The following is a 72,089-nucleotide window of genomic DNA, read 5'->3' as shown; positions in this document are numbered from 1 at the left end:
CAGAAAATTCAACTTTCAAAGGACTTGAAGTATGCAGTGTATGCAGCGTACAACCCTGAGATCCGTCTTCTCCACAGACGGCCATGAAACAGGGGAAACCACAGACCCCTTTCAACCCCTGCCCCGCCACCCACGTGCAAAAAAAAAACAAATTGCGCAAATAGCAACAAGAAAGAACGAGCGAAAACACAGAATACGAAACAATTTTAAAAAGAATATAGAATCGAAAGAGTCTGTATTCAGTGCAGCTCAGTCTTCATTATCTCCATGTCGCCCCGATTCAATATCGCATCAGCCAGATAGCACCATGTAAAGTATGGTGGAGGTAACATCGTGCTATGGGGATGCTTCTTAGCAGCACGGACTGGAAATCGGGTCAGGGTTATTTCTTAGGCAGTTCGAATGGGGCACGACTGTGCAAGCACATGGAGGTCGGACAGTGAGAACAGCGGGAAGAATTTAAATGCGAGCAGAGTTGAGAAAGTGATGGTTATTTCTTCGGCAGTTTGAACGGAGCACGACCGCGCAAGCACGTGGCAGTCGGCCAGTGAGAACAGCGAGAAGAGTTTAAAAGGAAGACAGATTTACAGAGCAGGCGTCAGAGTAGTGGGAGACAGAGTAGGAAGGCTTTGGCTCAACAGGGCTTGGCAATAAAGGGTCGAGGCCAGGTAGGTAATCTGTTTAAAATAAAGACAGAGAGTATGTCATAGTATGGTCCATGAAGTACATATTCCGGTTCATGGTCCGGTCCATAGTGCCTTATTCCAGGGTTTCTGGATTTTCCCCAGTTTCTGTTGTAGGCAATCATTCTCGTTTTGGGGCTGAGACATAAATTCCTCTGCAAACCACAAATTCCCTGCTGGACTGTCCTGGTACCCTCCCTGTCTTTTCCCCCCCTCACCTGACATTCTGCCTGCATGCCTCGCCTGAATCTCACCCTGGATGCCACGCCTGACCCTCAGCCTGGATGCCTCATCTGACCCTCAGCCTGGATGCCTCGCCTGATCCTCTGCCTGGATACCTCACCTGACCCTCAGCCTGGATGCCTCACCTGAGCCTCAGCCTGGATGCCTCACCTGAGCCTCAGCCTGGATGCCTCGCCTGACCCTCAGCGTAGATGCCTCGCCTGACCCTCTGCCTGGATGCCTCACCTGCATCTGTGCCTGGATGCCTCGCCTGTATCTGTGCTTGGATGCATCACGTGCATCTCTACCTGGATGCCTCGCCTGACCCTCAGCCTGGATGCCTCGCCTGACCCTCTGCCTGGATGCCTTGCCTGCATCTGTGCCTGGATGCATAGCCTGTATCTGTGCCTGGATGCATTGCGTGCATCTCTGCCTGGATGCATCACGTGCATCTCTATCTGGATGCCTCGCCTGACCCTCAGCCTGGATGCCTCGCCTGACACTCTGTCTGGACGCTCGCCTGACCCTCTGCCTGGATGCCTCACCTGACCCTCTGCCTGGATGCATCACCGGCATCTCTGCCTGGAAGCCTCACCTGCATCTCTGCCTGGATGCCTCGCCTGACCCTCTGCCTGGATGCCTCACCTGACCCTCTGCCTGAATGCCTCACCTGACCCTCTGCCTGGATGCCTCCCCTGACCCTCTGCCTGGATGCCTCACCTGACACGCTGCCTGGATGCCTCACTGGCATCTCTGCCTGCTCATCAAGCCTTGATACCCCGCCGGCATCGCTGAAATTTTACCGCCGGACTAAGTCTGGAGCCTTGTTAGGTGAAGATATGGAACTGGCTTTCGTTGCGTGGTATTCTCTCTATGTGTCCACACCTTCGCTAGGTAGGTCTGGCCATTTGCCACTCCCTAGTGTTGGGATCTGTTTGTGTCCTCGCCTTCGCTAGGTGGGTCCGGCCGTTTGCCGCCACCTTGTGTTGGGATCGGTCTCTTCATGTTCAATGCTCTGTGTATGAGTCCCGGCCCTACGCCCTTTCCCAATGAGGGGTCCTGGCTCTGTGTTCCGTGCTCCTGTCTCTTCTAGTCCAAGGCTCCATGCTCCCGTCTCTTCTTGTCCAAGGCTCCGTGCTCCTGAAGGCCTTCGTCCTGTCTGTGCCTATTCCTGTCCTATCCGAGTCCTGTCCATGTGCCTTTACCTGTCCTTGTGTCTTGATCTAACCAGGAGTTCCTCACCCAAGCCATGTCCAGACCTGTAGACTCGTCTTGTCCTCACCTAGTTCTGTAGTACAAGCCCAAGTCAAGTCCTAGGTACTGGGTCCTTGCCCAGTCTCTGGCTCGGAGTTCATACCCAAGCCTTGAAGTACCCTAGACTTAGGCATCAAGACCCCAAGCCTGTCTCCAAGCCTCAAGCCTGAAGACCCTAAGCCTGTCTCCAAGCGTCAAGCCTGAAGACCACAAGCCTGTCTCCAAGCCTCAAGCCTCAAGACCCCAAGCCTTTCTCCAAGCCTCAAGCCTCAAGACCCCAAACCTGTCTCCAAGCCTCAAGCCTCAAGACACCAAGCCTGTTTCCAAGCGTCAAGCCTCAAGACCCCAGCCTCCAGTCCTGCAGTCATGTTATGTCCTTGCCTGGTTCTGGGGCCTGAGCCCGAGGCAAGATCTAGGTTCTGGGTTCTTGTCCAGTCTCTGGCTCGGGGTTCTAGCCCAGGCTCCTAGTTCATAGTTCCTTGTCCGATTTCCCTGTTTCTTGTCCATGTCCTAGCCCAGGTCCTGCATCCTTGTCCTGTTCCTAGTACTTCAGTGTCTGTGTCTTGCACTTAGGTCCACCATCAACGTCCCCCTTGTGACAGAGTATGTGTGTGAGGCCGGTTTTCTGTGCTCGGTGTCAGATGTGGGAAGTCCTAGAGACTCCTGTCCTCCTGGATGACCACATCTGCACCAGGTGTGTCAAGCTGCAGCTTGTTAGGGACTGCACAGGGAGCAGCTTGAGGACCTTCCTCTGGTCAGGGAGAGTGAAGAGGTGACAGACATGAGCTATGGCAAGAAACAGGTTTACCAGAGAATACCCCAGTGGCTGTCCCACTTAACAGTAAGTATTCCTACTTGAGTACTGTTGGGGGGGTGGGGGTGCGGGGAATAGCCTACCTGGGGGAAGCAATAGTGGTCGTGCCTCTGGCACAGAGTCTGGCCCTGTGGCTCAGACGGGTAGGGAAAAGAAGAGGATGGCAGCAGTGATAGGGGACTCTATAGTTAGGGGGTCAGACAGGCGATTCTGTGGACACAGGAAAGAAACGCGGATGGTAGTTTGCCTCTCAGGTGCCAGGGTCTGGGATGTTCCTGATCGCGTCCACGATATCTTGAAGTGGGAAGAACAGCCAGAGTTTGCGGTACATATTGGAACCAACGATATAGGTAGGAAAAGGGAAGAATTCCTGAAAAAAAACTACAGGGATTTGGGAAAGAAATTGAGAAGCATCACCTCAAAGGTAGTAATCTCGGGATTACTGCTTGTGCCATGTGACAGTGAGTATAGGAATAGAATGAGGTGCAGGATAAATGCGTGGCTGAGGGATTGGAGCAGGGGTCAGGGATCCAGATTTCTGGATCATTGGGACCTCTTCTGGGGTAGGTGTGACCTGTACAAAAAGGGCAGGTTGCACTTGAATCGAGGGGGACCAATATCCTGGTGGGAAGGTTTGCTAAGTTAGGGAAACGTTTAATTGGAGTAAGAGGAACTATGAGGCTATCAGGCAGGAACTTGGAATCATAAATTGGAAAAAGATGTTCTCAGGGAAACATACCGAAGAAATGTGGCAAATGTTCAGGGGATATTTGCGTGGGGTTCTGTGTAGGTACATTCCATTGAGACATAGAAAGGATGGTAGGGTACAAGATCCGTGGTGCACAAAGGCTGTTGTAAATCCAGTCAAGAAGAAAAGGAGAGCTTACGAAAGGTTCAAAAAAAACTAGGTGATGATATGAATCTAGAAGATTATAAGGTTTGCAGAAAGGAGCTTAAGAATGAAATTAGGAGGGCCTGAAGGAGCCATGAGAAGGCCTTGACAGACAGGATTAAGGAAAACCCCAAGGCATTCTACAAGTATGTGAAGAACGAGAAGCAAAGGCGTGAGAGAATAGGACCAATCAAGTATGACAGTGGAAAAGTGTTTATGGAACTGGAAGAGATAGCAGAGGTACTTAATGAATACTTTGCTTCAGTATTGTTACGTACCCCGTAACTGGGTTGCCAAACCAGCAGAAATGGATCACTCAGTTGGAGTCTGGAGTACTAGAACTAAGAAAGTTTTATTAAAGAAACAAGCAACACAGTAATCGAAAGGATAATAAATGCAACAATTCAACAATGATAACCACACATGTGCACAGAATTAAGATAACAGCATCAATCAAGCTCTATCGTTGTCTAGGGGTAAATGACCAATTTCAAAATGACTCAAAGTTCAGTCCAGTTAGTAGTTCAGTTCGCAGTAATCGTTGCCATGGCGGTGGACAACGTGGGGGAAAAGAGAGATAGAATAGGAACAACTGATCATTCAGAACACTGCTTCACTCACAGACCAGCGAGATGGCTCACAGACCAGCGAGATGGCTCACAAACAGCTTTTGGGCGGGTCCTTGGTGATGTCACCTGAGGTCACCGACTGTGACCCCTCCTCCAGATGCGGTCGATCCTCTGCAGTGAACCCGGCACCCAGGCAAGGGCGGACACACACCGGGTTCCCGCTGATCGTACCTTTCCACCCTTGTCGTTGTCTGGCACTTCTCACCCACTCGTGAGAGGCGCACCGCTTCCAGGGTCTCGTTACCTCGGGTGGCGTGTGTGTCTGTCTTAGCGAACCTGTCCCTTTTTATCCCCCTGCTGGGGTATCGCCTGTCCATCACTTCAAACAGTTCAGGGTTCAAAGGGGGGAGCCGCTCCAGACAGCTCTCTCTCCCACATCCCTTCATTACACATCTCCAGACGCTGCTCCATTGTTCCTTATCTCTTCTTCCCCTGAGGGCAGGTGGCAGACCAACTGCTGATGCCACTGATGCTAGCCCAGGCCAGCAAACATCTTAATTTTATGTGTATTCTCGTAACAGTATTCACTACGGAAAAGGATATTGGCGATTGTAGGGATGACTTGCAGTGGACTGAAAAGCTTTAGAATGTAGATATTAAGAAAGAGGATGTGCTGGAGCTTTTGGAAAGCATCATGTTGGATAAGTTACCGGGACCAGACGGGATGTACCCCAGGCTACTTTGGGAAGCGAAGGAGGACATTGCTGAGCCTCTGGCAATGATCTTTGCATCATCAATGAGGATGGGAGAGGTTCCAGAGGATTGTAAGTATAGCAGAATTAAGCAGATGAATGTGTGGCTAAGTAACTGGTGCAGGGGGCAGGGCTTCAAATTCTTGAATCATTGGCATCTATTTTGGGGAAGGTATAACTTATACAAAAATGATGGATTACACCTGAACTCAAAAGGTACTAATATCCTGGTGGGATTGTTTAATATAGCTGTTAGGGAGGGTTTAAACTAAGTTGGCAAGGGGAAGGAAACCAAGGTGTTAGGGTCAAGGAAGAGGAAAATAGAAATAAGTCAAAAATACTGTGCAACAAAAATGGCAAAAGGGACAGGCCAGTGAATATGCAGGATAATTTGCTGCAAAATAGAAACATAACAAAATCGGCAACAGATACTGATCTAAATGTACTGTACTTAAATGCACGCAGAATTAGAAATAAAGTGGATGACCTTGCTGCACAGCTGCAGGTTAAAAGATATGACATTGTGGCCATCACTGAGACATAGCTAAATGATGGATGTGATTGGGAGCTGAATATCCAAGGATACACAGTGTATAGGAAGGATAGGAAGGTAGGTAAAGGGGGTGGCGTGGCCCTGATGGTAAGTAACGATATCAAATCAGTAGAAAGAAGGGACGTAGGATCAGAAGAGGTAGAATCCTTATAAGTAGAATTAAGAAATGGCAAGGGTAAAAATACACTAATAGCAGTTATATATAGGCCTCCAAACAGCAGCTGGGATATGGACTACAAGTTGCAGCTGGAAATAGAAAAAGCGTGTCAGAAGGAAAATGTCAAGATAATTATGGGGGATTTTAATATGAAAGTGGATTGGGAAAGTCAGGAAGATAATGGATATCAGGAGAGGGAGTTTGTAGAATGCCTACAGGATGGCTTTTTGGAGCAGCTTGTCCAGAAGCCCACCAGGGGACTGGCTGTTTTGGATTGGGTGCTGTGTAACGAACCTGAGGCGATTAGGGAACTGGAGGTAAAGGAACCCCTTAGTAGTGATCATAATATGATTGAGTTCTGTTTCAAATTTGAAAAGGAGAAGCTGGTATCAGGTGTATCAATATTTCAGTGGAACAGGGGAAATTACAGTGGTATGAGAGAGGAGCTGGCCCAAGTCGATTGGAAAAGTAAGCTAAATGGAGGGACGGCAGAGCAGAATTGGATGAAATTCCTACAAGAAATAAGGAAAATGCAGGAAAAATATATTCCAAGAAAAAAGAAAACCATGAATGGAAAAATGGCACAAACATGGCTAACGAGAGAGGTTAAGGCAAAAATAAAAGCAAAAGAAATGGCGCACAAGGAAGCAAAAATTAGTGGGAAAAATGAGGACTGGAAGACTTTTAAAAACTTACAGAAGGAAACTAAGAAAGTCATTAGGAAAGAAAAGATGAATTATGAAAGGAAGTTGGCGATTAACAGAAAAAAGGATACTAAGAGTTTTTTTTTAATATATGAAGGGTAAAAGAGTGACAAGGGTAGATACGGGACCGATTGAAAATGATGCTGGAGAAATTATAATGGATAACAAAGAGATGGCGGAGGAACTGAATGAGTATTTTGCATCAGGCTTCACAGTGGAAGACATGAGCAATATACCTGATAGCCAGAGGTATCAGGGAATAGAATTAGGTACAGTCAAGATTACCAGAGAGAATTACCAGAGCTTGGGAAGCTAAGTGGACTAAGAATAGATAAGTCGCCTGGTCCGGATGAGGTGCACCCAAGGGTTCTGAAGGAGGTGGCTTTGGAGATTGTGGAAGCATTGGAAATGATCTTCCAGGAATCACTAGACTCTGGCATGGTTCCAGAGGACTGGAAGGTCACAAATGTAGTTCCATTATTTAAGAAAGGAACGAGGCAGCAAAAAGAAAATGACAGACCTATTAGTCTGACATCGGTAGTTGGAAAGATATTGGAATCAATCCTCAAGGACGAGGTTATGAAATACCTCGAGGTGAATGACAAGATAGGCCGATGCCAGCATGGTTTCATGAAGGGAAGATCCTGTCTCACCAACCTATTGGAATTTTTTGAGGTAATCTCGAATAAGATTGACAAGTGAGAGGCTGTGGATGTTGTGTATTTGGATTTTCAAAAGGCCTTCGATAAGGTGCAGCATATGAGGCTGCTTAATAAGATGAGAGCCCATGGAATTATAGGAAAGATATTGAAATGGGTGGAGCATTGGCTAATAGGCAGAAAGCAAAGGGTGGGAATAAAGGGATCCTATACTGATTGGTTGCCGGTTACTAGTGGTGTACCGCAGGGGTCGGTGTTGGGGCCGCTTCTTTTTACGATGTATATTGATGATTTGGATTATGGATTAAATGGTTTTGTGGCTAAGTTAGCGGATGACACCAAGATAGGTGGAGGAGAGGATATGTTGAAGAAACGGAAAGGTTGCAGAGAGAGTTAGTCAGTTTGGGAGAGTGGGCAAAGAAATGGCAGATGAGATACAACATTGACAAATGTACGGTTGTACATTTCGGAAGAAGAAATAATCGGGCAGATTATTATTTAGATGGGGAGAAAATTCAAAAATCGGAAGTGCAAAGGGACTTGGGGGTCGTCGTGCAGGATACCCTAAAGGTTAATCACCAAGTTGGATCAGCGGTAAGGAAATCGAATGCTATGTTCGCATTCATTTCAAGAGGAATAGTGTATAAGAGTAAGGAGGTGTTGATGAGGCTCTATGGGGCATTAGTGAGACCTCATTTAGAATACTGTGTGCAGTTTTGGGCCCCCTACCTTAGAAAGGATGTACTGATGTTGGAGAGAGTTCAGAGAAGATTTACGAGGATGATTCCTGGAATGCAGGGGCTAACATATGAGGAGCATTTGTCGGCTCTTGGATTGTATTCATTAGAGTATAAAAGAATGAGAGGGGATCTCATAGAAATATTGCGAATGTTGAAAGTGTTGGACAGAGTAGATGTGGAAAGGTTGTTTCCCTTGGTGGGTGAGTCCAGGACAAGAGGCCATAGTCTTAGAATTAGAGGGTACCCAGTTAAAACAGAGATGAGGAGAAATTTTTTTAGCCAGAGGGTCGTGGATTTGTGGAATTCGTTGCCACATACAGCTGTGGAGGCCTGATCATTGAGGGTGTTTAAGGAGGAGATTGACAGATATCTAATTAGTCAGGGTATCAAGGGATATGGGGAAAAAGCCGGAAATTGAAACTAGATGGGTGAATAGTTTAACTCATGGGGGAGCTGCGGAGCAGACTCGATGGGCTGAATGGCCTACTTCTGCTCCTTTGTCCTGTGATCTTCTGATCTTGTGATTGGAGGGTTGCAGATATTGTTCCCTTATTCAAGAAAGGGAGTAGAGATAGCCCAGAAAATTAAAGACCAGTGAGTCTTACTTCAGTGGTTGGCAAGTTGATGGAGAAGATCCTGAGAGGCTGGATTTATGAACATTTGGAGAAGCATAATATGATTAGGAATAGTCAGCATGGCTTTGCAAAGGGAGGTCATGCCTTATGAGCCTGATTGAATTTTTTGAGTATGTAACTAAACACATTGGTGAAGGTAGAACAATAAATGTAGTGTATACGGATTTTAGCAAGCTATTTGATAAAGTACCCCATGCAAGCCTTATTGAGAAAGTAAAGAGGCATTGGATCCAAGGGGACATCGCTTTGTGGATCCAGAACTGGCTTGCCCACAGAAGGCAAAGAGTGGTTGTAGACGGGTCATATTCTGCATGGAGGCTGGTGACCAGTGGTGTGACGCATGGATCTGTTTGGGGACCCGTACTCTTTGTGATTTTTTTCAATGACTTGGACGAGGAACTGAAAGGTTGGGTTAGTAAATTTGCTGATGGTACAAAGGTTGAGTGTGTTTTGGATAATGTGGAGGGTTGTCAAAGGTTATAACGGGACATTGATAGGATGCAAAACTAGGCTGAGAACTGGCAGATGGAGTTCAACCCAGATAAGCGTGAGGTTGTTCATTTCGGTACGTCAAATATGATGGTGGAATATAGTATTAGTGGTAGGACTCTTGGCAATGTTTTGTTGGCAGTTAATATAAGAAATCTTACATTTTGGTTATATTACATTGGTCGTGAGGATTGCCCGATGTGGATTTTTTAGAAGCTAACTCTGTTAATAAATTTTCTATTATTTCTCTTCTTGGATCCTCACTTCCTTTGTGTCTGAGTAAGTTAACTGATAATCTGGTAGTTAAACACATATAAGAATTTGGATACAATTCTGAAAATACTTTGGCTTATTCAGATTTTCTCTTTCGAGTCCCAATTTTTTCTAATTATTTTTAAACCCTGTATGATTGATGTGGCTTTTAAATAATGGGATAGATTAGGTATTAAATGCTTTGAGGACTTGTTTGTAGAGGGAAGTCTCTTTTCGTTTGAACAACAGTAAACTAAACAAAGTTTACCCAAAACTCATTTTTTTCGATACCTACAAATAAGAGATTTTTTAACGGTTTCAATTAAGTACATTTCCTAAAAGTCCTGATAAGAATTTACTAGATGTAATTTTTAATTTGAAACCTTATTATAATGGATCCATATCTAATATTTATAATATGCTGTTGGGAAAGTGTTCCTTTAGATACAATTATAAATCTTTGGGAACAAGATTTACGGACTTCAATATCTGAGGAAACTTGGAATCAAATTTTTAAATTGGTTAAAACTTCATCGTTATGTGCCCGCCACTCTCTCCTACAATTTAAAGTGGTCCATAGGGCCTACATGACCAAGGATAATTTTTATTTAGATATATTCCCGTATTGTGATAAATGTAATAATGGAGAAGCTTCACTCATCCATATGTTTTGGACATGGCTGAGTCTTGGAAAATATTGGAAAGAGGTATTTCAAACTTTCTCGATACTTTTCAAAGTACACTTTAAGCTTAATCCTTTGACTGCTTTATTTGGTATTGTTGGAGAAAAATATATTATTTTGGAGTCATCTGACTTGCACACTTTGGCTTTTAGTTCTCTTATGGCCCGAAGGACGCTCTTGCTTAAGTGGTCAGATCCAGCCCCTCTCATTCACGCTCAATGGTTATGTAATGTGATGTCATGTTTAAATTTAGAGAAGATTTGATGTTCATTCTCTGGATCTAGCCAAGACTTTCAAACATTGTGGGGACCTTTTTTGAATTATTTCCAAAACCGTTGGTTTGCTGTTAAAGCACAGATGATGACTAGAATTTTTTTTTTCTTTACTAATCAGCTTCGGTCTTGGTCGTGGGTTAGATTTTTTTTGTATGTTGTATTACATACCTCATGGGCATCTTGTGACTGTCTTATGATCATGGTGTAATTGAGTATCTGAGGACCATGATGTAAAGGTCTTGTGATGGTGGGGTGATGTAATTTTCCCGCCAGTGAGATGTCACCTGATGACATACTCACAACAGGTATAAATGGGAGACTGCTGGTGTTGCACAGTTAATTTTTCAGTTGAGTTTCACTTTAGTTCGTCATTTACTCCGTTATGCTATGTATTCGTCTCATGATGCAGTTTCATTTTAAAATGGAGTTTTACTTTCTATTGTAAGGTACAGAATTGTTGTGCCGGCAGTTTCGCCAATGGCTGCCAGCTTTGTTGATGTATCTTTGATTTACCTTTACAGTTGTATTGGAAAGTGAAGACCTTACTAAAGTACGGGAACCTGATGGATTAGATTAAAGTTTGAGTCGTTCAGCGGTTTAATGAAGGATCGACCTCATTGAGGATTCATTCAGAATATGGTGGCCTGTATCTGAGATAACTCCTGCAAGAGCAGGGAAGTTAGCGCAGGATTCACTCACCAGGAAAAAGTTCAGCTCCTTTAAGCCATTTCATTTCCCTTGTCATGAATCCTTTGGAGAATCAGCAGTAACGTCACATCTTCGAAGAAATCCGTTCCAGAGCAGTGTCTCCTTATTGACTGTGTAAATCACTTGGACTTCCGAATTCACCATTTTAAGACTATGTTCAAATTTAGCCCTTTAAGAACTGTTTTCACATTTACCCTTTTAAGAACTATTCCAGAGTTGCCATATAGCAGTTAACTTCTGGTTAAGTTAGTCATTTGAATACATTTCACTATATTTGAGCAGAGTATAATAAATGTTTGCTTGTTTTTATAAAACCTGAGTCAATTGATATATTCATTGTTGCCAGCCACATGACAGAACTAGGGGCTGGTCAGGGCATGTTCCAATTTTGAGCTTAAGTGCTTGTTTAATTATCAATCTGATTTGGAAAAGGGAAATACCTGATTATTTTGTTTGATTGGTCTGTGGGTGGTATTCGGCAGCAATGGATATCGACGAGTTTATGGATTCGCCAGACCCGGAGGTATTAGCGAAGGCAAAAAGGGGTGAGGTATCCGAGATTGCTAGAAGGTTGGACCTTAAAGGTATTACAAAGGTTACAACAAAACCAGTAATTCAGAGAAAAATAACAGAACATTATATAAGTTCAGGAAAGTTTGATGATGAGGTGTTAGGGAGTTTTCCAATGAGTACACTGGAAATGCAGTTACATATTGAACAGGTAAAGTTTGAGCAATTTAAAGTAGAAATGGCAGAAAGAGAGGCAAATAGACAAAGGGAATTTAAAGAAAGAGAAGCAGATAACCAGAGGAAATTTGAGCTAGAGATGGAGAAATTAAGGATGGAATATCAGTCCTCTGGTTATAGGAAACAGTTTGTTGCTAGTCGATAGGTTATTTTGGCTCCTCCATTTAATGAAACAGAAGTGGACAAATATTTCCAACATTTTGTAACTGTGGTCTGAGTTTAGGGTGGCCAAAAGATAGATGGCTAGAGATGTTACAAAGTGTAATTAGAGGCAAGGCACAAGAAGTTTATACAGCTTTAACTGCTGACCAAGAATTGATTATGACATTGTGAAGCAGCATATACTGTAAGCGTATGAACTGGTTTCAGAAACTTATACAGAAAGATTCAAAAATTTGAAGAAATCCATGGAAAAAAACTTACACCGAATTTGCCTACGAGAAATCTGTGTGTTTTGAAGGATGGGTTTCCTCTAAAAATGTGAATGCAGAGTATAATAACTTAAAAGAGTTGATTTCATTGGAGGAATTCAAAAGGAGTATTCCTGTTGAAGTAAGGACATACTTAAAAGATAGGGACACTGCTACATTGCAGGAGTCTGCTAAATTAGCTGATGAGTGTGATTTAATTCATAAGAGTAAATTTTCTCCAGGTAGAGCTTTTAAAAGGAGAACTAACACAGAGAGTCAAGGTAAACCAGAAATTAAATCTGAAGTTAGTGCGAAAAGTAAGGATGAAGGGAAACATGTGAAGGAAAGACAATTTGGTCCTATTTGTAATTATTGTAAGAAACCTGGACACGTAATAGCTGACTGTTTCCGATTGAAGAAGAAGGAGAAGGAAGCAGTCCCAGATGACTCTGTGCAACATATTGAAACTCCTGTATATCCATATAGTTCGATAAATATAAATGAAGCATTGTCAGAGTTTGACCAAGTTAAGAGGGGAAATGATCATTTTATAACTGACGGATTTGTATACTTGAAAGTGCGATCCACTCCAGCGCCAATAATAATCCTTAGGGATACTGGAGCTTCTCAATCACTAATGTTAGACAGTGTTCTAAAGTTTAGTGATGAATCTGACATTGGTGAGGTAAACTATATACATGGAATTGGGAGTACCCTTATGGCATAGAGTAAATTTTAGGTCAGGGTTAGTTACAGGGCCTGTTAAAATAGGGCTACAACCCAGTTTACCCGTAAATGATGTTTCTCTGTTGTTAGGGAAACACTTAGCAGATGGACAAGTTTTTCCTGAAGTGCATTTGACAATAAAACCTATTTCTGAGGAACCACAGATGGATTCTAACACGGATTCTTCCTGTGTTGTAACCCAAGCTATGGCTAAAAAGATTGATGTGCAGGATGGTCTGTTACTCATGACTATTCAACTCGGGATTCAAATTTTGAGGATGTGTCAGAAACTTTACTACCTTCATTATTTAATCGAGATTATTGTAGTAAGTCTGACCAGGAAGATCTGTCTTTATCTCGGAAGAAGATGATAACAGAGCAGAGTAGAGACCCTGAGATTATCAAATTAAATGAACAAGCTCTTCCAGATAGTGAAATTGAGAAGGTACCAGTAGGATATTATTTTGAAAAGGGAGTATTAATCAGAAAGTAGAGATCACCTACAATTCCTGTAAGTGAAGAATGGTAAGTTAATCACCAGGTAGTAGTTCCTAAACTTTATCGAAATGTGATTTTAACTATGGTACATAGTATGTCTTTGGGTGGCCATCAAGGTGTAAAGAAAACTATGAACAAGGTTTTTAAACATTTTTACTGGCCTAGTTTAAGACAAGATGTGGCAACATTTTGCAGGATGTGTCATACTTGTCAAATTGTGGGTAAACCTAATCAAGTTACTCCAGTGGCCCCACTGCAACCTACTACAGCATTTGGTGAATCGTTTTCCTTTTTTTTTTAATTTTATTTTTAGTTGGATAAGGAATTCACAAGTATCATGTACTTTTTCCACACTTATAACCTTTTCCATTTTTTTATATCTATAAAACTATAATTATTTATACATTCTTAAGCAGGAGTCCCCGACCTTTTTTGCAGTGCGGACCGGTTTCATGTTGACAATGCTTTTGCGGACCGGCGAACCGGCCGACCGGGGTCCGGCGGGGGGGGGGGGGGGGGTACGGGATGGTTGCCAACGGACAAGAGTAGCAGTCAAATATGTTGCATTGACCCAAAGAAAGACTACAATGACCATGAAGCCTTGCGCGGGCACCAGTGCGCGTGCGTTCTTTGCGCATGCGCGCTCGTGTCGATTATTTTTCTACAAATTGTTTTTGGCGATTCTGTTCGGAGGGGGCTGTTAATCATGACCGGAATATTGGTGATAAGTGGCTAATACACTCAATTTCGTTTCTAAAAGGCTTTATCTAACGAATTTAATATTAAACACACAGCGCATTTTCCTCGCATGAATATAGCGATAAGTCAATTATCAGGGGAGGACAGGAGAGCTTGAAATAAGTGTTGAACAAACTTCCAGTAGAAGTGTCAGAAGCAGGTTCGATATTATCATTTAAAGAAAAATTGAATAGGTATATGGACAGGAAGGTAATGGAGGGTTATGGGCTGAGTGCATGTCGGTGGGACGAGGTGAGAGTAGCGTTCAGCACGGACTAGAAGGGCAGAGATGGCCCGTTTCCGTGCTGTAATTGTTATATGGTTATATAATTCACTTATAAGTCAATAGCATCATAACATTTTAAGAAACGTTTGTATATTAAACACAGCGCATATTTTCCCCGTATGAACTTATAAAATCATTGCAACACACCAATATCGCTGAATCAGTGGGAGCCCTGGGCTTGCTTTTCTGCAACAACACAGTCCTATCGAGGGGTGATAGGGGACAGCGATACTCGAACGGGGTTCCTTATGTCCAGTCTAATCCGCAATTTAGTTTTTGTTACATTCATCGCAGAGATATGTTGGAAATGGAAGCAACGTTTTCGGTGCTTCCGTGGCTATCTCAGGATATCGAGCCTTGACTTTGATCCAGAATGCCGGCAGAGATGTTATGTCAAACAGACTTTTCAGCACTCCGTCATTTGCAAGCTCGAGGAGTTGATCTCCTTCCCACGCTGACATGGATACACGCGGGTAATGACCTCGCATGCGTAATGGCTCAACAGTGCATGACCGGGAATGAGGAAAGGTGCAGCTAATTCATATCGCCAAATCATATCGCTTCCTCGTAGCGGTCCCCAACCACCGGGCCGCGGACCGGTACCAGGCCGCAGAGCATAAGGAATAAGGTGGATGATCTTGTTGTACAGCTACAGATTGGCAGGTATGATATTGTGGCCATCACTGAGACCTGGCTAAAGGATACATGTCTCTGGGAGCTGAACGTCCAAGGATACACGGTGTATCGGAAGGATAGGAAGGTAGGCAGAGGGGGAGGCGTGGCTTTATTGGTAAGAAATGATATTAAATCATTAGAAAGAGGTGATATAGGATCGGAAGGTGCAGAATCTTTATGGGTTAAGCTAAGGAATAGCAGGGGTAAAAAGACCCTGATGGCAGTTATTTATAGGCCTCCAAACAGCTGCAGGGATGTGAACTACAAATTACAACTGGAAATAGAAAAGGCTTGTCAGAAGGGCAGTGTTATGATAATTGTGGGGAATTTTAACATGCGAGTAGATTGGGAAAATCAGGTCGGCACTGGATCTTAAGAGAGAGAATTTGTAGAATGTCTGCGAGATGGCTTTTTAGAACAGCTTGTTGTTGGGCCCACTAGAGGATCGGCTGTACTGGATTGGGTATTGTGTAATGAACCGGAGGTGATTAGAGAGATTGAGGTGAAGGAAACCTTAGGAGGCAGTGATCATAAGATGATTGAGTTCACTGTGAAATTAGAAAAAGAGAAGCCGAAATCTGATCTGTTGGTGTTTCAGTGGAGTAAAGGAAATTACAGTGGCATGAGAGAAGAACTGGCCAAAGTTAACTGGAAAGAGACACTGGCGGGAAAGACGGCAGAGCAGCAGTGGCTGGAGTTTATGCGAAAAATGAGGAATGTGCAAGACAGGTATATTCCAAAAAAGAAGAAATTTTCGAGTGGAAAAAGGATGCAACGGTGGTTGACAAGAGAAGTCAAAGCCAAAGTTAAAGCAAAGGAGAGGGCATACAAGGAAGCAAAAATTAGTGGGAAGACAGAGGATCGGGAAGTTTTTAAAACCTTACAAAAGAAAACCAAGATGGTCATTAAGAGAGAAAAGATTAACTATGAAAGGAAACTAGCAAATAATATCAAAGAGGATACTAAAAGCTTTTTCAAGTATATAAAGAGTAAAAGACAGGTGAGAGTAGATATAGGACCGATAGAAAATGATACTGGAGAAATTGTAATGGGAGATGAGGAGATAGCAGAGGAACTGAACAAGTATTTTGCATCAGTCTTCACTGAGGAAGACAGCAGGATACCGGACACTCAAGGGTGGCAGGGAAGAGAAGTGTGCGCAGTCACAATTACGACAGGGAAAGTACTCAGGAAGCTGAATAGGCTAAAGGTCGATAAATCTCCTGGACCAGATGGAATGCACCCTCGTGTTCTGAAGGAAGTAGCTGTGGAGATTGCGGAGGCATTAGCGATGATCTTTCAAAAGTCGATAGATTCTGGCATGGATCCAGAAGACTGGAAGATTGCAAATGTCACTCTGCTATTTAAGAAGGGGGCAAGGAAGCAAAAAGGAAATTATAGACCTGTTAGCTTGACGTCGGTGGTTGGGAAGTTGTTGGAGTCGATTGTCAAGGATGAGGTTACAGAGTACCTGGAGGCATTTGACAAGATAGGCAGAACTCAGCATGGATTCCTCAAAGGAAAATCCTGCCTGACATTACCAGTAGGCTAGACAAGGGAGATGCAGTGGATGTTGTATATTTGGATTTTCAGAAGGCCTTTGACAAGGTGCCACACATGAGGCTACTTAACAAGATAAGAGCCCATGGAATTACAGGAAAGTTACATACGTGGATCGAGCGTTGGCTGATTGGCAGGAAACAGAGAGTGGGAATAAAGAGATCCTATTCTGGTTGGCTGCCGGTTACCAGTGGTGTTCCACAGGGATCAGTGTTGGGGCCGCTTCTTTTTACATTGTACATGAACGATCTGGATTATGGAATAGATGGCTTTGTGGCTAAGTTTGCTGATGATACGAAGATAGGTGGAGGGGCCGGTAGGGCTGAGGAAACGGAGAGTCTGCAGAGAGACTTGGGTAGATTGGAAGAATGGGCAGAGAAGTGGCAAATGAAGTACAATGTTGGAAAGTGTATGGTTATGCACTTTGGCAGAAAAAATAAACAGGCAGACTATTATTTAAATGGGGATAGAATTCAAAGTTCTGAGATGAAACGGGAGTTGGGAGTCCTCCTACAGGATTCCCTTAAAGTTAACCTCCAGGTTGAGTCAGTAGTGAAGAAGGCGAATGCAATGTTGGCATTCATTTCTAGAGGAATAGAGTATAGGAGCAGGGATGTGATGTTGAGGCTCTATAAGGCGCTGGTGAGACATCACTTGGAGTACTGTGGGCAGTTTTGGTCTCCTTATTTAAGAAAGGATGTGCTGACGTTGGAGAGGGTGCAGAGAAGATTCACAAGAATGATTCTGGGAATGAGAGGGTTAACATATGAGGAACGTTTGTCTGCTCTTGGACTGTATTCCTTGGAGTTTAGAAGAATGAGGGGAGACCTCATAGAAACATTTCGAATGTTAAAAGGCATGGACAGAGTGGATGTGGCAAAGTTGTTTCCCATGATGGGGGAGTCTAGTACAAGAGGGCATGACTTCAGGATTGAAGGGCGCCCTTTCAGAACAGAAATGCGAAGAAATTTTTTTAGTCAGAGGGTGGTGAATCTATGGAATTTGTTGCCACGGGCAGCAGTGGAGGCCAAGTCATTGGGTGTATTTAAGGCAGAGATTGATAGGTATCTGAGTAGCCAGGGCATCAAAGGTTATGGTGAGAAGGTGGGGCAGTGGGACTAAATAGGATAAAATGGATCAGCTCATGATAAAATGGCGGAGCAGACTCGATGGGCCGAATGGCCTACTTCTGCTCCTTTGTCTTATGGTCTTATGGTCTTATGATATGATTTGGCGATATGAGTTAGCTGCACCTTTCCTCATTCCTGGTCACGCACTGTTGAGCCATTACGCATGCGAGGTCATTACCCGCGTGTATCCATGTCAGCGTGGGAAGGAGATCAACTCCTCGAGCTTGCAAATGACGGAGTGCTGAAAAGTCTTTTTGACGTAACATCTTTGCCGGCATTCTGGATCAAAGTCAAGGCTCAATATCCTGAGATAGCCACGGAAGCAGCGAAAACGTTGCTTCCATTTCCAACATATCTCTGCGATGAATGTAACAAAAACTAAATTGCGGATTAGACTGGACATAAGGAACCCCGTTCGAGTAACGCTGTCCCCCATCACCCCTCGATAGGACTGTGTTGTTGCAGGAAAGCAAGCCCAGGGCTCCCACTGATTCAGCAATATTGGTGCGTTGCAATGATTTTATCAGTTTATACGGGGAAAATATGCGCTGTGTTTAATATACAAACGTTACTTAAAATGTTATGATGCTATTGACTTATAAGTGACTTATATAACCATATAACAATTACAGCACGGAAACGGGCCATCTCTGCCCTTCTAGTCCGTGCTGAACGCTACTCTCACCTCGTCCCACCGACATGCACTCAGCCCATAACCCTCCATTACCTTCCTGTCCATATACCTATTCAATTTTTCTTTAAATGATAATATCGAACCTGCTTCTGACACTTCTACTGGAAGTTTGTTCAACACTTATTTCAAGCTCCCCTGTCCTCCCCTGATAATTGACTTATCGCTATATTCATGCGAGGAAAATGCGCTATGTGTTTAATATTAAATTCATTAGATAAAGCCTTTTAGAAACAAAATTGAGTGTATTAGCCACTTATCACTGATATTCCGGTCGTGATTAATACCCCCCTCTGAACAGAATTGCCAAAAACAATTTGTAGAAAAATAATCGACACGAGCGCGCATGTGCACTGATGCCCGCGCAAGGCTTCATGGTCATTGTAGTCTTTCTTTGGGTAAACGCAACGTATTGGACTGCTACTCTTGTCCATTGGCAACCATCCCGCACCCCACCCCACCCCCCCTGGTCGGCCGATCCGCCGGTCCGCAAGAGCATTGTCAACATGAAACCGGTCTGCACTGCAAACAAGGTTGGGGACCCCTGCGGTAGCGCATGCTCTGCGGCCTGGTACCGGTCCGCAGCCTGGTGGTTGGGGACCGCTTTTCTTAAGTACACATTGAGATGATATAAAAGGAAATTAGACACTTAAATAGATAATTATGTACAGTGGTAATTCTGATCTATTAGGCTAAGTAATGGTATTAGTTGTTAAGAAACATAGTAACAATAGTTTCCATAAATCTCTTCTGGACCATTTCTTCTGGTCCAAAATGTTGTATGTAAGCCTATGTAACAATCGTTGTAGGTGTTTATATCCTAATTTGTTCATGCTTGCTCCTGCCCCTAGACATAATTATCCAATTCCTATGTACTTATTTACTTAATTTTATCTTTTTTTTTATCCCTTTCCCAAATCTTTTCCTTTACTTGTATTAATTCTCTATTTTCCAAAAGAAAACAAAAACAGTAAACATTTAGACTAGGGGTGCTTACGTTAGCAATATTACTGTGTTGATGAGAAGAGCAATATAAATCATTAGGAGAGTCATCTAAAGTCTGCTCGCATTGGGGTTATATATTCAATCCATTTATTCCAGATTTGATAAAATTTTTCTTTTTGAATTCTCAGGGAGTAAGTCAACTTTTCCATTTTAAATATTTCCAAGATAATTTCGTGCCAATCTTCTAATGTAGGTGGTATTGGATTTATCCACTTTCTAGTGATTGATTTCTTACTTGCCGCTAAGAGGGCCTGCAGCAACTTTACATCTTCCTTCTGTTCAAGAAACAATAAATGCCCCAAATAGAGGGTCTCAAAGTTCAGAGGTATCTGGGACCTAAGTACCTTAACTAATGTTCTATGAATACTTTACCAATATATACTTAATTTAGGGCAATCCCAGAAAATATGAAAATGATTTGCCTCCTTGGAGCCGCACCTTCTCCAACACGTCACGTTTGTATCTCTATATTTTTCCTGATATGGGGTCTTGAAGTATCTTATAATATTTTTCTAACAACGTTCTCTCCAAGTTAAAGAATTAGTCGAGGACCACTGAAAGCTGCATATTTTCCCCCATGCCTCCTCTGAAAGTACCAACCCCGCTTCTTTCTCCCACTTCTCTTTAATATACAATGTGTTTACATTTTTAGCTTGGGAGAGTGCATTATATAATCGAGAAATTGATTAACTAGGTATTGAACTGCAAGCCAAATTCAGGATCTTGAAAAATTCTAATTCTACTGTTGATAGGTCTGTATATCTACAGCTCTGGTTAACGTAGTTTCGTACTTGAAGGTACCTAAAAAAGTCATTGTGTTCTAGGCCATGTTTGTCCTGCAGGATTTGGAAACTTTGTAATACTCTTTTATCTATAAATGAGAGGTAGGTTGTAAGACCTTTCTTAATCCAAAATTCAAATCTTTTATCTCCTCTGTTGGGAAGGAATTCGGTATCATATGCACACCATCTGAAGAGTTTTAACATGTTATTAATTCCACACAAATTAATCACCTTCTGCCATACTTTTAATGTAAGGTTTATCCAACTGTTTTTAAGTTTTTCGAATTGGGCATCAATCCTTTGTGAGCTATTGAGACCTGTAGAGGAAAACTGTCAACTAATCCGAATTCTATTTCCTTCCATCTAGCCTTATATTCCCTATTACACCAATATAATAGAGGGGTTATCTGTGAGGTATAAAAATAATTTCTCAGGCAAGGAAGAACCATACCTCCTCCTTCCTTCCATAACTGTAAGGTGTTATATCGAATTCTAGGTTTCTTTCCTTGCCAAATGAAGCAGGAAATCCATTTGTCCCATTCTATGAATTGATTATCATCCACCTCCACAGGTAAAGTACGGAAAAGATACAGTAACCGAGGAAGAATATTCATTTTTATAGTATTTATCCTTGAATTTAAACTTAAAAAGGGGATAAGATTCCATCTATGCATATCTGCTTTTATCTCTGAGAATAATGGCCCATAATTTACCTGTGACAGCGTTGAAAGATCCTTCGGCAGGGTTATTCCTAAATATTTTAATGATTTAGCTTCCCACTTAAGATCGTATGTATCCTGCAATTTTTTGGATGGTGTATAATTTAGGGACATAACCTGCGTTTTCTTTACATTTATTTTATAACCTGATATTTTCCCAAAGTCATCCAACAGTGTAAACAATCCTATACATGATCTTTCTGGTTCACTCAGATAGACCAAAACATCATCTGCGAATAACGCCACTTTCTGTTCAATCCCTGCCACCTTGATACCTTTTACGATTTCGCTCTGTCTTATTAGTTGGGCAAGCGGTTCAATATATAGCGCAAAAAGGAGAGGAAAAATTGGGCATCCCTGTCTAGTGCCTCTCTCTAAGATGAAAGAGTCAGAGAGGTCCCCATTTATCTTAATTCGGGCTGTAGGGCTGTCATACAGAGTCTGAATTACTTCTTGAAAGCCGAATCTTCCTAACACTCTGTATAGGAATGCCCAACTAACCGAATCAAAAGCTTTCTCAGCATCTAATCCTACTACCATTGTCTCTGTCTTGTTCTTATTAACCTGTTCTAATATGTGTAGAGTTCTCCTTATGTTGTCCTGTGTTTGTCTTTGTTGAATAAATCCAGTCTGGTCTAAGTGGATTAGGCCAGGTAAAAGCTTTTCCAATCTGTGCACTAATATAGATGTAAATAGTTTGTAATCTAAATTAAGAACACTAATTGGCTGATAATTGCCACATTCTAGTTTATCTTTACCCTCTTTAGGAATAACTGAAATAATCACTTCTGTCCAGGAAAGTGGAGTTTCTCCTCTCTGCAAGATCCAGTTAAAGGTGTTAAGTAGTAATGGGGCTAACTGTGACTTCAGGGACTTGTACCACTCTGAGGTAAACCCATCAGAACCCGGGAACTTTCCAGCCTTTAACCTAGAGATGGCCACATTCAGTTCTTTGGCAGTTACTGGTTCTAATAAACTTTCATTTTGTAAATCTGTAAGTTTAGGTAGATCTAAAGAATTCAATAAACTGTCTATATAGGGCTCACTGGGGGCCCAGGGTTGGGAGTACAGCTCTCGATAATATGTTTCAAAACTCTCTTGAATTTTCCCTATTGTACTCTCCACAAGCTTTGTCTTTGGATTCTTTATTTTATGAATTGTATTGTCTGCTTGTTGTTTTCGTAATTTATATGCTAATAATCTGGCTGATTTACCTCCTACTTCATAATTCTTTTGTCTCAGGTAAAGAAAATTTCTTTGAGTTTCCGATGTATAAATATCATCAATTTCACTTTGCAATTTCCTAATTTCCTGTTTTAGATTTGAATTACTTTTGTTGCTATCTACAACTTGATGTTGTTTTAATTTTCCTTGATTTTTTTCATGTGAGTGGTAATGGAAATAATTTTCCCTCTCAGTACAGCTTTCAATGCATCCCATAAGATCACTGGTGATGTTTCTCCCATGTCATTAAGATCTAGATATTCTTTGATTTCTCCCCTTAATCTCTCCATTACTTTTGGGTTATTGTGTATATGTGAGTTTAGCCGCCATTGTGTTTTCCTCATTTTCCTTTCCAGGATTAGAGACATAGAGACTGGGCTATGATCCGACAGATCAATTGTTGCAATATTACAGTTTTTTTATCCTGAGTCTATCTGTATTAAAGATAAAGAAATAGTCTATCCTTGAATAGGCTGAATGAGGGAAAGAGTAATGTGTATAACCTTTACTAGTGGGGTGTAATTCCCTCCACACATCTATAATTCCCAACTCCTCCATCAATAAATTCATTTTCCGAGTCAAAGGTTTTTTCTGAGTAACTATTCTTGAAGAATCTAATACAGGATTTAATCTAATATTAAAATCCCCTCCACAAATTACTACCCCTTGAGAACTGACCATTAGGTCAAAAATGTGTCTATAAAATGACCATTCACAACCTGGAGGAGCATAAACATTCAGCAGTGTTATTTCTGTACCTTCTATTCTTCCTGTAATTTTTACAAACCGTCCATCTTTGTCTTTAGTCTCTGAAATATGTTCATAATTAAGAGTACTTGATATTAAAGTAGCTACCCCTCTTTTGTGACTCAATTTATATGATGAATAAAATACATGCTTAAAGCCCATTCTTTTTAATTTTCCATGTTCAGATTGGCTCATATGTGTTTCCTGGAGGAAAGCTATTTGTGCCCTCTCTTTTTTTCAATTTAGATATAATCTTATTTCTTTTAATTGGATTCAAAACCCTATTAACGTTATAGGAAATTATTTTTACCAATTCAATTTGCATTTTTCTCTAGTAGAAAAAAACTCTCATTTTCTAACCAAACAGTAAGCAATCCCTTCTCAACAGTAAACCAAGACATATAACCACACCCTAGACATTTTTGAACGTATAACATTTGAAATTTTTTCCCGACTTCCCACAGTGAGGCCTGAGCACCAACCTGCCTCAGTTCAGAGGGATAACTTCTATCTTCACCCTGTGTTAGAGGGCCCTCAGCAGTTTGAATAATCATAGAAAATTTTCTCCTGTTTATGTCTCGACCATATTGCTGTCATTCAAGTTATTCCGTCTAGTTTATTTTCAGATACCAGCTTTCATTTTACCTTTAAGTCCGAATTGCTCTTTTCAGTCATTTCTCTTAATTAGTCTGTATTCTCTGTACATTCGTGTCTGAATATTTGCAGCTTTTCCTTGTAGTTTGACACTCTGGTTCGTGTGGAGCGTCCTCGCCCCACTAACTACCACTACTTCTGCTGACTCCTCTCCAGTAGCCACTCCGGTTGGGTGATAACTTTAATAGGTAGTTCCCAGTCCGCCAGGTCCAACGTTGCCTCCTCCACCGTAGCGTAAGTTCTCGTCCCTTCGTCTTAAAAGACTTTCAGCCGAGCTGGATACAGGGTCTGAAATCTGATGTTGTTTTCCTTCAGGACCCTCCATGTTTCCGGATATTCCTTCCGCCTGGCAAGAATCCCCGGTGCGTAGTTGTGGTCTAAACTGATTTTACAGTTGCTCCACATGAAACCTTTCTTTTGCCATGCCCATTTAAGCACCTCTTCCTTCATTCTGTAACTGAGAAATCTGACCAGAATCGATCTGGGCTGGGCACCTGCCGGAGGCTGTGGTGCCAACGCGCGGTGAGCCCTTTCTATCTGTACGTCTTTTGTGGCCGGTATATCAAGGTTCTCTCTAAGCAGCTTCTCCACGAAGGGAATCATCAACCCGGGTTTACCTTCAGTTCCTTTGGGAACTCCATAAATCCTCACATTTTCCCTTCTTGAGCGGCTTTCTTGATCTATTAGTTTCCACTGGAGTTGGTCTTGTAGCTTCAGCATTTCTGCTATCACTTCCTCTGTGTTTTGTAGCTTCTCTTCAATTCCAACAATCCTTGTTTCGGCTTCATCTATCTGTGAGTTAGTTTTTACTATTTCTCCTTTAATATCTTCCAGCTGTTTGCTGTTATCTTGTCGGAACTCGCGAATCTCTTCGAGAATCAAAGACAGAGTCACTGATTCCCCCTCATTCTCTCCGTCCTGGCTTGCCGTGGGGGAGCTAGGCCCATCGCCTTGCTGCATTTCTTTATGTTTATCAGCCTTCGGAGCGGACTTTTTAATCTTGTTCTTAGACATCATCCTTGCCCCTTTTATTAATATAGTTATGCAATATTAAGTATTTGTCTAAATTCGACTTTGGGGCAGTTTACCTTCTTTTCTGTTGAGAGACCTTTTCCTTATGCCACCATTCCCTTGATGACCCGCAAGTCCCGGTGAACCATTTTCCAAAACCATTATAGATTGTGTAGATCCATTGCCAAAAAACAAAACTGGACATTAATATTTGCTGACCATTATGTGCACAGTTTCTAGGTTTCCAGAGGCCATACCACTCAGTAATATAATTACTAAAACAATAATTAAGTCTCTTGTAAAATTTTGTACTTACTTTGGGTTACCTAAGGAAATACAAACTGATCAAGGTAGTAATTTTATGTCTGGATTGTTCCAGCAGGTAGTTTATAAACTGGGAGCAAAACAGATTACCTCATCTGCATATCATCCAGAATCACAAGGAACCTTGGAGAGGTTCCATTCTACCTTCAAAACTATGATTAGGACATATTGTGTGGAGAATGAAAATGACTGGGATGAGGGTGTACATTTACTACTTTCCGCAGTACAGGAGTCAGTGCAGGAATCATTAGGTTTCAGTCCTTTTGAACTTGTGTTTGGGCATAGAGTTCGAGGACCTTTGGCCTTGTTGAAGGAACAATGGATTAATAAAGAGGTACATACTAATTTGCTGGATTATGTTTTTAAATCCAAAGAAAGATTACATAAATCTTGTAGTGTAGCCAAGGAAATTTTAAAATCGACTCAGGAGAAAATGAAAACTTGGTATGATTAGGAAGCTAGAATGAGGTCATTTAAGCCTGGATATATGGTGTTGGTTCTTTTCGTGGTGCAAACAGACCCGTTACAAGCTAAATTTCATGGTCTTTATGAGATTAAATCTAAAGTAAATGAAGTTGAATACGTGATTAAGAACCCCAGATCGAAGAAAGCCAACACAGCTATGTCATATAAATATGATAAAACCATATTATGAGAAACAAGCTGCTACTATGCCTGTTGTGGTCAATAATAATGAGTCTGATCCCACTGGGAACTTAATGGATGATTGATCTGAAACTCATTTTAAACCCAACATTATTTCTGCCAGATTACCAAACTCAACAATTCTGGAAAATATTGACGAGAAATTAGCTCATTTACTGCCAGAGCAGAGAGAGAAGCTGAAACAGTTAATTTTCAAATATAGGGATTTATTTCCAGACGTTCCTAGAAGAACCACCGTAGCTTCGCATGATGTAGATGTTGGAGATACAAAGCCTATAAAGCAACATCCATATTGAACGAACAGGGAAAAATGTAAACTTGCTGAAAAAGAAATTAAGTATATGTTAGAGAATAATATTATTAGACCTTCTATTTTGAATTGGTGTTCACCATGTGTTATGGTGCCTAAGCCAGACAATAGTATTCGGTTTTGTACAGATTACAGGAAGGTGAATGCTGTGACAAAAACTAATGTGTATTCAATCCCTAGGGTAGAAGATTGTGTGGACAAAGTTGGACAAACCAAGTTCCTTACAAAGATTGATTTGTTAAAAGGTTATTGATGTGTTCCATTGACGGATAGAGGTAGAGAGATTTCTGCATTTGTAACCCCATCTGGGTTGTATGAATATAATGTTCTTCCCTTTGGGATGAAGATTGCACCGGGTACTCTCCAGTGAATGATTAATTCGGTAATTCACGGTTTAAAAGATACAGATGCCTATATTGATGATGTAGTTACAGGAAATGATACCTGGAAAGCACATATTACTGCAGTGGAGAAAGCTAGCTGAACTATTAACTTAGCTAAAAGTGACTTTGGTCATGCCACTGTGACCGTTAAGGAAAATGGTTAAGGAAATAGATCAAACTCCAATTCAGCAACAAAGTTTGATGTTACAGGAGTGTAATATTTTGATAACTCATATTAAAGGCAAAGATAATATGATTGCTAACTGTCTATCTAGATGTTGAATGTACAATGTAATTTTTTTATGGAGTGGTATTTTAATATTTGTAACACTCCTACTTTATATTAGTTTGTAAGGTGGATCAGAGGGATCGAGGGGTCCGAGTCCATATGACACTCAAACCTGCTACACAGGTTGACTCTGTGGTTAAGAAGGTATATGGTGTATTGGCTTTCATCAATCACGCGATTGAGTTTAAGAGCCGAGAGGTAATGTTGCAGCTATCTAGGACCCTGGTCAGACCCCACTTGGAGTCTTGTGCTCAATTCTGGTCACCTCACTATAGGAAGTATGTGGAAACCATAGAAAGGGTGCAGAGGAGATTTACAAGGATGTTGCCTGGATTGGGGAGCATGCCTTATGGGAATAGGTTGAGTGAACTTAGCCTTTTCTCCTTGGAGCAACAGTGGATGACAGGTGACTTGATAGAAGTGTACAAGATTATGAGAGGCATTGATCATGTGGATAGTCAGAGGCTTTTCCCCAGGGCTGAATTGGCTAGCATGAGAGGGCATAGCTTTAAGGTGCTTGGAAGTATGTACAGAGGAGATGTCAGTGGTAAGTTTTTTTTTGATGCAGAGAGTGGTGTGTGCATGTGTGCTGGTGGCAGTGGTGGAGGCCAAATGATAGGGTCTTTTAAGAGACTCCTGGGTGGCTAGAAAAATAGAGGGCTCTGGGTAAAGCCTGGGTAGTTCTAAGGTAGTGACATGTTCAGCACAATTTTGTCAGCCGAAGGGCCAGTATTGTGCCGTATGTTTTCTGTGTTTCAATGTTTCTATCTCAGACTCTCACAACCTGCTTTTAGCATTTCATGAAGATTCACTGGTTGAACTCTCAAGACAGACCAACTCTTTCAGCCTTTACTTACCCACATAATAATTCCTTCACGTTCTCATTATTCTTTCCATCGTCCTGTTTCTTCTAATTTCCATCCACACAGCTTTGATGCTTTCTGCCATTTTGACTGTTAATGCAACGGCCACATTGTTCCAACCACCCAGGTTCAAGTCAGACTCTCCCTATGTGGAATTTGCATGGACTACCTATGACCACATATGTTTGCTTCAGCTTCTCTGGGTTTTTCCCACATCTCTAAGCTAGCAACATTGATAGGTTAATTGGCTTCTGTATTTTATTGTTAGCCTTAGAAGATAAAAGGAAAATTGTGAGGCTGGCATGCGAACATAAGCTTTTTAATAATCATCTCTCCAGAAGAGGAAATTAATGTCATGACAAAAATGTGCAGATTAATAGAAGTGCCAGCAGTGACGCAAAACTCAATGTACAACACACCTTAATTTTCAGAAAGCTTCTTTGCATTCCAGAACCATTCAGTACCTTTAAGTATTCCAGACAGACTACTGTACTATCTCCATGACTTAATAGTCAAATTCCTCCCTCCCTCCATCTTTTCTTTAATACAATGTGTCCTTGATTAATGTGTCCCCCAAAATCATAGATACTCCTGTTAATCCCTGCACTTTAACTGGACCCACTTTTTGCAAATTGAGCGTCTTATTTTTCTCACTTTTTTTTTAAGTGAGACTCGACTTGAAATGTAGAGCTTGTTTTTGTTTAAAAACATTGAAAAACAGAAAACCTACAGTACAATACAGGCCCGTCGGCCCACAATGTTGTGCCGAACATGTCCCTACCTTAGAAGTTACTAGGCTTGCCCATAGCCCTCTATTTTGCTAAGCTCCATGCACCTATCCAAAAGTCTCTTAAAAGATCCTATCATAATCGTCTCCACCACTGTTGCCGGCAGCTCATTCCACACACCCACCACTCCCTGCTAAAATACTTACCCCTGATATCTCCTCTGTACCTACTCTCCAGCACCTTAAAACTGTGTCCTCTTGTGGCAACCATTTCAGCACTGGGAAAAAGCCTCTGACTATCCACACGATTAATGCCTCTCATCATCTTATACACAACTATCAAGTCAGCTCTCATCCTCCGTCGCTCCAAGGAGAAAAGGCCGAGTTCACTGAATCTGTTTTTATAAGGCATGCTCCACAACCAAGGCAACATCCTTGTAAATCTCCTCTGAATCCTTTCTATGGCTTCCACATCCTTCTTGTAGTGAGGCAACCAGAACTGAGCACAGTACTCCAAGTGGGGTCTGACCATGGTCCTATATAGCTGCAACATTACCTCTCGGCTCCTAAATTCAATTCCACGATTAATGAAGGCCAATACACCGTATGCCTTCTTAACCACAGAGTCAACGCGCGCAGCTGCTTTGAGTGTCCTATGGACTCGGACCCAATCCCTCTGATCCTCCACACTGCCAAGAGTCTTACCATTAATACTATATTCTGCCATCATATTTGACCTACCAAAATGAACCATCTCACATTTATCTGGGTTGAACTCCATCTTCCCAGTTTTGCATTCTATCAATGTCCCGCTGTAACCTCTGACAGCCCTCCACACTTTCCACAACACATCAAACCTTTGTGTCATCAGCAGACTTATTAACCCATCCCTCCACTTCCTCATCCAGGTCATTTATATACATCATAAAGAGTAAGGGTCTCAGAACAGATCCCTGAGGCACACCACTGGTGACCAGCCTCCATGCAGAATATGACCCGTCTAAAATCACTCTCTGCCTTCTGAGGGCAAGCCATTTCTGGATCTACAAAGCAATGTCCCCTTGGATCCCATGTCGCCTTACTTTCTCAATAAGCCTGGCATGGGGTACCTTATCAACTGCCTTGCTGAAATCCGTATACACTTTATCTACTGCTCTTCCTCCATCAATGTGTTTAGTCACATCCTCAAAAAATTAAATCAGGGTCGTAAGGCACGACCTGCCCTTGAGAAAGCCATGCCGACTATTCCTAAACATATTATACCTCTCCAAATGTTCATAAATCCTGCCTCTCAGGATCTTCTCCATGAACTTACCAACCACTGAATTAAGACTCTCTGGTCTATAATTTTCTGAACTATCTGTACTCCCCTTCTAGAATAAACAAACACCATCCGTAAATCTCCAATCCTCCGGAACCTCTCCTGTCCCCATTGATGATTCAAAGATGATCCCCCGAGGCTCAGCCATCTTCTCCCTCATCTCCCACAGTAGCCTGGGGTACACATCATCCGGTCCCTGTGACTTATCCAACTTGATGCTTTCCAAAATCTCCAGCACATCCTCTTTCTGAATATCTACATGCTCAAGCTTTTCAGTCTATTCATCACTACAATCACCAAGATTCTTTTCCATAGTGAATACTGAAGTAAAGTTTTCATTAAGTACCTCTGCTACTTCCTCCAGTTCCATACACACTTTCCCACTGTCACACTTGATAGGTCATATTCTTTCACGTCTTATCCTCTTGCTCTTCACATACTTGTAGAATGCGTTGGGGTTTTCCTTAATCCTGCCCATGAAGGCCTTCTCATGACCCCTTCTGTCTTCTAATTTCATTCTTAAGCTCCTTCCTGTTAACCTTATAATATTCTAGATCTCTAACATTACCTAGTTCTCTGAACCTTTTGTAAGCTTTTCTTTTCTTCTTGACCAGATTTATTACAGCCTTTGTACACCACGGTTCCTGTACCCTACCATAAATTCACTGTCTCATTGGAACGTACCTGTGCAGAACTCCACACCAATATTCCCTGAACATTTGCCACTTTTCTTCTATACATTTCCCTGAGAACATCTGCTTCCAATTTAAGCTTCCAAATTATTCCCTGATAGCCTCATACTTCCCCTTACTCCAATTAAATGTTTTTCTTACTTGTCTGTTCCTATCTCTCTCCAATGCGATTGTAAAGGAGACAGAATTATGATCACTATCTGCAAAATGCTCTCCCGCTGAGAGATCTGACACCTAACCAAGTTCATTTCCCAATACCAAATCAAGTATAGTCTCTCCTCTTGTAAGCTTATCTACATATTGTGTCAAGAAACCTTCCTGAACAGAGAAAACAACCTCCACCCCATCTAAACCCCTTGCTCTAGGGAGGTGCCAATCGATATTTGGGAAATTAAAATCTCTCATCACAACAACTCTGTTATTATTACAACTTTCCAGAATCTGTTTCCCTATCTGCTCCTCGATATCCCTGTTACTACTGGGTCTATTAAAAACACCCAGTAGATTTATTGACCCCTTGCTGTTCCTAACCTCCACCCACAGACACTCTGTAGCTAATCCCACCATGGCGTCCACCTTTTCTGCAGCTGTGGCACTATCTCTGACCAACAGTCCCACACCTCCACCTCTTTTGCCTCCCTCTGTGTCCTTTCTGAAATATCTAAAACCCGGCACTTGAAGTAACCATTCCTGTCTCTGAGCCATCCAAGTCTCTGTAATGGCCACCACATCATAGCTCCAAGTACTGATCCACGCTCTAAGCTCATCCGCTTTGTTCACAATACTCCTTGCACTAAAATGGACACGTCTCAATCCAACGGTCTGAGCACGTCCCTTCTCTTTGCCTATCCTCCCTCTCACACTGTCTCCAAGTTTTCTCTATTTGTGAGCCAACTGCCTCTTCCCCAGTCTCTTCAATTCGGTTCCCACCCCCCAACAATTCCAGTATAAACTCTCCTCAGTAGCCTTAGCAAACCTCCCCACCATGATATTGGTCTCCCTGGGATTCAAGTGCATACCGTCCTTTTTGTACAGGTCACACCTGCCCCAAAAGAGATCCCAATGATCCAGAAATCTGAATCCCTGCCCCCTGCTCCAATCCCTCAGCCACGCATTTATCCTCCACCTCATTCTATTCCTATACTCTCTGTCTCATGGCACAGGCAGTAATCCCGAGATTACTACCTTTGCAGTCCTGCTTCTCAAATTCCTTCCTAACTCCCTGTAGTCTGTTTTCAGGACCTCTTCTCTTTTTCTACCTATGTCATTGGTACCAATATGTACCACGACCTCTGGCTGTTCTCCCTCCCACTGCAGGATATCGTGAACGCGATCTGAAACATCCCGGACCCTGGCACCTGGGAGGCAAGCTACCATCTGAGTTTCTTTCCTGCATTCACAAAATCGCCTGTCTGACCCCCTAACTATAGAGTCCCCTTTCACTGCTGCCATCCTCTTCCTTTCCCTACCCTTCTGAGCCACAGGGCCGGGCTCTGTGCCAGAGGCACGGCCACTGTTGCTTCCCCCAGGTAGGCTGTCCCCAACAACAGTACTCAAACAGGAGTACTTATTGTCAAGGGATACAGCCACAGGGGTACTCTCTAGTACCTGACTCTTCCCCTTCCCTCTCCTGACTGTGACCCACCGTCTGTTTCCGGTGGCCTCGGTGTGACCACCTGCCTATAACTGCTTTCTATCACGTCCTCGCTCTCCCAGACCAGACGAAGGACATCGAGCTGCAACTCCAGTTCCCTAACGCAGTCCCTTAGGAGCTGCAACTCGACACACTAGGTGTAGATATAGCCGTCCGGGAGGATGGGAGACTCCAGGACCTGCCACAGCTGACACCGAGCACAGAAAACAGGTCTCACACACATTCTTCCTTTCCACAATTAAAACAGGTAAACCTACCTTACCTGTTACCGCCTAAGCCCCTTGAACCAAAGCCCTATCACTCTGCTACCCACTCACTCCGCTGCCCGCTGGATATGGTGGTCTTCTTTTTAAAATTTTCCCACTTAACTGGCTGACATCACACGCCTGTGCAGTCTTGCCTCTCTTTACCCTGAGTAGTAAATTATGGCCCTTATTTAAAAGGTAGCTCTCCTTAATAGAAATATAGAACACCAACAGCACAATATAGGCCCTTTGACCCACAATGTTGCGCTGAACATGTACTTACTTACTCGGGTTACCCATAGCCCTTTATTTTTCTAAATTTCATGTACCTATTCAGGAGTCTCTTAAAAGACCCCATTGTATCCACCTCCACCACCATCGCTGGCAGCCCATTCCACGCACTTGCCAATCTCTGCATAAGAAACTTACCCCTGAGATCTCCTCTGTTCCTACTTCCAAGCACCTTAAAACTGCGCCTTCTTGTGCTAGCCATTTCAGACCTGGGAAAAAGCCTCTGGCTATCCATATGATCAATGCCTCTCATGATCTTATACACCTACATCAGGTCACCTCTCATCCTCCGTTGCTCCAAGGAGAAAAGGCCGAGTTCACTCAACCTTTTCTCATTAGGCATGCTTCCCAGTCCAGGCAACATCCCTGTGTAACTCCTCTGCACCTTTCCTATAGTTTCCACATCCTTCCTGTAGTGAGATGACCATAATTGAGCACAGTACTCCAAGTGGGGTCTGACCAGGGTCCTATATAGCTGTAACATTACCTCTCAGTTCTTGGTTGATGGAGACCAATGCACCATATCCTTTCTTAACCACATAGTCAACCTGCTCAGCAGCTTTCAGTGTCCTATAGACCCCTAGGTTCCTCTGATCCTCCATACTGCCAAGAGCCATATTCTGCCAACATATTAATACCATATTCTGCCAACATATTTGACGAACCAAAATGAACCACCTTACACTTATCTGGGTGAACTCCATCTGCCACTTCTCAGTTCGGTTTTGCATCCTAACGACGTCCCACTGTAACCTCTGACAGCCCTCCACACTATTCACAACACCCCCAACCTTTGTGTCATGAACAAATTTACTAACACATACCACCACTTCACAATCCAGGTCATTTATAAAAATCATGAAGAGAAGGGGTACCAGAACAGATCCCTGAGGCCCACCACTTGTCACCAACCTCCGTACAGAATATGTCCCATCTACAGCCAGTCTTTGCCTTCTGTGGGCTAGCCAATTCTGGATCCACAAGGCAAGGTCCCATGCCTCCTTGGATCCCATGCCTCCATACTTTCTCAATATGCCTTGCATGTGGTACCTTATCAAATGTCTTGCTGAAATCCATATACATTACATCTCAAACACGAGGAAATCTGCAGATGCTGGAATTTCAAGCTACACACATAGAAGTTGCTGGTGAACGCAGCAGGCCAGGCAGCATCTATTGGAAGAGGTACAGTTGACGTTTCAGGCCGAGACCCTTCATCAGGTTTAACTGAAATGAGCTAGTAAGAGATTACTAGCTCTTACTAGCTCTTCTTTCAGTTAGTCTGATGAAGGGTCTCAGCCCGAAACGTCGACTGTACCTCTTCCAATAGATGCTGCCTGGCCTGCTGCATTCACCAGCAACTTTTATGTGTGTTACATTACATCTACTGCTCTACCTTCATGAATGTGTCTGGTGACATCCTCATAAAATTAAATCAGGCTCGTAAGGCATGACCTGCCTTTGACAAAGCCAGGCTGACTATTCCTAATGATGTTATGCCTCCCAAAATGTTCGTAAATCCTGCCTCTCAGGATCTTCTCTATCAATTTACCATCCCAGGTCCTTTTCCATAGTGAATACTGAAGCAAAGTATCTCTGCTATGTCCTGCGGTTCCATACACATTGTTCCACTTACACACTTGATAGGTCCTATTCTCTCACATCTTATCTTTTTGTTCTTCACATACTTGCAGAATGCCCTGGGGTTTTCCTTAATCCTGCTCGCCAATGCCTTCTCATGGCCCCTTCTGGCTCTCCTAATATCGTTCTCCTCCCTGCTAGCCTTTAATTTTCTAAGTCTCTATCATCACCTAGTTTTTTTAACCTTTTGTAAGCATTTCTTTTCTTCTTGACTGGATTCTTAACAGCCTTTGTACACCATGGCTCCTGTACCCTACCATCCTTTCCCTGACTCATTGGAACATAACTATGCAGAACATTAGGGGGGGCTTCTTCACACAGAGAGTGGTGGGGGTATGGAATGAGCTGCCAGACGAGGTGGTAAATGCAGGTTCTTTTTTAACATTTAAGAATAAATTGGACAGATATATGGATGGGAGGTGTATGGAGGGATATGGTCCGTGTGCACGTCAGTGGGACTAGGCAGAAAATGGTTCAGCACAGCCAAGAAGGGCCAAAAGGCCTGTTTCTGTGCTGTAGTTTCTATGGTATGGTTTCTATGGTAACACCACACAAATATCCCCTGAACATATGCCACATTTCTGCCGTACATTTCCCAGAGAATATCTGTTCCCAATTGATGCTTCCAAGTTCCTGCCTGATAGCTTCATATTTCCCCTTACTCCAATTAAATGCTTTCCTAACTTGTCTGATCTATCCCTCTACAATGCTGTGGTAAAGGAGATAGAATTGTGACCACTATCTCCAAAATGCTCTCCCACTGAGAGACCTGACACCTGACCAGGTTCATTTCCCAATACCAGATCAAGTACAGCCTCTCCTCTAGTAGGCTTATCTACATATTGTGTCTGGAAACATTCCACTTATCTACATATTGTGTCAGGAAATTAAAATCTCCCACCATGACAGCCCTGTTTTTATTACACCTTTCCAGAATCTGTCTCCCTCTCTGCTCTTTGACGTCCCTGTTACTATTGGGTGGTAACAGGGACATCGAAGAAAATCTCTTCGTGACTTCCTCCTTTTCTGCAGTCTTGACACTATCTCTGATCAGAAGTGCCATGCACCCACCTCTTTTCCTTCTCTCCCTGTCCTTTCTGATTCATCTAAAGCCTGGCACTCCAAGTAACCATTCCTGCCCTTGAACCATTAAAGTCTATGTAATGGCCACAACATCATAGCTGCAAGTACTGATCCACTCTTTAAGATCATCCACTTTGTACATGATATTCCTTGCATTAAAATAGACACATCACAAACCATCAGTCTGAATGCATCCCTTATATATCAACAGCCTATCCTCCCTCTCACGCTGCCTACAAACTTTCTCTATTTTGAACCAACCACCCCTTCCTCAGTCTCTTCAGTTTGGTTCTCAACACCCAACAATTCTCATTTAAACTCTCCCCAATAGCACTGGATGTGCTTGAAAGGGAATGATATGTTAAAATATGATGCAGTTCTACTTTGTAATGAAGGCTGGATCTGAGCAGTATATGTTTAGTAATGCAGATCAGATTTAAAAGGAAATAGATATGCTTGGTGATTGGTTGCAGTCCAAATTATCCAAAAAGAATTGGTTGCACTGCACTGTTAAAGAGGGTACTAATAACCCAGCAGAGAAATGTGGTTTTCCATCAGGGAGGGTTTAAACTAGATTGGCGGGGGGAGGGGTGCTCGAGAGTGTGAAGTCAGTCTGATGATATGGGTACGTGTGAAAAATGTGCCAAAATGTGAAACAGTCTGAGAAAAACAACAGCAACATCTTTAAATGACAAAAAGCCAGAGGGAGAGAAGGCAATCCTCCCACAGCTGGGTGACCACGTCATGTTACGAGAGCTGCCAGAAACATCAGGATTAGCTCCCAGCTGGATAGGACCACAGTTGGCCTTGCTGACAAATGATTCCTGTGTCATTGTACAGGATCATGTTCAGTGTTCATACTATCCTTCTTCTCACCCACACAGGCAGACCAAGAGATCAAGTCCACTCAGTCACATTGGCTCAGATCTACAAACACAGGCCCCAAAGTTTCTGTCTTTGTCCCACTCAAATTGCCATATGGAGATCTAGGGTGGTGCTACAGGGTGCTGGATTGCCAGAGGTTTCAACTTTGAGAAGATATGTTAAATTGGGATCCAGACAATGCTCCCATATCTTGGGAGAGAATCCACTATGTGACTGTGAGCCGATTCTCCCAATAAATAACCCTCTTACTGATCTCAAGTCTACTTTGAACAACAGCATGAACTTTAAGTGCCATTCGTGGAGTAGCGATCCGCAATGCCCTGCATGTCTGGGCAGGAGTCGCTAATACTCACGCACCCCACCACACCCATCCGGAAAGCTGGGCTCTCACTGCGATTGTCTCCAGCCGCAAACACCTTGAACAACAGGAGTAGTTGGCACGCGACCTCTCAGAGCCCCCTCACCCTCCCCCCAGAGCTCGAAAAGATTGAACAGAAAGTGCGGTTTAGTTGGGCGTAGTCTGTTATTGCTGTGAGCACTGGTGTGAAGCTACTCCACGCCCAGCGCACATTCTCAAAACTGATGTTTCCGTCCTTGGAAACGTCCTCAGACAGCTGGTTTCTTGGTTCGCTCCACCCAAGGTTGTGTTTCACCGACATGTTAACTCAACCTCTCAATTCCAGGTTAACACACAACTCGCCCCAACCCCGTTAGCCTCCTTGGCTCTCTCTGCACACAAGAGAAAATCTGTAGATGCTGGAAATCCAAGCAACACACACAAAATGCTGGGATAACTCAGCAGGCCAGGCAGCATCTATGGAAAAGAATATGTCGATGTTTCAGTCCGAAACCCTTTAGCAGGACTGGAGATTTAAAAAAATGATTAGACTTAAACGGTGGGAGAGGGAAAGGAGAAACACAAGGTGATAAGGGAAACCGGGAGGGGGTCGGGTGAAGTGAAGAGCTGGGAAGTTGATAGTTGAAAGAGATAGAGGGCTGGAGACGGGGGAGTATGATGGGATAAGACAGAAAGTACTGGAAGAAAGAAAAGGGGGAAAAGCACCAGAGGGAGGCGACGGGCCGGCAAGGAGATAAGGTGAGAGAGGGAAATGGAGATGGGGAATAGTGAATGGGGGCATTACCGGAAGTTTGAGAAATTGATGTCCATGCCATCAGGTTGGAGGCTACCAGACGGAATATAAGGTGTTGTTCCTCCAGTCTGAGTGTGGCATCATTACAATTGTGGAGAAGGTCATGGACAGACATATGAAAATGAGAATGGGAAGTGAAATTATAATGGGTGGCCACTGGGAGATCCGCGTTTATTTTTAAAGCAGATGGAGCGTAGGTGAAGCGGTTTCCCCATCTACGTCGGCTCCCGTCTGTATACAGGAGACCACACAGAGAGTACCGGACGCAGCATATGACCCCAACAGGCTCAATGGTGGAGTGGTGCTTCACCGGGAAGGACTGTGCAGGGGCGGGTGTAGCACTTGCTCCACTTGCAAGGATAAGTTCCAGGAGGGAGAGACAAAAGGACAAAGGAGTCGTGTAGGCAGCGATCCCTGTGGAAAGCAGACTTTGGGGGGCAAGAGAAAGACGTGTTTGGTGGTGTGACCCCGTTGGAGATGGTGCTTCGTGGTGGGATACCGTTGGAGATGGAGGGCTTGTTAGTTTTCCTGTCCCAGTTTATGTATATCTTTCTCACAGAACCCAGAAGCAGGGCTTTCCCGTTTTCCTCATTCAAGCAGGGTCCGTCCAGGGTCCGAAATTAGTGACTCACTCCACCACAGAGTGAATCCATTCTTTGCCTCAGTCTGCTCGAGATCAGTGAACCCTAACCATAACCCATTGTCTTTCTCTACCTGCCAACTGCTCTGTGCGTTTTACTGGGTCAGAACGGAGGACAGTCAAAAGTTAACCACATTGCTCCGGGACTGGAGGGAGGCGCATGTGGAGAGAGGACGGCAGTGGCCTCAGTGAGTTCGAGAGGTTTTACAGCATCCAACAGTTCCACAGACCACGCTGCTAATGCTGCTTGATTTATTTATTTTGATTGATTAAATTTCCCAAAGATGGCGTTGAATTATAGACCAGTTAGCCTGACATCAGTGGTGGGGAAGATGCTGGAGTCAAATATAAAAGATGAAATAGCGGCATGTTTTGGTTAGCAGTGACAGGATAGGTCCGAGTTAGCAAGGATTTACGAAGAGGAAATCATGCTTGACTAAGCTTCTGGAATTTTTTGTGGATGTAACTATAAAAATGGACAAGGGAGAGCAAGTGGATGTATTGTACCTGGACGTTCAGAAACACTTTGATAAGGTCCCACATAGGAGATTAGTAGACAAAATTGGAGCACATGTTATTGGGGGTGGTGTACTGACATGGATAGAAAATTGGTTGGCAGACAGGAAACAAAGAGTAGGGATTAACGAGTCCTTTTCAGAATGGCAGGCAGTGACTAGTGGTGAATTGCAAGGCTCGGTGCTGGGACCGCAGCTATTTACAATATACATGAATGATTTAGATGAAGGAATTAAAAGTAACATTAGCAAATTTGCAGATGAAACCAAGCTGGTTGAAAGTCTGAAATGTGAGGAGGATGTTATGAGAATGCAAGGTGACTTGGACAGGTTGAGTGAGTAGGCAGATGTATGGCAGATGCAGTTTAATGTGGATAAATGTAAGGTTATCCACTTTGGTGGCAAGAACAGGAAGGCCGATTACTATCTGAATGGTGTCAATTTAGGAAAAGGAGGAAGTACAACAAGATCTAGGTGTGCTTGTTTATCAGTCACTGAAAGCAAGCATGCAGGTACAGCAGGCAGTGAAGAAAGCTAATGGCAAGTTGGCCTTCATAACAAGGGAAATTGAGTGCAGGAGCAAAGAGGTCCTTCTGCAGTTGTACAGGGCCCTGGTGAGACCACACCTGGAGTACTATGTGCAGTTTTGGTCTCCAAATTTGAGGAAGGACATTCTTGCTATTGAGGGAGTGCAGCATAAGTTCACTAGGTTAATTCCAGGATGGAGGGACTGTCATGTATTGAAAGATTGGAGAGATTTGGCTTGTATACACTGGAATTTAGAAGGATGAGGGGGGATCTGATTGAAACATATAAGATTATTAAGGGATTGGACACACTAGAGGCAGGAAACATGTTCCCGATGTTGGGCGAGTCCAGAACCAGAGTCCACAGTTTAAGAATAAGGGGTAGGCCATTCAGAATGGATTTGAGTAAAAACATTCTCAACCAGAGAGTTGTGGATCTGTGGAATGCTCTGCCTCAGAAGGCAGTGGAGGCAAATTCTCTGGATGCTTTTAGGAAAGAGTTAGATAGAGCTCTTAAAAATAGCGGAGTCAAGGGATGTGGGGAGAAGGCAGGAATGGGGTACTGATTGTGGATAATCAGCCATGATCACAGTGAATGGTGGTGCCGGCTCGAAGAGCCAAATGGCCTACTTCTGCACCTATTGTCTATTGTCTATCAGATTTGAATATGCGTCTCCCAGATGAACCGTTCAGATCTCCGGAGAGCAGGCAATAACTTTATGCCTGCCACTCCTGTTCCCTGAGCTGACATTTTCTGTAACTGTTGATGTCCCTTGTTGATGTGTGCTTTGCTACTCCACAGCTTACACGATTTCCTGTGGCGGGGGTGCGGCGGGGGGGGGGGGCAGATGGGAATGCACATCTCCAAACAAAAATCCCATCCCAACTGGTCATGAATACCACCAACATCTGAAAACCCAGACAGCTCCTTTCAGGCCATCACTCGTCCCAAACTGCTCTATCTCCATTTGGGTCCCTGCTGTTCACGGACTGTGAACTGCGCTCACACTGAGCTGCTCTCAGCACCATCACATTATCACCGAGCAATCAGAATTCAACAGCACTCGTGCTGTGAACCCAAAGTACCTTACAGAACCAGTGAAGCAGGCGGGGAGAGTGAGACACACTTGATTGTGTGGAACTTTCCCAGCTCACTTGTTTCCCTGGATCTGGGTTCAACGCGTATCTTCGTGACCAGATAGCGAACTGCAGTAACCATCAGTGAAAATGCTCGATTCAAGATGAAGCCGCACCCTTTCCGAGAACACAGAGAGTCGAGGGCTGGAATATTTTATTCACGGAGCTGAGGTCAAAGCCAGTGCAACAGAATGACAACAGCGTTCACAAATCCCAACTGTCTGAACACATAAGTATTGAAATGCAAAATTGAAATACAGGTATGATGGCACTTTCCTAACTTGTCTGTTCTATCCTTCTGCAATGCTGTGGTAAAGGAGATAGAATTGTGACCACTATCTCCAAAATGCTCTCCCACTGAGAGACCTGACACCTAACCAGGTTCATTTCCCTATACCAGATCAAGTACAGCCTCTCCTCTTGTAGGCTTATCTACATATTGTGTCTGGAAAACTTCTGCTTATCTACATATTGTGTCAGGAAATTTAAATCTCCCACCACGACAGCCATGTTATTATTGCACCTTTCCAGAATCTATCTCCCTATCTGCTCTTCGATGTCCCTGTTACTATTGGATGGTCTGTAAAAAACACCCAGTAGAGCTATTGACCCATTCCTGTTCCTAACTTCCACCCACAGAGACTCAGTAGAAAATCGCTCCATGACTTCCTCCTTTTCTGCAGTCGTAACACTATCTCTGATCAGAAGTGCCATGCACCCACCTCTTTTCATTCTCTCCCTGTCCTTTCTGATTCGTCAAAAGCCTGGCACTCCAAGTAACCATTCCTGCCCTTAAGCCATCCAATTCTATGTAATGGCCAGAACATCATAACTTCAAGTATTGATCCACTCTCTAAGATCATCCGCTTTGTACATGATACTCCTTGTATGAAAATAGACACATCACAAACCATCAGTCTGAGTGTATCCCTTCTGTATCACCAGCCTACCCTCCCTCTCACACTGCCTATAGGCTTTCTCTATTTTGAACCAACCACCCCTTCCTCCGTCTTTCAGTTTGGTTCCAACCACCCAGCAATTCCAGTTTCAACTCTCCCCGGTCACACTGAACGTGCTTGAAAGGGAATGAAATGAATGGGAATGGAATGCAAAGGCAGAGGACAGAGTGCAGGTCAGCAAGCCACAGTGAAAATGTAAAATATGATGCAGTTCTACTTTGTAATGAAGGCTGGCTCTGAGAAGTAGATGTTTAGTAATATAGATCAGATTCAGAAGGAAATAGACCTGCTTGGTGATTGGTAGCAGACTAAATTATCCAAATAAGGATTGGTTGCACTGCACTGTTAAAGAGGGTACTAATATCCCAGCAGAGAAATGTGGTTTTCGACCAGAGAAGGTTTAAACTAGATTGGTGGGTGCACGAGAGTGTGAAGTCAGTGTGATGATATGGGTACGTGTGAAAAATGTGTCAAAATGTGAAACGGTCTGAGAAAAACAACAGCAACATCTTTCTGATCACAAAAAGCCAGAGGGAGAGAAGGCAATCCTCCCACAGCTGGGTGACCACGTCATGTTACGAGAGCTGCCAGAAACATCAGGATTAGCTCCCAGCTGGATAGGACCACAGTTGGCCTTGCTGACAAATGATTCCTGTGTCATTGTACAGGATCATGTTCAGTGTTCATACTATCCTTCTTCTCAACCAAACAGGCAGACCAAGAGATCAAGTCCACTCAGTCACATTGGCTCAGGTCTACAAACTCAGTCCCCGAACTTTCTGTCTTTGTCCCACTCAGATTGCCATACTGAGATCTAGGGTGGTGCTACAGGGTGCTGGATTGCCAGAGGTTTTAACTTTGAGAAGATATGTTCATTTGGGGTCTAGACAATGCTCCCATGTCTTGGGAAGAATCCACTACTTGACTGTGAGCCGATTCTCCCAATAAATAACCCTCTTACTGATCTCAAGTCTACTTTGAACAACAGCACGAACTTTAATCGCCATTTGTGGAGTAGCGATCCGCACTGTCCTGCATGTCTGGGCAGGAGTCGCTAGTCCTCACTACTCCCTCACACCCATACCAAAGCTCGGTTCTCCCTGTGATTGTCTCCAGCCGCAAACAACTTGAACAACAGGGGTAGTTGCCACACGACCTCGCAGGCCCCCCCACAGAGCTCGAAAAGTTTGAACAGGAAGTGCAGTTTAGTTGGGTGTAGTCTGTTATCGCTGCGAGCACTGGTGTGAATCTACTCCACCCCTCAGCCCACTCTCTCAAAACTGATGTTTCCACCCCTGGGAACGTCCTCAGATAGCTGGTTTCTTGGTTCACTGTACCCAAGGTTGTGTTTCACCAACATGTTATCTCAACCTCTCAATTCCTGGTTATAACACAACTCGCCCCAACCCATTAGCCTCCGTGGCTGTTTCTGCACACAAGAGATGCTATAGGTGCTGGAAATCCAAGCAACAGACACAAAATGCTGGAATAACTTTGCAGGACAGTGTGGGACCCATAGTAATGTGAAGCATATTAATGGACACTGGATACCCTTCATTCACAATTTAATTAATGTTCAGTTGCACTAGCAAAGGTAATGTTTTAATGGGTTGGTTGATGGTTACAAGGGGCAAAGCTTATACAGGCACTTGGGGCAGTTGAGGGGTCCTGGGGGGGCACGGGAGTGCGCACGTGATGGAGTAGAGAGAGACGACCCCACAGCATGCATGGTAAGCCCATGCGCTTGTATTCCTGTATTTCCAGAAAGGACAATAAAGACATTATTTTAAACTTCTGCACGCCTGGAAGTCCCTTTTGTGTCCAAGTGTGCAACAAATATTTGGTGCCAAAACCCGGGATAATTAACGTCGCTCAGTGTGGCAACAACAAGGACACGAATCGCCTTTGCTTCATAGCAGGAGCGCGCAGCTTCGGGGCGTGGCTGCTTCACACATAATGAATCTGGAGGGGTTGGCAGAGACCTTGTCTCAGCGACTATGGCTTTTGCAACTGGATCAGCTCAAAGAGGTGTGTGTGTGGAAGCTAAGATCCCATGCAAAAATGTTGCCACAAGGTGAACGTTAATTAGACTAATTACTGAATCTATGAGCAATGCAATTAATGATTAAGAGGAGGATGTTGTGAAGTGTTATCTAAGGACAATGATAGAATCAGTTGAGCAAATGAGAGGAAATACTAGAAACACTGGTAATGGGGGAAAAAAAACAGACAATACAGCACGAACCAGCTAGAGAACAGCTGAAGAAAGGAGCTTGGCAGAAAAATACTTAGAGCTCCAGCTGAACAGTCAGGCTCTGCAGGATGAAGTTAGGAGGCTGAATGAAAGAGTGAACAGTGCATCTTCAAGTCAAGCTTCTTCTCCACAAGATGTGCTGCGTACCGCTGCGAACTGGCTCCCGGAAGTGACAACAAGGAGAGAATTCAAGGTCTGGGTCAGATCGGGGAAAAGGGACAGAAGGACAAACTCTCATGCACAAACCTGATGCATCAGATTGACAGAGGCCTGAGTAGGGACACAGTGAGGCTGAGGTCATGAAAGCGGTGATCAAGTCAATCAGTCCAGGCTTGAGTATTCATGATATGCTTGAGATAAAAAGTGACCTTACCCTTCCTCGACTGAAGACAACATGAAAGGGACATTTCAACGAGGACAGTTCTACAGATTTATTCCACAGACTGGTAAACATAACACAAGACAGTCGTGAGTCTCCCCAAAATTTCCTCTTCAGAGCAATTGAGTTAAAAGAGAAGCTGTTACTTGCTTCAAGTGAAGTAGGGTCAGACGAACAGTACAGTCCCGAGCTCATCCAGAAGAAATTCTTGAGGTCAGTTAGTACTGGGCTGTCAAGTGACCATATCAGATTTCAGCTTAAGCCTTATCTCGACGATCGGAGAGTGACTGATGAAATACTGTGACCGATGAAAATGAAGCAGCCAGTGTTGAATCAGAAAGACAGTCCAAGCAAAGAAAGAATACAAGCAGCAGAGCCCCAAAAGTAAGTGAATTACATGCAGAAAAGCAGAGCAGTCAGCAGAGTCAGGGTGCAGCCAAAGCCAGGGTGGGGGTTCTAGAGCAGTCAGATGAAGTTGTAAAGCCTAAGAGCCGTAAAGCACCTGCTGTAGCTAGTTCAAGAGACACAGAGCTTTATGAAGCAGTCAGGCTGCTGAGAGAAGAAATGGCTGAAATAAGGAAAAGCATAGTTAACTCTCAAGGACCCACCCGCCAAGTAAGAATGAGTGTTAGGAGAGGATGTAAAGCATGTCAGGAACAGGGAACAGGTGACCAGTGTGAACACTGTTTCAAGTGTGGGCAGACAGGGCACCTTTCAAGTGGCTGTAGAGGACAAAGAAGGCTGGCAGGGAAATCTGACGGCAGTGTGACAATCTGGCCTGTGACAATCCCACAATCGTCAGCTCCAAGCCAAGCTGGACCAGATGACAAGGTGCATGAGTTTCTTTGTGAGAGAATCAGGCAGCTGGAGGTGGAGTTAGCGAAAATTGGGAAGGCTGAACAACAGATGGTGGGTGCTATCTACGCCAGTCATCTCTCCTTACGTCACCAATCCAAGCTGGCAGCTCTGATCGGGAAGAAGTGCACGGTAGATTGTTTCTTTGAGGGAATAGCAACACAAGCATTATGGGATACTGGCTCACAGGTCACTATTATCAATGAAAAGTGGAGAGAGTCCTGTTTTCCACACATCAGGGTACAGAACATGGATGAGCTCCTGGGTGAGAACAAGAAAATTGTGGGCAAAGCAGCAAACCAGACACCCATACCCTTTGCAGGATGGGTTGAGCTGAAGTTCAAGTTGGGATCACATAGCGGCCCAACGCCAGAGCTGCTTGTGCTGGTGCTTGTCTCGAATGACCCGGAGTAGCGGAGCCACCGATCATCGGCTACAATGTCATCGAGCAGCTGCTGATGAATGGAATGGAGCAGCATCCAGAAGTTACACCTGCTGTGGTAAGAGACGCTTTTTCCATTGACTGCAAAAAGGCAAATGAGTTGATCCACATAGTGCAGAGCGGCAATCAGAATGACAAGGAGGGCGTGGTGAGAGTTGGCAAACTGAAGACAGTGATTCCGGCAGGCCAGACCAGGGAGGTTAAGTGTAGCGTGAGGACAGGGCCCCTTTCCGCAAAACAGTAAGTTCTTTTGAACCAGATGAGGTCCCAAAGTGGCCAGAGGGGTTGAACATTATTGACACCGTCATCTGCCTGCAGAAGGGAAATTGGTCTGGGGGGCTATCCCCGTCACTAATGACAACAACCACGACATTACTCTCACCCCTCGCACAGTGCTGGGACAGCTACAGCAAATCAAGGCTATTTACCCAGTAGATGTAAGGCCAGTCAATGCCAGTGTAAACACAGCAAAAACATCCAGCGCTCCTGAGAATCACAAAGAGAAACGCAGACAGCTGGACACATGCAAACATGAGTCATGGGACCGTCCAGTGTCTGTTGATCACCTAACTCCAGACCAGCAGGAACAAGTGAGGCAGATGTTGCGAGAACAGTGCTCTGCATTCTCAAAAGACGAGAGTGATGTGGAATGCATTCCATCTCTGCAGTTAAAAGTCAGACTGAGTGACACAACTCCTGTAAGGCGCACCTACACTTCTGTACCCAAACCACTCCACAAGGAGGTGAAGGAGTATGTGGAGGACCTACTGTATAGAGGATGGATTCAAAAATCCCGGTCCCCATGCTCATCACCAATAGTCTGCATCCGTAGGAAGGATGGGAGTTTACGTCTGTGGGTGGATTACCGTGAGCTGAACCGAAAATCCATCCCTGACCGTCACCCCATCCCTCGAGTACAAGATATGTTGAACAGTCTGAGTGGGAGTGTATGGTTCTCGGTACTGGATCAGGACAAGGCGTACCATCAGGGTTTCCTAGAGGGGAGTAGCAGGCTACTTACAGCCTTTATAACACCTTGGGGCTTATACGAGTGGGTAAGGATCCCCTTTGGCCTGTCCTCGGCCCCAGAAGAGTTCCAGCGTGGTATGGAGGAGTGCCTCGTGGGTTTGAGCGATGAAACTTGTCAGCCGTATTTGGATGACAGTCTTGTCCACGGCCAGTCTTTTGAAGACCATCTGCGGGATATGAGAGAGGTGTTATGTCACTATCAAGCACATGGGGTAAAACTGACAGCTAAAAAGTGTGAAGTGTTTAAAGACAAAGTGAAATTCCTGGGAAAGATTGTATCCAAAGATGGCTACAGCATGGATCCTGCTGAGACAGCACTCAAAGACGGCAGACCTGAGACTGTGAGAGACCTGAGGAAAATGCTAGGGTTCCTATCGTACCACCGCCCATATATCCCGAACTTGTCACGCATTGCCTAATTTCATTTTTAAGCTCCTTCCTGTTAGCCTTATAATCTTCTGGATCTCTGACATTACGTAGCTCTCTGAAACTTTAACAACAGGAATTCTGCAGATGCTGGAAATTCAAGCAGCACACATCAAAGTTGCTGGTGAACACAGCAGGCCAGGCAGCATCTCTAGGAAGAGGTACAGTCGACTGTACCTCTTCCTAGAGATGCTGCCTGGCCTGCTGTGTTCACCAGCAACTTTGATGTGTGTTCTCTGAAACTTTGTAAGCTTTTCTTTTCTTCTTGACAAGATTTATTGCAGCCTTTGTACACCATGGTTCCTGTACCCTACTATAACTTCCCTGTCTCAGTGGAATGTACCTATGCAGAACTCCACACAAGTATCCCCTGAACATTTGCCACATTTCTTCCGTACTTTTCCCTGAGAACATCTGTTCCCAATTTAAGATTCCAATTTCCTGCCTGATAGCCTCATAATTCCCCTTACTCTAGGTAAACGGGTTTCTAACTTGTCTGTTCCTATCTCTCTCCAATGCTATTATAAAAGACATAGAATTATGATCACTATCTCCAGAATGCTCTCCCACTGAGAGATCTGACACCTGACCAGGTTCATTTCCCAATACCAAATCAAGTACAGCCTCTCCTCTTGTAGGCTTATCTACATATTGTGTCAAGAAACATCTTTCTAAAACATCTAAAACCCGGCACTTGAAGTAACCATTCCTGTCCCTGAGCCATCCAAGTCTCTGTATTGGCCACCACATCATTGATCCAATTACTGATCCATGCTCTAAGCTCATTCGCTTTGTTCACAATACTCCTTGTATTAATATAGACACATCTCAAACCGTCTATCCGAGTGCATCCCTTATCACCTGCCTAACATCCCTCACACAGGCTCCAAGCTTTCTCTATTTGTGAGCCAACGGCCTCTTCCCCAGTCTCTTCAGTTCAGGTCCTACCCCGCAACAATTCTAGTTTAAACTCTCCCCAGGAGCCTTAGCAAACCTCCCTGCCAGAATATTGGTCCCCCTGAGATTCGAGTGCAAACTGTCCTTTTTGTGCAGGTCACACCTGCCCCAAAAGAGGTCCCAATGATCCAGAAATCTGAATCCTTGCCCCCTGCTCTAATCCCTCAACCATGCATTTATCCTCCACCTCATTCTATTCCTATACTTACTGTCGCGTGGCACAGGCAGTAATCCTGAGACTACTACATTTGCGGTCCTGCTTCTCAGCTAGGGGTACTGTGCATCAATCCGAATTTGATGGGGACAGCCGTGAAAGTGCAGAGGAACATCTGGAGTAACTTCTGAAATGCCTGTTTCGCTGCCACTGCTACTGTGCAATCAAGAGTCTCCAGAGACGAAGGCCCCAAATCCTCGGCTTTGCGTATCGCCTGTTGCCGGGGCCGGGGTCGAAACGCTCGGCAGAAATGGTGCTCAGCGCTCGGTGTCGAATAGGTGGTCGGAGGCTCAGAGTTTTTCGGATGGACTCGGAGTCGGACTGTGGTCGGACACTTCCGGGATGCAGCATCGGCAAGTTGGCGGCGCTGGGCGTTTACCGTCTGCGTGACATGATGGGACTTTTGAGAGACTCTGAGATTTTTACTGTGCCATGGTCTGTTCTTATCAAATTACGGTATTGCTTTGTACTGTTGTAACTATATGTTATAATTATGTGGTTTCTGTTAGTTTTTTCAGTCGGTTTGTCATGTGTTTTCGTGATATCTTTCTGGAAAAACATTTTTATCATTTCTTAATGCATGCATTACTAAATGACAATAAAAGGGGACTGCGTGTCCTCATAATCATAATCATAAAAAAAAACTTCCTTCCTAGCTCCCTGAAGTCTTTTTTCAGGACTTCTTTCCTTTTCCTACCTATGTCATTGGTACCAATATGTACCACGACCTCTGGCTGTTCTCCCTCCTACTGCAGGATATCTTGGACGTGATCTGAAACATTCTGGACCCTAGCACCTGGGAGGCAAACTACCATCCGAGTTTCTTTTCTGTGTCCACAGAATCGCTTGTCTAACCCACTAACTATAGCATCCCTTATCAATACTGCCTTCTTCTTCCTTTCCCTACCCTTCTGAGCCACAGGGCCAGAGTCTGTGCCAGAGGCACAGCCACTGTTGTTTCCCCCAGGTAGGCTGTCCCCACCAACGGTACTCAAACAGGAGTACTTATTGTTCAGGGGTACAGCCACAGGGGTACTCTCTAGTACCTTACTCTTCCCCTTCCCCCCCCTGACTGTGACCCACTTGTCTGTCTCCCCTGGCCCCGGTGTTACTACCTGCCTATAACTGCTTTCTATCTTCTCCTCGTTCTCCCTGACCAGACGAAGGTCATCGAGCTGCATCTCCAGTTCCCTAACGCGGTCCCTTAGGAGTTGCAGCTCGACACACCGGGTGCAGATATGACCGTCCAGGAGGCTGGTTGACTCCAGGACCTCACACATCTGACACCAAGCACAGAAAAACAGCCTCACACACATACTTCCTCCTTTCGGCAAATAATACAGGTAAACCTATCTTGCCTTATTACTGTCTAAGCCTCTTGAGCCAAAGCCCTATCATTCTGCTACATCTCACTCCACTACCTGCTGGATATGGCGGTCTTTTTTTTTTACTTTTCCCGCTCTACTGGCTGATGTCACGCGCCTGCGCAGTCTTGCCTCTCTTTTATCCCGAGTAGTAAAAATGCCTTTGCTCCGGAAATCCTCAGCCATTCACCTGCAGCCTTCTTGCTCTGAATCTTTCCTCTGTCTTCTGCTTGACCTGCTGAGAAGATCTATCTGTTTCTGGTTTTGCATTGGATTTCCAGCTTTTGCATTTTTCCACACTATCACACCTCATTCAGCCTCAGCCTGAAACTCTTCAGTAAACTCAATTGTTTACTCTTTTCCATAGATGCTGCCTAGTCTGCTGAGTTCCTCCAGCATTCTGTATGTTGCCTGGATTGCCAACATCTGCAATTTTTTTTTGGTGTTTTAGAATAACTCTGACTTGCTGTGCTGTATGTGTATTAGACGCCAAGCAGAAGTGCTCATACGAAACTACCAGAACCTGCAGAAGGGAGAATTATCAACCACTGTTTGACTAGTTTAAATGAGATCTAAATGTGCAAGGCCTTTGTTGATCCCAGCTCTTACCACATGCCTTGGGCCAAGGTCTGTAACGATTTTTTAAAATTATTATTCGGAGGTTCTCTTGAAGGTAAGTGAAATTTAGCAAGCGTTCTCAATTGATGTATACATTTATACGCTGCACCCAAGTATCAACTATCATTTTAGCCTGTGCAGTTATATTTTTAGTCAGGTAATTGGCTGTATAATGCAATGTGCTCCTGATTACTGTATAGCAACCCAACCAGCTGTGTCTTCAACAGGCCAATTTTTATTGGGTACATCCTTTGCTTACATTTCTGAAGGCAGATATAGTTTAATGAGAAATATTTTCAGGAATTAATACAGTAGAAGTGAACATTATCGAGTAGAATTACAGTAGGATTTGGTGTTATATGACATCAAATTATTAACCACAGCATGATATAAACTGATTGATAGATGTTTGTACAGCTCAGTTAATCAGTTTCACAGGCAACTTTCACTACTATCTCTGCAGACGCTGTAAGATCCTTCAGTGCAGCACGCAGTATGTTGTACATCATGAGAAATGAGGAGTCTTTCCTAAAAATGGAGCCAAGGATTGGGTTTAATTCGACAGCGAATTCCAGGGCAGAAATGGCAACAACAGCAGCACCGTAATTTAACTTCATAATTGCATCTGTGGTTATTTCCCCCAGCAGTGGTGTTTGTACTGTTGCCTTCAGCCCTTCCAGAGGTATTCCTGCTTTCTCAGCCAGTCTCTGAAGAGAAGCATCATCCAGACCCAAGCTTTTCTGGAAATGGACAATGGCGTCAATTAACACATCATTATCACTACTGAGAGAGAAGTTGGAATCTGGGACTGTTCCCAATTCCCCAGAGAGTGTTGCAAACATCCAGATATGTTTATTCAGAATCTCATGTTTCTTCTGGATGATCTTGACACTTAGATTTGGAAGCGCCAGGACAAATATCATTTTCTTTACATTCTTTAGATCACGTTCAAGTTCTTCATTTAACTGATTGAAATCAAACTTCTCCTTTTTGAAACTGGAAATCAGGAACACTTTTGGACTCAGAATCTCTGCCTCTTTCAACTTCTGCACACAGTCCCTCCGAATCTTATCTAGCTCTTCTTCTTCTTCATTAAAAGACGGATTTTCTTCCCTCATGGAATCAAGATCAACTTCAATCTTAGAGCGGACAAAATAGAATCTTTTCCCCAGCCGTTTAATCTCTCTGGCAAGTTTCATGTCATTTTCTTTGAATCGAGTAGTGGAGATGATGATAAATAAGTCATATTTTTTGAATTGCATTTCTGTGAGATATTTAGCTGCTGTGAATCGCGTAGATCCAATCCCTGGCAGGTCCCAATAGTGAACATTGAGCAGAGTGGGATGTGAGTACCCGGTTGGCTCTGTTGTTGTTTCTGTCGTCCCAGATTTAGCTGCTCTCGGATCAGTGCTCAGAAGTCCTCTCATGGCATTGATGAAGGTGGATTTTCCTGTACCTGTTTCTCCTGTCACTGCGATGTTAAGCTCTGTTTTGTTCAGCTCAGTTATTTTCTTCTTTATCAGTGGTTTAACACTTTCCACCCCAGCTGTTTCAAAATCAGACGTCAGTTTGCTCAGTTCTTCCTGTGTGAAGAATGAGGAGCTCTCAGTCTCTGCCACCTGTTCACTGAAAGAAAATATGTTCCATTAAAGTTCTCAATTGAAACAACTATTTATATTGCATGTCACATCATTCACATGTAACACTCTGGGAAAGGTTTCACTGGTAACATAATGGTCCTTCTGTAGAAGCAGTGTTTGGGTCATGGTTAAAGATAATGGGTGCAGAAGAGGAGTGGTTGTCAGAGGTTCCTATGCAGATGATGCGTTCTATCTGCAGTATCAATGGGAATAGGAATGGCTCATTTCAGACCTGAAATGCTTCAGTCATTGATAAGCCCCACCACAGTCAAAGACATAGTTTCAGCACATGCAGTTCTGAATGATTCTGCACAGTCAAATGGTTGGAGGAGATCAAGAGAGGAACAGTTTCCAAGAACATGCCCATTCTCAACATCGTGAGTGCTAAAGACATAGCTGAAGTAGTCACAAGCATGTTGTTCAATATCTAGGTCTGTGGCACTACAGAACCCGGATTCAGACACTTCAGTTCAGTCTGTGATACCAACCAATAGAAGCTGCAATACTTAAACATAAAGGCTATGGGACCATGAGACTTCCAGGATATAGTACAAAAATCATGTGCTCTATAACTAACTCTTTAAATGCAGGCATCTACCCAACAAGATGAAATATTGCTGAAGTGTGTCAAATCTAGTATGGTCAATGACCACCAAATCTGTCTACACTAAAACATCAAAGCAGTGGACCTTGCTATTGAGAAGCTCATTGGAAGGGAACACTAGCAGGGATGATAGATGAGCAATGGCTGGAGATCTTGGGAATAAATAGACCATAAGACAGGAGCTGAATTAGGCCATTCTGCCTGTCTAATCTGCTCTGCCATTTCATCACGGCTAATCTACTTCCTTCCCAACTTCATTCTCCTGCCTTCTCCCCACAACTTCCATGCCCTGACTAATAAAGAACCTATCAATCTCTGCCTCAAATACACCCAATAATATATCCACTGACACCTGTGGCAATGAAATCTACAGATTCACCACATTCTGGCTAAAGAAATTTCTCCTTATCTACATTTTAAATGAATGTCTCTCTATTCTGAGACTATGCCCTTTGGCCTAGAGCAGGGGTCGGCAACCTTTTTGCCTCTGTGGGCCAGATCGTATATTAATGAGCAGCCGGTGGGCCAGATAAATGTCATAAAAACTTGAAATATTGGAATTATCCATTTAAATACATCTAGTTATGTCTTGCCTCAAATTAATAAATAACACATACTAGAAAATCATTTGTGCTTAACCAAGGATACCAATTAGTAATCAAAGAACTCAGTTTAGTTGCAATTTATTTCAATTAGGGCATCTATTGAATCTATTAACAGAACACAAAGTATCTTTAAACATAAAATATTTAATTGATGCATTGAATGGTGGTAAATTGAGTATAATAAAAAGGAAAATTTTAACACAAACAGTTGATAAATCAATGTGAAACTTGATGCTGTTTGTTGCTTGAAAGCTTCTCAATATTGGGTGTCAGACTTGCTGATGCCAAGAGCGAGACATTATCCAGTTGGACATCAGTCAATCTTGTTCTCAAATGGTTCTTGGTGTGCTTCATTTTTGAGAATAATTGCTCACACAGATAAATGCTGCCGAAGAATGATGCCATCTTTTTTGTATGGTCCACTAAGTTAGGATACTTCCCACTTGGATGAGTATATTTTCTATAGAAATCAAGCACTGACACATCTTCAGAATGAAATTTTGATCTCAATATGTCATCACACTGCATCTCAATCAATTCCATTTGGAAAAATTTCTAATGCAGTGTCCACTTCCACTTCAAATGGAGTAGCAAACAGCTTGAACTCATTTGCATGCAAGTGAAAATCAGCAAAATGAGATGAAAACTTCTCAATTCTTGGACCATATTCACAAAAAGGCCTGGATCTTGTGCTTTACTTTTTTGAAAAGTGGGGAAATGTGCACAATTTCCATTTTGAAGCTGGTACTCCCACAATTGCAGCTTTCTTTCAAAGGCCACAATATGACCTTACATCTCATGTATCAGCTGTTTTTTTCCTTGAAGTTGTAAATTCAGGCTAATTAAATGAGATGTAATGTCCACAAGAAATGCCAAGGTTGCAAGCCAATCAGGATCACGAAAATGTGAAGCTTTCATGGAATATTGCCACCTCTTCATGCAATGCAAATACACTTTCCAGCATTCACCCTCGGCTAAGCCAGCATACATTGCAGAAATAAGCCAGGTCCCCATATTCTGCCTCTGTATCCAACAAAAACTGCTGAAATGGGCAATGATTCAATCCACGAGATAGGATCAGATTCACTGCCTTCACAACAATGTCCATAACATCCTTTAATTTCAAAGACTTGGCACATAGTGTCTCTTGATGGATAATGCAATGTATTTTAACCAGTTTCTGCGTGATTCCAAGGTTTTCCATTTGCCCTTGCAGCAATGTGATGATGCCTTTTTTCTGTCGCTACCATTGCTGGTGCCCCATCAGTTGTGATGCCAATTAGCTTCGACACATTAAGTTTCATTTCTGACATCATTTTCAACAAAGCTTCAAAAATGTCTGCTCCAGTAACCGTGTCCTTCATAGGAAGGAATTGAATAAACTCTTCAAAAATTTGAAAAGTTGCCGTCACTCCTCGCACAAACACTGCAAGTTGAGCAATGTCTCAAGTCTGTGCTCTCACCAAGTGCAATTGAAAAAAAAATGCAATTTGTTGCAGGCATCCCTTAAACAACTTAACATCTGCTGACATTTCTTCAATTCACCATGAGATTGTTGTTGCTGGCAGGCTGATAGATGCAAATAAAGATTTCTTTTCAGGACAAACAATATCTACCACTGCCAGTAGACTTCTTTGACAAACTCTCCATCTGTAAAAGGCATCATCTTTTCTGCTTTGAGACTTCATAGCTGTCACAGGTATTTCCTTAATTTTCACTGTTTTTCTTGGCAAAAAATAATGTTTGTTTTCAGAAACTAGCCTTCATTCGCTCAACTTCATCTTTCCTTGCTTGCCCAGTAAACTTGTTAAAATTTCCACTATGGCAGGTCTCGTAATGTCGCCTGATATTTGCCACCTTCTTCACAGCAACATTTTCTAGGCAAGTGAGACAAAAAGATTTCCTAGCTTGCTCGATGAGGAAGTAATCTAGTGTCCAGGAAATTTCAGCACTCAGTGTCTACCTTCCTGCGTTTTGCATTCATTGCCATTAGAAATTTTCTCTTAGATTTTATTTCGAAACGTGAGTTATTCAACAAGTATCGTAGCACATGTAAATATCTGGATACTTAGTGTGGATTTCTTGTTAAAACACAGTGATGCTGTTTCTGTTTACATATTTGAACGATCCCGTCTGAAATCCTGCACGTGCACGGAGAGTATCTGATATATATTAATAGGGTAGTCTGCCTGCCCGTCATTCCTATGTACCAGTGTTTGGTTTGGAACAAAATGGAACCTGGGGCCAGTGTAACAAGATGCCATGCATGTCCAGTGTTGTCGCGTGAAGCACTCAGAATAAGGAAAAAAACACTCACGGGCCGGATAAGCATAGTATCCCAATATTTACTCACAGGCCGCTCAAAACACCTTTGCGGTCTGGATATTGCCTGCAGGCTGTAGGTTGCTTACACCTGGCCTAGACCCTACCACCATAGGATACCTCTTCTCCAGATCTATTTTATCTAAGCCTTTCAATATTCAATTGTTTTCACTGACATCCACCCTCATTCTTCTAAATTCCAGCAAGTACTGACCAACATCCATCAATCACTCCTCATGCAATAATCATTTCCTTCTCAGAATCAATCGTGTGACCTTCTCTGAACCCTCTCCAATGTTCGCATATCCTTTCTTAAATAAGGGGCCCAAAACTGCTCACAATACACCGAGAGGCTTCACCAATGCCTCATAAAGCCTCGGTATTACATCCTTGGTTGTATATTCTTGTCCTCTCAAAATGAATACTAACATTGCATTTGCCTTCCCCACCACTGACTCAACCTTAACATAAAACACAGAATAGTACATCACAGTACGGGCCCTTCGGCCCACAATGTTGTGCCGACCCTCAAACCCTGCCTCCCATATAAGCCCCCACCATAAATTCCTCCATATACCTGTCTAGTAGTCTCTTAAACTTCACGAGTGTATCTGCCTCCACCATTGACTCAGGCAGTGCATTCCACGCACCAACCACTCTCTGAGTAAAAAACCTTCCTCTAATATCCCCCTTGAACTTCCCACCCCTTACCTTAAAGCCATGTCCTCTTGTATTGAGCAGTGGTGCCCTGGGGAAGAGGCGCTGGCTATCCACTCTATCTATTCCTCTTATTATCTTGTACACCTCTATCATGTCTCCTCTCATCCTCCTTCTCTCCAAAGAGTAAAGCCATAGCTCCCTTTATCTCTGATCATAATGCATACTCTCTAAACCAGGCAGCATTCTGGTAAATCTCCTCTGTACCCTTTCCAATGCTTCCACATCCTTCCAATAGTGAGGCGACCCGAACTGGACAGAGTACTCCAAGTGTGGCCTAACCAGAGTTTTATAGAGTTGCATCATTACATTGCGACTCTTAAACTCTATCCCTCGACTTATGAAAGCTAACACCCCATAACATTTCTTAACTACACTATCTACCTGTGAGGCAACTTTCAGGGATCTGTGGACATGTACCCCCCGATCCCTCTGCTCCTCCACACTACCAAGTATCCTGCCATTTGCTTTGTACTCTGCCTTGGAGTCTGTCCTTCCAAAGTGTACCACCTCACACTTCTCCGGGTTGAACTCCATCTGCCACTTCTCAGCCCACTTCTGCATCCTATCAATGTCTCTCTGCAATCTTTGAAAATCCTCCACACTATCTACAACACCACCAATCTTTGTGTCTTCTGCAAACTTGCCAAACCACCCTTCTACCCCCACATCCAGGTCATTAATAAAAATCACGGAGAGGTCCCAGAACAGATCTTTGTGGGACACCACTAGTCACAATCCTTCAATCTGAATGTACTCCCTCCACCACGACCCTCTGCCTTCTGCAGGCAAGCCAATTCTGAATCCACCTGGCCAAAATTCCCAGGATCCCATGCCTTCTGACTTTCTGAATAAGCCTACTATGTGGAACCTTGTCAAATGCCTTACAAAAATCCATATAGATCATATCCACTGCACTACCCTCATCTATATGCCTGGTCACCTCCTCAAAGAGCTCTATCAGGCTTGTTAGACAATATCTGCCCTTCACGAAGCCATGCTGACTGTCCCTGATCAGACCATGGTTCTCTAAATGCCCAGAGATCATATCTCTAAGAATCTTTTCCAACAGGTTTCCCACCACAGATGTAAGGCTCACTGGTCTATAATTACCTGGATTATCCCTACTACTTTTTTTGAACAAGGGGACAATATTCGCCTCCCTCCAATCCTCCGGTACCATTCCCGTGGACAACGAGGACATAAAGATCCTAGCCAGAGGCTCAGCAATCTCTTCCCTCACCCCGTGGAGCAGCCTGGGGAATATTTCATCTGACCCCAGGGACTTATCCGTCCTAATGTATTTTAACAACTCCAACACCTCCTCTCACTTAATATCAACATGCTCCAGAACATCTACCTAACTCATATTGTCCTCACCATCACCGAGTTCCCTCTCATTGGTGAATACCGAAGAGAAGTATTCATTGAGGACCTCGCTCACTTCCACAGCCTCCAGGAACGTCTTCCCACCTTTATCTCTAATCGGTCCTACCTTCACTCCTGTCATCCTTTTCTTCTTCACATAGTTCAAGAGTGCCTTGAGGTTTTCCTTTACCCTACTCGCCAAGGCCTTCTCATATCCCCTTCTTGCTCTTCCCAGCCCCTTCTTAAGCTCCTTTCTTGCTTCCCTATATTCCTCAATAGACTCATCTGATCCTTGCTTCCTAAACCTCATGTATGCTGCCTTCTTCCACCTGACTAAATTCTCCACCTCACTTGTCACCTATGGTTCCTTCACCCTACCATTCTTTATCTTCCTCACCGGGACAAATTTATCCCTAACATTCTGCAAGAGATCCCTAAACATTGACCACATGTCCATAGTACATTTCCCTGCAAAAACATCATCCCAACTCACATCCGCAAGTTCTAGCCTTATAGCCTCATAATTTGCCCTTCCCCAATTAAAGATTTTCCTGTCCTCTTTGATTCTATCCTTTTCCATGATAATGCTAAAGGCCAGGGAGCGGTGGTCACTGTCCCCCAGATGCTCACCCACTGAGAGATCTGTGAGCTGACCCGGTTTACTACCAAGTACTAGATCTAGAATGGCATTCCCCCTAGTAGGCCTGTCCACTTACTGTGACAGGAATCCATCCTGGACACACTTAACAAACTCTGCCCCATCTAAACCCTTGGAACTAATCAGGTGCCAATCAATATTGGGGAAGTTAAAGTCACCCATGATAACAACCCTGTTATTTTTGCACCTTTCCAAAATCTGCCTCCCAATCTGCTCCTCTGTATCTCTGCTGCTACCAGGGGGCTATAAAATACCCTCATCGGAATAACTGTTCCCTTCCTGTTCCTGACCTCCACCCATACTGACTCAAAAGAGGATCCTGCTACATTACCCACCCTTTCTGTAGCTGTAATAGTATCCCTGTCCAGTAATGCCACCCCTCCACTCCTTTTTCCACCCTGTCTATCCTTTTTAAAGCACTAAAATCCAGGAATATTGAGAATCCATTCCTGCACTGGTGCCAGCCAAGTCTCTGTAATGGCCACTACATCATAATTCCATGTATGTATCCAAGCTCTCAGTTCATCAGCTTTGTTCCTGATGCTTCTTGCATTGAGGTACACACACTTTAGCCCTTCTACCTTACTGTCTTTACACCATTTATTCTGCTTCTCTTTCCTCAAAGCCTCTCTACATGTTAGATCTGGCTTTACTCCATGCACTTCTTTCACCGTTCTATCGCTCTGGGTCCCATCCCCCTTGCAAATTAGTTTAAACCCTCCCGAACCATGCTAGCAAACCTACCTGCAAGGATATTGCTCCCCCTCGAGTTCAGGTGCAACCCATCCAATCTGTACAGGTCCCACCTTCCCCAGAAGAGATCCCAATGATCCAAAAATCTAAAACACTGCCCCCTGCACCAACTCCTCAGCCACGCATTCAACTGCCATCTCCTCCAATTCTTACCATCACTGTCACGTAGCACTCCTGAGAAGGTCCTTTTCTTCAGCCTTCTGCCTAATTCCCGAAACTCACACTTCAGGACCTCATCTCTCTTCCTGCTTATGTCGTTGGTCCCTACATGTATCACGACTTCTAGTTGCTTTCCCTCTCGTACCAGGATGTCGTGCACCCGGTCAGAGACATCCCGAGCCCTAGCACCCGGGAGGCAACAAACCATGCGGGTGTCCTTCTCATGTCCACAAAATCTCCTGTCTGCTCCCCTGACTATAGAGTCTCCAATGACTACAGGTCTCCTCTTCTCCGTCCCACCCTTCTGCACCACTGGGTCAGACTCAGTGACGGAGGCCCTGCCACCGTGGCTCACACCTGGTCGGTCATCCCCGCCAACAGTATCCAGGACGGTAAACTTATTATTCAGGGGAATGGCTACAGGGGTGCTCTGCACTAACTGTCTGCTCACCTTCGCTTTCCTCCCTCTGACTGTCACCCAACGACCTGCTTCCGACAGCCTAGGTGTGACTACCTCCCTGTAGCTCTTATCTATGACTGCCTCATTCTCCCTTATGAGTCGAAGGTCATCCAGCTGCTGCTCCAGATTCCTTACACGGTCTTCCAGATCGCCCAGCCTACAAATTAACCTTTAGGAAATCCTGAATGAGGGCTCCCAAATCCATTTGCATCTTGAATATTTGGATTTTCTCCACGTTTTGAAAATGACCTATACATTTATTTCTTCTACCAAAGTGCATGATCATACACTTCCTGACACTTTATTTTTATCAGTTCTTTGCACATTCTTCTTATCTGTTGAAGTACTTCTCCAGCCTCCCTGCTTCCTCAACACTACCTGTCCCTCTGCCTGCCTTCATATTTTCTTGAAACCTGCGCTTAAAACCATCAATTTCATCATCCAAGTTATTAACGTATAACGTAAAAACAAGTGGTCCCAACACAGACCCCTGCAGAATACCATTAATCGTTGGCAGCCAATTCTGAAGCCACAGGATCGGTTCATCCCAAAGAAGAAGCATTCTCAAGGGACGATGAGACAACCATGGTAACAAGGGAAGTCAGGACAGCATTAAAGCAATATAGAGGACATACAAGTAGCAAACTTTACTGGGAAGTTAGAGGGTTGGGAAGCTGATAAAAACATTAACAAGAGAAATGATATGTATGAAGGTAAGCTAGCAAATAATATAAAAGAAAAGCAAAAGCTTTCCCCACTCCCCAGATATAAATAGTAAGTGACAGTCTGCTGGTCTGCTGAAAATTGACACTGGTTAAGTAGTAATGTGGACGGAGAAATGGCAGATGAACTGAATAAGTATTTTGTAACAGTCTTCTCTATAGAAGACACCAGCAGCATACTAGAAATTCAAGAGTGTTGGGCAGAGGAAGTTATTGCTATCACTAAGGAGAAAGTGCTTGGGAAGCTGGAAAGTCTGAAGGTAGATAAGTCACCTGTTTAGATGGTCTACACCCCAGGGTTCTAAAAGAGTAGCTAAAGAGATTGTGGAAGCAATGGCAGGGATCCTTCAAGAATCACTGGTCTCTGGAATAATTCCAGAGAACTGGACAATTTCAAATTTTGCTTCACTCTTGCAGAACTTAGGGAGGCAAAAGGCCTGAAATTATGGGTCAGCTAGCTTGACTGCAGTGCTTGGCACGACATTAGTGTCCATTATTAAGGATGAGGATTCAGGGCAGTTGGGGGCACATGACAAAATAGTCAGATATTGATATGGAAATCTTGCCAACAAATCTGTTGGAATTCTTTGAGGAAGTAGCAGGCAGGAGAGTCGAAGGAAAGACAATAGTTGTTGTTTACTTAATTTTCAGAAAGTGCTGCGCCTTGGCTGGAATGAAGATAAGATTCCAAAAGGGTGTCAGCATGAATAGAAGATTGGCTGACTGGCAGGAAGCAAAGAGTGGGAACAAAGTTAACACATTTAAAATGCTGGAAGTGCTCAGCAGGTCAGGCAGTACGTATCTATGGATAGCAATAAAGAGCTGATATTTCAAACCGCGACTCATCATCCATCCTGATGAAGCATTTCACCCTGAAAAATCAGTTCTTTGTTCCTTCTTTGATGGGCTGCCAGTGACTATTGTGACAAAAAACCAAGTTATCAGAAGATTGATGCTGATGAGAGAGATAAGAGAGACAAAAGGGAGAAGCATTCAAAATGTTAATGAAAGACGAGAGAGATTAATGAAAAGGGACATAGTTCCGAGTATTGACTGACCGGTTGCTTTGAACCTGAACTGTTTGAAGTTTGATGGACAGGCGATACCCCAGCAGGGGGATAAAAAGAGCATGTTTGCTAAGGCAAGAGAGACACCACGAGATCATGAGATAACGAGACCCTGGAAGTGCGGTGTGCCACCACAAGTTGGTGAGAGTTTGGAGGTCTGGTCGAGGGACCGACCATAGATGCACAGGGTGAAAAGGTACGATCAGCGGGAACCTGGTGTGTGTGTCCGCCCTTGCCTGGGTGCCGGGTTCACCGTGGAAGAACAGTCGTATCCGGAACGGAGGGGTCACAGTCGGTGACCTCAGAAGATAGTAAAAGGGCTCGCCCGAAAGCTAACTGCGAGGAACATCAAAGGTCTGTTTGAATCAGAAATTTGCATATTCGCTCTCTCTCTCTCCAATGGCACAACAGCGATTAATGCGAACTGTACTCAGCTGAACTGAACTCTGCGTCACTTGAGACTGATCATTTTACCCTTAGACTGCGATAGAGCTTGATTGATTCCTATTATCCTAGTTCTGTGTACATGTGTGTTTTACCATTGCTAACCTGTTGCATTTATATCCTTACGATTAGAGTACTGTGTCACTTATTTCTTTAATAAAACTTTCTTAGTTCCAGTGATCCAGACTCCAACTAAGTGGTCCATTTCTGCTGGTTTGGCAACCCAGTTACAGGGTACGTAACACTATTAGCATTCCATAGAGGGTCAGTGTTCGGTCCATTATTTGTCAGGCTAAATGTCAATCATGTGAATGATGTAACTGGCTTTGTGGCCAAATTTGTGGACAATACAGAGATAGGTGGACAGGCAGATAGTGTTGAGGAAGCATGGAGTCTGCAGAAGGACTTGGACTGATTTGGGAAATGTGCAAAAAGTGGCAGATGGAATGCAGTGCAGTGAAATGTATGGCCATGTATTTTGGTGGAAGGAATAAAAGTAAATTATTTAATAAATGTGGAACAAATTTTAAATCATAGGTGCAAACAGACTTGGATGTCTTTGGGTAGAATTCCCTGAAGGTTAACTAGAAGGATGAGTCAGAGGTAAGGAAGATAAATGCAATGTTAGCAGTCATTTCAAGCGGACTAGAATATTTTAGGAAGGATGAGATGTGGAGGCTTTATAAGGCATTGTACAGCCTCACACTTGGAGTATTGTGCGCATTTTTGGTCCCCAAATCTATGAAAGGATATGCTAGTATTGCGGAGGGACCAGAGGATATTCACAATAATGTCCCAAGAAATGAGAGAGTTAATGTGAGAAATGGTTGGTAGCTCTGGGCCTGTATTCACCAGAGATCAGAAGAATGGGGTGGAGGTGGGGAATCTTACTTAAACTTGCCAAATATTCAAATACCTATTGAGAGTGGACAGGATGTTTCCAATAGTAAGAGTGTCAAATTCCAGAGATCACAGCCTCAGAATACAAGGGTGACCCTTTAGAACAGTGATGAAGAATTTCTTTAGCCAGAGCATGGTGAAACTATGGGATTGTTCAACGTTCAAAGTAAAATTTATTATCAGAGTACATACATGTCAGCACATACAACCCTGAGATTCTTTTTCTCTGGGCCTGATGGTTGAGGAGTAGTAACTGTTCTTGAACCTGGTGTTGTGATTCCTGAGGCAGCTGTACATTCTACCTGATGGCAGCAGCAATAAAAGAGCATGGCCTGGGTGGTGAGGATCTTTGTTGATGGATGCTGCTTTCCTATGGTAATATTTCATGCAGAATGTGCTCAACAGTTGGGAAAGCTTTACCTGTGATGTACTGGGCTTAATCCATTACCTTTTGTAGTACTTTCTGCTCAAAGGCATTGGTGTGCCCATACCAGGGCCTTAATGCAGACAATAGACACACATTCCACCACACATCTATAGAAGGCTGATAAGGTTTTCCATGACATGTAGAACCTGCACAAACTCATGTAGAAGCACAGGCACTGTTGGCTTTCTTTGCAATAATATTTATATGATGGGTCCCCTGAGATAGTGACAACCAGGAATTTACAGTTACTGAACCTCTCTGCCTCTGATCCTTCGATGATTACTGGCTTATGCACCTCTGGTTTCCCTCTCCTGAAGTTTACAATCAGTTCCTTGATCTTATTTACTTTAAGTTGTTGTTATTACACCACTTTTCCAAGTTTTCAATCTCCCTCCTGTGTGCAGGTTCATCAGTCCCTTTGGTACCACCCACACCAGTGGGTGTATATGGTGTATATGGTGTATATGGTGTTGAATCTGTACTTAGCCACACAGTCATAGATGTAAAGAGCAGGGGGCTAAGTGCACGTCCCTGTGGTGCTCCTATGCTGATGGAGAGTGTGGAGCTGATATTTTTTGCCCATCCGATCTAACTGGGGTCTATATGTAAAGAAATCCAGGATCCAATTACCCAAGATGTATTGAGGCCTATATTTTGGAGTTTACTGATCATTTTTGTGGGGATGATGGTGTTAAATGCAAGCTGTAATCGATAAAGAGCTTCCTGATGTATGCATCTTTGCTGTTCAAATGTACCAGGGTTGTGTGAAGAGCTAACGAGATAGCAACAGGTCTACACCAGATGCTTCAGTAAGCAAATTGGAGTGCATCCAAGTCACCATTCAGACAGGAGCTGGTATGCTTCAACCCCAGCCTCTCAAAACACTTCAATCTGGATGAAAGTGCCACTTGCACTAGTGATTTAGATTACCACGATCTTCGTGGGCACTGGTACGATTGAAGCCTACTTGAAGCTGGTGGGTTCCACATACTGCTGAAGCAAGAGGTTGAAGATATTCATGAATACACTTGCCATTTGGTTGGCGTAGATTATCAGTAATCGGCCATATACTCCATCCAGACCAGATGCGATAGATTGACACAGATGGCTATGGAGGCCATGTCGTTGGGTACATTTAAAGTAGAGGTTGAATGATTCCAGATTGCTAAGGGCATCAAGATTATGGGGAGAAAGCAAGACAATGGCATTGAGAAGAAAAATAATTCCACTATGATTGAATGGCACAGCAGATTTGATGGTGCAAATGATCTAATTCTGCTCCTATGTCTTTTGGTCTAAATGATGAGTGTGTTTGTTGCTCTTTTGCATCTACACTTATTCTGCATTTTCTTCTTCTTTCCTACAACATCACAACTTATCCATCCCACTAAGTAGACTGGACCTCAGAGCAATGCCTTCATTCCACTTAATTCCCAGCAACCTATTGTTCCTTTTATGCCTCTCTATCAACTGAGGCACCCTTTAATTCACCTTTAACCAACCTGCACATAAAAAAAATATATGTTGGTCAGCTAACATTGCAACTTGTGTTTTGAGAAATGAGAGGAAACTGCAGCAGCTCAGTAAACCACAAAGAGGATATTTCAATTTCTGCAGACAGAACAGAGTAAAGGATTGAACCGGAAATGCAGGTTGTTTCAGATAAGCTTGTTGACCTTGGCACTGAGTTGATTTAAATGCCTCATAAATGCCTTCCTTTCATTACAGGGTCAAAAGTATGATGTTTGCTGAAGAAGGACAAAAATCAATTTCATTGAAAATTAAGCTAAACCTGATCCTATCTGCAAATGACACAACAACAGATAATGAGGTGACTCCATGGTCCTTCAGATTATGTAGCTGGCTCACACATCCAGTGAACTCGGTTTGATTTTCTGTTTTCTGTGTGGAGTTTACACATTCTTTGTGATAATTTCTGTTTCCCACGGGCCACCTGCTTTCCCTTACATTCTAAAGGTCTGTTGCAGATAAATCATTTGGGTGATGAGATATCTAGGGACCTGTTGGGCTGGTGAAAGATACAGGTCCGAAGGAAATAAAAGGGTGACTGTTCTGGAGCTATGAAAAATCTCATGGCCTGAATATTCACAGGTATCTTAAGTCAACATGCGAAGTATAAATAACAAAAATATGAGAGATAGGAAGCATTCAGATATAGGATAATCAAAACAGTGGTAATACTCATTCTGCTGTAAACCAGGCTGAAAAGTCTCCAAAGAAGGAGAATCTAGCCACTCAATAACAGTATCATAGTTAATTCCTCGCCGGTCAAGTATATGACAAGACCAGAAAAAATGAAAACGGTGGCTGGAAGAGGAGTCAGCGAGGTCAAAGGCATAGTGTCCACCAGTGAGTGGCTTACCTCTTCGCACCCCAAAGACCTTCTACTGTCAGTGAGGCAGGTCATATACATGCAGGATTACCCCACTTTCTTGTAATGAATCAAGTTCCAGCAGCACTGGTACACCATATGCTACCCAAAACAGTCACATTTTTCCACTAGTACCACATAGAGGATGAAGTGAATGCCACTCACAAGATTTAAAGATACTGCCTGTTTATGCTATGCTACAATAAAATGTCCACTAGGATAATGGACCAGGGCTTTAGTATGAGATAACATTTCCTCATGTACCTTCATCTCCATCATGCATCATGCCTTCGAGGAAAGGTAGCACTGCTCTTTTAATGTCACCTGGTCTACCTTGATGAAATCATGAGCTATTCCCAAAAAATGCAGATCTTCAAGAAGGCAGGTCCCAGCCTCCTGCTCAAGGGCTGTTAGGAACATGTAATAACTGATGCTCTTGACGTTAATACCCACGTCTCAAAAACAAATAAAGGAGATGTAATCTGCCAAAGAGCCAGCGTTATCCTTGTTCTAAAGAGAAAACTGAGCACTGTACGGCTTCTGCTCTGGCAGGTTTTGTTGATGCAGGAGAGCTGGGAAGAAACAAGGTGCGTAATCTCTGACCTACCTGGAGCTTGACCCTCCCATTCCTGATGTCTGTTGGAAAGCCTGTCTAATGATGCAGTGATGACAGTGCTTTAATCGGATTCTTGGGGAGCCTTTTTGTCTTCTCTTGTGTGCTTCTCTACTTCTAGAGGAGATGACAGAGGGTTTTTTTTTTAAATGTCAGACATATCCAAGACTGAGGCAAATCACCCTTAATAAGTTAACCAACACACACACAATGCTGGTGGAATGCAGCAGGCCAGGCAGCATCTATGGGAAGAAGTACAGTTAAAGTTTCAGGTCAAGACCCTTCATCAGGACTAACAGAAAAAAGAGATAGTAAGAGATCTGAAAGTGTTGGGGGAGGTGGGGGATAGAGACCCAAAATGATAGGAGAAGACAGGTGGGGGAGGGATGAAGCCAAGAGCTGGGAAGTTGATTGGCAAAAGGGATACAAGGCTGGAGAAGGGGGAGTATCATAGGACAGCAGGCCTTGGAAGAAAGAAAGGGGGAGGGGAGCACCAGAGGAAGATGGAGAACAGGCAAGGAGTTATTGAGAGAGGGAAAGAGAGAAACAAATAAAATAAAAATTAGGAATGGGATAAGAAGGGGAGGAGGGGCATCAACAGAAGTTAGGGAAATCAAACAATCCCTTCATAAATGTTGGTTTCATGCAAGCAACTTGAAAATATGCAACAGCATTGACTCAGCTTGCCTTAGTCAACCTGAAGAAAGATTGAGGGCAGTTGTGCTTCCAAGGAAGAAGGACCTATCATGAAGGTCTGGAAACAGAGAACTGAAGGTGAATAGAAATGGCCAAAATTGTCTTTTGGATTCTCAAACATCATCATAAATCAGTCATCACCTTGAAGTGAAGTGACAGAAACCCCTGTGCTGCAAAGTGCCACCTTACTATCTGAGTGGAAGCACCATGGAAAACGCTTTGGGGAAAAATAGCATTTTGTACTCAAACTCCCATCAATTCACAGAAAAATGTTATTCCTCTCGAAAGCGGATGTCTGTGAAAAACCAATTAAATTAAAATTAAAAGCTGATTTATTGAATTTCTATCCTGACTTTACAGATAATAAAATACTAAACACATGTTAAAATACTAAACTAAGTCAAGAAGATGTGATTTTTCAGTGCTAAAGCGTTGATAAGTGAGAATATAATGAGACAATGTTGCACCGTAGAGAGATTTCTAACTGGCTGATTCACCGTCCGGTCTGGAGCAGCCACTGCACAAAGTCAACATTAACTGCAGAAGAGCCAGCTTCATCATGGGCACAAGCTTCCCCAGCATGCAGAACATCTTCAAGGAGCGTCGTCTCAAAAGAGCGGTGTCCATCATTAAGGACCCCCAATACCCAGGACATGCCCTCTTCTCATTGCTACCATCAGGAAGGAGCTACAAGAACCTGGAGGCACAAACTCAACGAATTCTATGCTTGGCGATTCCATTGCTTAACCGGATAGTAGCCATCGTTACTAGAATCAGAGAGGCAGGGGCATTGTGTTTTAGCTCTCAGCTATCCTTTGCGGGATTACCAATCACCACCTCCCCCGATTTGAGTCTCTCCCCATCTATTCAATGAGCTTTTTTCCACAACAAACCCATGTCTCTGTTTTACACGTCTCCGTTTTGTGAAAAAACGGCTTCACACTTTGCACTTTGGCGTTCTCCTCGAATATATTTTCTCTTAAATAACATCTTAAGCACCAACGTCGCACTTGAAATGTCAGCAACGATCTGCTAGATGGCTCCTACAGCTTCCGTGGCCACTGTCCTCGGAAAGACCCAGCCAGCCACTGTGAACTATGTCTATCTCTGCAAAGGCACCTAGTCCGTATGGAAACTTGAGACGACCCCGCAAATGCCCGGGCCCCCACACCTCCACAATGTCCGCGGGTCAGGAGGATTTTGTTAGTCTCGCTGTACCTTGTGTTAAGCGGCCGTGTGGTGACATCTCATTCAGAGCTGGGAATAGTCAGACCGGCTGGAAAAGTGATCTAAACCTAAACTGGAACTTGCTGTTTCCCTCACTTGTCTTCTGGGCTGTTTGCAATAAGCCGCTGTCTTGTTTGCAACACCCTGGGTCATTCTGAATCGTGATTTGCTTCAGACAGCTCCCGCTTCCTGGAAAACACCCTTTATTTATTCACTTCAGCTTCACCCGAAAACCCGCAGGTCCCCGATGTAAAATCTCTACATGCTAATAAAAGGGATAGAAAATAGGACAAAAGTAACACCTGTACAGGAGTTCTCTCAAATTGATCTCGATCTAATAAGATTAAAATCCTTTAATAGTAATAAATTGGATGACAAACTGTCTCTACCTGCACTGGAACTTCGATCAAGGAGGCTCCGTCAGTGAATGTCCGCTTTGATCGCCACTCCGTTGCGATTTGAAGATTCTGTGCTTCCTCTCTCATTTACACTGTGCATCTCTCACGGATGGCACAGATTGGCGTGTGTTATCCAATAAGAAATAAAGATATACATGAGATCACTTGTTGCCGGGTAACTTTAATCTTTTCATTTTGCTGGTTCAGTGTGTGAGTAGTACATTCAGATATTGTGTACCTACAGAACGGTCCTTTTTAAATGCCTGCAAATTACTCTTTCACGAATGCCAATAAATTTACACATCCAGCTACGTTTCGGATGATTTGACTCTAGTTCAGTTGGATAGGCAACATGAGGAGCTAGAATAGCAAGCGAGAGTCTTCTATAAATATAAAATAAACATAGAAACATAGAAACATAGAAAATAGGTGCAGGAGTAGGCCCTTCGGCCCTTCGAGCCTGCACCGCCATTTATTATGATCATGGCTGATCATCCAACTCAGAAGCCCGCCCCAGCCTTCCCTCCATTCCCCCTGACCCCCGTAGCCACAAGGGCCATATCTAACTCCCTCTTAAATATAGCTAATGAACTGGCCTCAACAGTTTCCTGTGGCAGAGAATTCCACAGATTCACCACTCTCTGTGTGAAGAAGTTTTTCCTAATCTCGGTCCTAAAAGGCTTCCCCTCTATCCTCAAACTGTGGCCCCTCGTTCTGGACATCCCCAACATCGGGAACAACCTTCCTGCATCTAGCCTGTCCAATCCCTTTAGGATCTTATACGTTTCAATCAGATCCCCCCTCAATCTTCTAAATTCCAACGAGTACAAGCCCAGTTCATCCAGTCTTTCTTCATATGAAAGTCCTGCCATCCCAGGAATCAATCTGGTGAACCTTCTTTGTACTCCCTCTATGGCAAAGATGTCTTTCCTCAGATTAGGGGACCAAAACTGCACACAATACTCCAGGTGTGGTCTCACCAAGGCCTTGTACAACTGCAGTAGTACCTCCCTGCTCCTATACTCGAATCCTCTCACTATAAATGCCAGCATACCATTCGCCTTTTTCACCGCCTGCTGTACCTGCATGCCCACTTTCAATGACTGGTGTATAATGACACCCAGGTCTCGTTGCACCTCACCTTTTCCTAATTGGCCACCATTCAGATAACAATCTGTTTTCCTATTTTTGCCACCAAAGTGGATAACTTCACATTTATCCACATTAAATTGCATCTGCCATGAATTTGACCACTCACCCAACCTATCCAAGTCACCCTGCATCCTCTTAGCATCCTCCTCACAACTAACACTGCCACCCAGCTTCGTGTCATCCGCAAACTTGGAGATGCTGCATTTAATTCCCTCATCCAAGTCATTAATATATATTGTAAACAACTTGGGTCCCAGCACTGGGCCTTGTGGTGCCCCACTAGTCACTGCCTGCCATTCTGAAAAGGTCCCGTTTATTCCCATGCTTTGCTTCCTGTCTGCTAACCAATTCTCCACCCACACCAATACCTTACCCCCAATACCGTGTGCCTTAAGTTTGCACACTAACCTCCTGTGTGGGACCTTGTCAAAAGCCTTTTGAAAATCCAAATATACCACATCCACTGGTTCTCTCCTATCCACTCTACTAGTTACATCCTCAAAAAATTCTGTGAGATTCGTCAGACATGATAAAGTGAGACAAACTTCTATAAATACGCGGTGGATGGTATCTCAACTTGACATCTTACCCAAATCCACCAATATGCCACCTTGGCTACTGGGGGGGGGGGGGCGGTGGACCAGATTCCATCACGTTTTTGCAAACAGACATGGTACAAAGCTATCCCACTCCCTCATCTTGATCTCTGAGCCCATCTCCATAATGTTAATCCCAGGCCTGGTGTCAGGATAATAACCTCTTCCTCAAGGTCACCAAGACAAGGAGGTAATTATTGACTTCAGGAGAACTCTCACCAGTCAGACCACTCTTTATATTGGCAACATGGGAGTGGAAACTGCAAGCAGTTTCGAAATACCAGGAATGCATATTTTACACAACTTTTCCTGGTCACAGAACACAGCCTACACAATCAGGAAAGTTCACCAACCCCTCTAATTTCCAAAGTTCAAAGTAAAATTTATCAGAGTACATACATGTCACCACATACAATCCTGAGATTCTTTTTTCTGCAGGCATACTTACCAAATCAATAGAACAGTGATTGTAAACTGTAAACATCAGGAACTGTTAACTGTAAACAAACTGCAAATGCAGATATAAAAACATAGCAATAAATAATGAGCATGAAATAACTACATAAAAGTCCTTAAATGGGTATAGCTATCCCCATTTGTTCAAGACCCTGATGGTTGAGAGGTAGTAACTTTCTTGAACCTCGTGGTGTGAGTGCTGGGGCACTTGTACCTTCTACCTGATGGCAGCAGTGAGAAAAGAGCATGGCCTGGGTGGTGAGGATCTTTGATTATGGAAGCTGCTTTTCTATGGCAATACTTCATGTGGATGTGCTCAATGGTTTGAAGGGTTTTACTTGTAATTTACTAGGCCAAATCCATTACCTCTTGTAGGATTTTCCACTCAAAGGCATTGCTGTTCCCATACCAGGACACAATGCAACCAGTCAGCACACTTTGCACCACACATCTTTAGAAGTTTGCCAAGGTTTTCGATGACATGTGGAACCTGCACAGATTCCTATCATGTTTTCTCAGCAATAATATTTATATGATGGGTTTAGAACAGGTCCTCTGAATAGTGACGCCCTGGAATTTAAAGTTACTGACACTCTCTGCTTTTTATCTTCCGATGATTACTGTCTCATGGACCTCTACTTCCCCTCTCTGGTTTATAATCAGTTCCTTGGTCTGCTTGACATTGAGTAAGAGGTTGTTGTTATTATTACACCACTCAGCTAAGTTTTCAATCTCCAGCCTGTGTGCTGACTCATCACCACTCTTTGATATAGCCCACAGCAGTGGTGTCCTCAGCAAACCTGTGCATGGTGTTGGAACTGTACTTAGCCACACAGTCATAGATATAAAGCAACTATAGCAGGGGGCTATACACACGTCCCTGCGGTATTCCTATGCTGATGGAGATTGTGATTTACCAATGTGAACTGGCTGGAGTCTACAAGTGAGGAATACCAGTATCCAGTTATATAAGGGAGTATCTAAAGGTGCTGAAAACAGCTGGACTATGTGTCATGGTTCCGTTTGGCTGTTCCTCTTTAACGCTCCTTTCTCCCTGATTATGCCCCAATTTCAGCCATTAGATTTCCAATTGCTGCTAGTTTACTTAATTACAGTACACCTGGTTTGCATCAGAGACTGCGAAATAAGTACGATGGCGTCACTACACAGGTTGCCAGTTTGTTGGTCCATTCTCGTGTAATACTTCGTTCTCTTGGCCGATTAGAACCGTTAGTCCTAAATTTAGTTCCACGGTCAGCTCTAGTTTCCAGATAGTCCCTGTAAATCCCGTCTCCTTGTCAAGATTCGTCCGGGTTGCTGTTCTACGTCTACGCCAGCATCCCTAACTCAATCGACGTGCCGGTGTTCTGCACTTGGGTTCTCCTCAGTCGCCCTGTGCAACAAAACAAACTGGCCATAATGAACCCAGCGGACGCAAATCCTCCACAACAAGCCCTCGCCAGCCAGGGCTCCCCATTGGGCTTGCACGATCGGCTGCTCCAGGAAGTCATGGAAAACCTCCGTTCCCTATCAGTAAACGTAAGAAAGGTCAGTGAACAGGTCGACCGAGTATCCACCCATCTTTCCCCGTCGACTGCGGGAACTCCGTCTGACCAGCCCAGATAGTCTCTACTGGCGACGCCCGAGGCGTCAACAGCACGTCCGCTAAGAAAGCCGCATGTACCTGAACCAAAACCTTACGCCGGAGATCTGGGAAGTGCCGGGCTTTTCTGCTTCAATGCTCCTTGGTGTTCGAGCAGCAGCCATCCACGTATGCCACGGACAGATCTAAGATAGCTTACATTATGGGATTGTTGCGAGGAAATGCCTTAGCGTGGGCCACCGCGATTTGGGGTAATCAGCCCCAGAGACCTGCTCTTCCTACCCCACCTTCATCTCAGAAACAAGGAAGATTTTTGACCATCCCATCCGCTGTAAAGATACCGCTAAGCGGCTACTCACCCTCCAAGGCTCACGCAGTGTTGCCAAATACTCAGTGGAGTTCCGGACGCTAGCGGCCGACTCGGGCTTGAATGATGAGGCACTCCAGGAGGTATTCCGGCAAGGCCTCTGTGACAGGGTAAAGAACGAGTTGGTGGCTAGGGATGACACTAACAGCCTGGATTCAGTGATCTCCTCAACCACCAGGCTGGACAACCTACTCTGCGAACGTCAGAGGGAGAGAACCGGTCGTCCAACTCCTTTAGCCACTCCACGGCACGCTTTAC

General features: G+C 43.7%; 1 protein-coding gene across 2 annotated transcripts; it reads right to left on the bottom strand.

Annotated features, from left to right (window-relative positions):
* Window positions 1-49,706: 49,706 nt before the first annotated feature.
* LOC134353308 (interferon-gamma-inducible GTPase 10-like) lies at window positions 49,707-67,738 on the bottom strand. 2 transcript variants are annotated; one of them, XM_063061343.1, is made up of 3 exons: window positions 67,649-67,738; window positions 65,331-65,453; window positions 49,707-51,111 (listed from the first exon to the last, which is right to left on the bottom strand). In XM_063061343.1, exons 2-3 carry the CDS (start codon window positions 65,348-65,350, stop codon window positions 49,908-49,910), a joined length of 1,224 nt encoding a protein of 407 aa, XP_062917413.1. In that variant the 5' UTR covers window positions 65,351-65,453; window positions 67,649-67,738; the 3' UTR covers window positions 49,707-49,907. The 2 variants fall into 2 exon arrangements, with proteins under 2 accessions (XP_062917413.1, XP_062917414.1); XM_063061344.1 differs by lacking the exon at window positions 67,649-67,738 and adding an exon at window positions 67,251-67,523.
* Window positions 67,739-72,089: the final 4,351 nt, after the last annotated feature.

Source organism: Mobula hypostoma, chromosome 10 (assembly GCF_963921235.1).
Source record: "Mobula hypostoma chromosome 10, sMobHyp1.1, whole genome shotgun sequence".
NCBI lineage: Eukaryota > Metazoa > Chordata > Chondrichthyes > Myliobatiformes > Myliobatidae > Mobula > Mobula hypostoma.
This window is presented reverse-complemented; position numbering and strand designations above follow the sequence as displayed.

What these genes read in the sequence shown, in the direction of transcription:
- LOC134353308 (XM_063061343.1), bottom strand. Translation starts at nt 65,350, where the DNA reads ATGGGAGGGTCAAGCTCCAG. An exon ending in ATGGGAGGGTCAAGCTCCAG is followed by an intron (nt 51,112 to 65,330) that starts GTAGGTCAGAGA and finishes ATTTTCTTTCAG; the next exon opens with TGAACAGGTGGCAGAGACTG.